The sequence below is a fragment of the Nansenia antarctica genome, assembly GCF_963989245.1.
Source record: "Nansenia antarctica genome assembly, chromosome: 18".
Taxonomy (NCBI): Eukaryota; Metazoa; Chordata; class Actinopteri; order Argentiniformes; family Microstomatidae; genus Nansenia; species Nansenia antarctica.
In genome coordinates, this window is record NC_137691.1 from 6,282,134 (window position 1) to 6,340,181 (window position 58,048).

Below are 58,048 nucleotides of genomic sequence, written 5' to 3' on the forward strand. Positions count from 1 at the left end.
TACATGAAAGTACATATTACATACAAGGTCAACTAACAGGATAAAAACCCAAGAAAGCCACTGGCTTATTTCAATTGGGGTCCTTGATTCTCAATTCATCGTTACATGTAAGACAGACAAAAAAGCTAGTACTATCTACAAGATAATACAGACAAATAACTATTACTATCTACAAGATAAACACACATCCATCATGGGAAGAACAATACAACAAAACATAAGGTATGTACAGCGGGTAGGACAGGTGGGGACATACACCACAGGTGGGGGCGGGGGACAAAACACAAAGTATGTACAGTGGGTAGTTCGGGTCTTTTAATCTGATTTTTGATTTAGAGGGTCCAGTTACGGATTGCAGCCTCCTGTAAATGTTTTTTGAGAGTGGTTTTGAAGGTGGGCAGTGTTTTGCACTCCTTTAAGATTATAGGAAGGGCGTTCCACATTTTTACTGCATAGTTTGCAAACGAGTTTAACCCCTTGTTTGTGGTGCAACGCGGTTGAACGTGGTTCGTGGAGCTTCCTCTGGTGTTGTATGTGTGGACGTTGTTCACTTTTTGGAAGTATGTTGACAGGTACTTGGGTGTCTTTGTGGTGTAGCGTATCTTGAAGACCAGGCCCAGTGCAAGCTGCTGCACTCTGTCAACTACTCGTAGCCAATCAAGGCTCAAAAAATGAGCAGCGGTTAGATGTGTCCTAGGGTTGAGGCCTAGCAGAAGCCTAACCAGTTTATTTTGGGCTGTCTGGAGTCTTGTTTTATGGGCCTTTGTGGTTCTATAGTACCATGATGTTACGGCATAGTCGAAGTGACATTGAATGAGAGCTCCTGATAGGGTCCTCAGTGTGTTTTTACTGACAAGTGAGGATATCCTGTACAAGAATCTAGTTCTATGGTTCACTTTTTTGATTACTTTTGCTGCCATTTTATCTCCGGAAAGATTTGCCTCTAAGATGGAGCCCAGGTATGTAATATCCTCTTTTCTTGTGATATTAATGTTACCCACTTTTATTTTAAAATTTTCAGCCTTTCTGAGTTTAGATGGGGATCCGTATAGGATGGTTTCAGTTTTACCTAGGTGTATTGATAGTTTATTGTCAGCTAGCCAGATGCAGATTCTACTCAGTTCAGTGCTTAGCGCTTTTTCCACCTGCAATATGTCCCTGTCAGAGACCAGCAGAGCCGAGTCATCCGCGAACAGGAACAAATTGCAATCACATGCTGATGACATGTCATTCACATATATTAGGAACAGTAAAGGTCCCAAAATGCTTCCTTGTGGAACGCCGCAGGTCACTGGGAGGGGGGGGGACAGTGTTCCGTTCACACTAACCACCTGTTCCCTCCCCTCTAAGTAGGATTGCATCCAGCTCACCGATGTTCTATCGAACCCAATTGCTTTCAGTTTATCTAACAATATGTGGTGATCTACTGTGTCGAAGGCCTTCTGGAGGTCCAGCATGACCATGCCGCAGTACTTGCCCGAGTCCACCTCATGGTTGATGTGGTCGTTCAAATAGAGAAGGCATGTGTCAGTGGAATGGGATGTTCTGAATCCTGATTGAAATTCATACATCAGCTTTTTTTCGGTAAGGTACCTATCGACCTGTTCATAAACTATTTTTTCCATAAGTTTCGAGATGGAATTAAGAATAGAAACAGGTCGGTAGTTGCCTGGGTCTAATTTGCTTCCTTTTTTATACAGTGGGGTTACCCTTGCTATTTTAAAGTCAAGGGGGACGTGTCCCTGTTTGATGGAGAGGTTTATTATGTGGGTGATGATTGGGGTAATGGAGGCAGCTGATTGGCACCCCCCAAAACAGAGAGTTTAGTAAGTAATCCCAGTATGCATGTAGAAAAACACAAATCGTGAGCTTAGAATGATAAGGTTCTATCTCGATTGGGACAGTGACTGAGCATGCAATCACTTGATGTTATTTATGTCTTTAAAATCTATACTGTATGAAATGTATCTTAATTGTGTCTTAATTTAAATGTATCCCTCCTCAGATCTGTGAGTACGTCGCTTTTCTAGTTCAATATTGAACTTATTAACAGGATCAAGACAAATAGCCTCAAAAATAGACACATTGTGCTCAGCTGATACAGAACAGAGGTGGGTTATAGGCACTCCCAAAGCCCACTGTGAATAGAAGGCCCAGAACGGAACCCTTACTGACAGTATAGAAGCTCTCCTCATTGGCTGGTAGACCCAGGTATCTCTCTGAGAAAGCAGCATCTATGACAAATGACAAATCATTTACGACTGAACCACAAGATGTCCAAAAAGTAGGAAATTAACTGTGATCACAGTGAACAAAAATGGAACATCAAAAGTTAGAGGATGACATCTGTCAACTACTACATAGTAGTTTGTCTCTTCATGAAAACAAAGATAAATATAAATGTAACTTTAATATAGTTGTTTTAAGCAAAAATGACACGTGTTGTTATGCACTGTTGTATAAAAAAACGATTGAATAAAAATACATGATAAAAAAAAAAGAGCAACAATGATTTAGGCAACCCACTGTAGATTTTAAAGTCTGTAATGGGAGCCATCACTGCAGCACACTTGAATACGTTGTCGGTTGCTGCCAACATCTTTAGTGCGAGAAGTCCACCAAACGCCTGTTGAAAAAAAGATGAATCATGCACATGAATATAATTCACGGGATGATATAGCATTTTAACCCCCTACAGTAAGAGTGTGAGCTTAGTTAAGTCAGCAGGATAGCATGTGTACTGCACTGACAACCACAATCCTCACTTTTTGTCAAACAAAATGTGTACCTCTGATCCTCTTTCTCAATGCTCTCTCTGATTGGTGGTGGGGGTGTTGGGAGGGGAGGGGAAGGGGGGGGGTGGGGGGCATAGGCTACAGAGGGACACACAAAAGGTTAGATGTTTTGATGCACTCCCTCCTTGTCCCCTGCCTTTGAGTGACGAGTGACGACCGGTATACCAACACACTGTAGCAACTGACGTTAAAAACGCCACACAGTACCTTTTCCATATAGCCGCACAGTACCTTTCCATATAGCGCAATCCTCCTGCGGTCAATATAGGGCAGCTCCATCAACCACCTACAACAAAGAATGCATTATTCCTATCAGTGACTTCTCTCTACATGACTCCTCTCCCCATGACTCCTGTCTACATGACGCCTGTCTCCATGACTCCTGTCCCCATGACTCCTGTATCCATGACTCCTCTCCCCATGACTCCTGTATCCATGACTCCTCTCCCCATGACTCCTGTCTCCATGACTCCTGTCTCCATCACTCCTGTATCCATGACTCCTGTCCCCATGACTCCTGTCTCCATGACTCCTGTCTCAGTGACTCCTGTCTCAGTGACTCCTGTCTCAGTGACTTCAGCCTTCAGATAGATGCAGTAATATGGTGCAGTGAAATATGTCGCCTTGATCCTGTGATACATTTGGATGTCCGCTACGAATACCTAATCAACTTCAACATTATTGTGCCTCTTTTGGCCCAGACGACAGTAATGATGGTTTTGAGAATCAGTAAAAACAAATACATCATAAACAATATAATTTTTCATGAAGATGGAACGGACTCCAGAAGGCGATTCAGGCAACAGAAAATAGAAACAGTCAAAAACCAGAACATATCCAAACTCTTACAATAGAAAACCACCTCACCATCCAAAACATGTAATAACAAGACACAGACACTGTAAGAAACCAAATGACTAACATTCAAACGCTGTTAGCAGATGTCTCAAAAAAGACTTGAATAATTAAGCAAAGCAATCTTTGAAATGACACGTCATTTTGTTTTATGTGATTGTTTGAATCGATTTGTCTGTATTTCTATATGTATGTGCAGCATCTGCTGCCCCGACTGTACTGCGTGTGTGTGTGTGTGTGTGTGTGTCTATGTGTGTGCGTGCGTGTGTGTGTGTGTGTGTCTATGTGTGTGCGTGTGTGTGTGTGTGTATGTCTATGTGTGTGTGTGCGTGTGTGTGTGTGTGTGTGTGTGTCTATGTGTGTGCGTGCGTGTGTGTGTGTGTGTGTGTATGTCTATGTGTGTGCGTGCGTGTGTGTGTGTGCGTGTGCTCGTGCACAAAGACATTTTATGACCTCGTCCAGTGTAGTGCAGTCAGAGTAATTGTGACCCCCCAAGCCACAGAGGTCAGAGGTCAAACACTGCTGAAGTGTAAACAGTGTACCTATCCTCCCTGCTGTGCTACTGTACCCAGATAAGCAAACACTGTGCTTCAGGAAGTAAACTATCCTGATACAAACTCACTAATGGATATGACAAAAGCTTAACACATCGAGCTCCATCGTGTATTTGTCTCAGGCGGTGTGTTATACCAATGGAGGCTGGTGGAGGCGGAGAACACCTGGATCATTGGAATTAGATTAGATTAGATTTAACTTTATTGTCATTGCAGAGTACAAGTACCAGACAATGAAATGCAGTATGCAAATGCAAAAAAAGCATGGAATGAGGAAGGAAGAATACCTGATTCCTCATTCCATTCAAAGCATTACAATGAGCACATTTAACTTTAACCCAACCAGACCAGACCAAGTGCACTCTCTGCCCCCCCCCAGGCTCCAGCTTCATGAACCAGGCATGGCGCTCCATGGAGCTGGGTGCTGTGTTTGGTTCTGAAGGCTCAGTCTCATTGGTCTCTGGCCCCTGGCGCCAGCAGTGTCCACCCCCCTTCTTCTCACCCATAATAGTGGCTAGATGACTGTAATAAGTGTCCAGTGTGTCTGACTGTGTCTTTTCTGATGAGTACAAGAGTCGCCTTGTGTTCCACAATTCATTTAATGGGCCAGGTAACAGCAGCAGCAGGAGGAGGAGGGAGGTAGGGAGAGAGAGAGAGAGAGAGAGAGAGAGGGGGGGGGGGAGGGAGGGAGGGAGGGAGGGAGAGAGAGAGGGAGAGAGAGAGAGGGATGGTTAGAGAGAGATATTTTCTGTGAGAAGTGTACGTATCTGTACTGCAGTAACCTCAAACCTCGTGAAGGAGCCATATGGGGAATGATGTCTGATGATTGCCTCTTAATTGAACCATTGAATGCTTATTCCATAGCTTAATGTTTCTAAATGTTTTATATGTATATGTAATGTAATTTTTTGATTATGGAAAAATAAACCATCTTTAAAAGTATGTTTCCCTGTGTCGTATTATTTGCACTGTGTGTAATGGTTATTGGTTGAAGCAGGATTTGATGATGGATGGTGTCATTTCTCTCAGCAGCACAATGCACCTGCTACAAAAGGCAATGATGGAATCAGGCCACTAGGAGGCGATATCTCACAGAAAGTAAAATAGACTTGTGTTACAGTTTTTCCTCTAGTCTATCGCTTTAACACTATCATCGCAACCTCAAACACAATGACCAAAACCTGAAACTGGTGTATTTTATCTCACACCAATTCTTCACTTCAATGACAAACATATGTCTTGCTTATCACTCATTTTGCAGCTCTAAACCACACAGTCAACAAAACACTAAGGGGAAATAAGAAGCCTTATTCCAAAGCGCTTCCCCAGTGGCCTCTCATTCACACACCAATGGCGGCAAGCTCATTGGGAGCAATTTTGGGCTCAGTGTCTTGCCCAAGGACACCTCGACATGTAGCCAGCCGGGGTTCGAACCGCCAATTTGCCGACCTTGCGATCATTAGACGCCTGCTCTACCTTCTGCATTGGGTTGCCGTGGCTTGGGTTGCCAACCCCTGATCTACAGGTGCAACTCAAAAAATTAGAATATCGTGCAAAAGTTCATTTATTTCAGTAATTCAACTTAAAGGGTTAAACTTCGATATTATATAGACTCATTACATGCAAAGCGAGATATTTAAAGCCTTTATTTGTTATAAATTTGATGATTATGGCTTACAGCTTATGAAAACTCCAAATTAAATATCTCAGAAATTGTTCATATTACATGAAATCAATAAGAAAAGGATTTTAAATACAGAAATGTCAGCCCTCTGAAAAGTATAATCATGCATATGTACAATGCAATGAGTCTATATCATATTTAAGTTTAACCCTTTAAGTTGAATTACTGAAATGAATGAACGTTTGCACGATATTCTAATTTTTTGAGTTGCACCTGTACATCACAATCAAAGCGCGCGCATTGAAACAGGTATATATATCGCCTACGGGGTTGCCAGATGGGGCGTGTTACCGCCGAATGTGCTACTTTTGATCACACTGGGCCGGAAAAAAACAATTTGGGCGGTTGGGCTGGCTGGATAAATAGCATTTAGGCAGCATCAAAATATCAGTGCCTGAAAGAAAGTTACAAAATCATAATGCGTGAAGTTAAAACACACAACCCTAGTAGAAGCTACATACAATGTGCAGGTTTTTATTTTATTTTATTTTATTTTACAAACATCATTGGCAACAACAACAGACATACAGTTTAGGGAGCACCTTGCCCAATAGTAATTAGCGGTTTTCTGACAATCTAGGTTTTTTGGGCTGGTTTTGGGTGGATTTAGCTGTTTTTTTAGACTGTGGTTAGTTAGGCTGGAAATTGTCAATCCCATATGGCAACACTGATCGCCTAACGGTAAAAACATTTGAACGAAAACGACAGTTCCACATTTACTACAGACGCCACTGGAACAACGTTTTGCTTTCGTAGTGATTGAAAACGAAATGGAACCAGAGGGTGAAAAGTTGGATGATCATGGTGGGTTTGAAGTCCATACTTTATATATGTTTTAATATCATCGCAAACATAGGCTTAAAACACCTGCTAGCATGCTAATTCCATGCTAATTCCATGCTAATTTCACGCTAATTTCACGCTACGCTAATGTTACCGAGTTGGCTAGTCACATGACCCACATCACATCACATCAGCCACAGTAGTGAGAACTACGTAGTACAACTCCCACAACTGGATACTAGCTGCTTCGTTTCCAATAACAGCTAAGCTAGTTTACTTTACTTATCATAATGTACATTTGTGATGTAGGGATAGTGTGTTTAACACTGTTTTATTCAGAATAATATGATGCATAAATCCCGTTTTGTCCTGCTAAAATGTCATGTATGTGTTACGGTAACCATGTGGGAATACGGTACATGTGGGAAAACTAGGGTTAGGGTTAGGTGCTATGTCGATTTGGTACATGCTGGCATGCCTAACCCTAACCCTAACCTTAACCCTAGCACCCTAGCACCTAACCCTAACCCTAACCTTAACCCTAGCACCCTAGCACCTAACCCTAACCCTAACCTTAACCCTAGCACCTAAACCTAACCCTAACCCTAACCCTAGCACCTAACCCTAACCTTAACCCTAGCACCCTAGCACCTAACCCTAGCACCCTTGCACCTAACCCTAACCCTAACCTTAACCCTAGCACCTAAACCTAACCCTAGCACCTAACCCTAGCACCCTAGCACCTAACCCTAACCCTAACCTTAACCCTAGCACCTAAACCTGACCCTAACCCTAACCCTACCTCTAACCCTAACCCTAACCCTAACCTTAACCCTAGCACCTAAACCTAACCCTAACCCTAACCCTAACCTTAACCCTAGCACCTAACCCTAACCCTAACCGTAGCACCCTAGCACCTAACCCTAACCCTAGTTTTCCCACATGTACCGTTATGTTATGATTGTTATGATCCAAAACTGGTCAAATATTTATGCAATACTTTGAGCTAGTTGAGTGATATTACTGCCGTAATGATAATGACCCAAATATTCATTCTGCTAAATTGCCAACACAGAGGTTAAGATCCTAAGAGATTAACACATGGTATGGTAAATCGTGCTTAGCGTGCTAACTCCAATCCTTAGCCGAGATAAACTAGCAAGATCAAGATGACACAATTTCTCTAAATAACACGAGATATCTCATAATTATGTTTTAACCACAGAGATGAAGATGAAGGTCTTGTCAGTTGAGGACTACATCAAGCGGACAGCTGGTCCAAAGGAGACCAGTCTGCTACATGAAGAGTTGGAGGTGAGTGATGTTATTATTATTTAAACATTAAATATGTTATTTAGCTAAGGTTACTCCTTTGTAGGACAATGTATGTATCATTCAAAACTATCGCTAACGTTTCTAGATTCGTTTATGTTTTGGCTTTAGATATTCATGTAGTCGGCCTTGCCATGTAGGCTACTACACCGTAACTGTATTTTCATTACAGAATTTCGTGAGGGCTGGACCTGGGCGACACGTTCAAAGGTTTTGTGACCGGGTTATCCGAGCCTGTCACCATCAACTGGGAGTGGGACCCCCGGACAGTGACCACGTCACACGTCTGATCCAGCTGGTGGAGTTTGCCCTCTCCGGGTATGACCTTTCCGGGGAGTTTGAGGCTCAGAGCAGTCCTCTGTACATGGAGAAAATCATCTTCCACATACTGAGTAAACTGAGCTCTCTGGGAGTGCACCGTCCGTTTAGCCACCTGGGAACCCTGCTCTACCAAAGGATTGCTCCAGCTCCACAGGTAAAAGGAGCAGAAGTACTTGCTTTTTAAATGTATGATAGTATAATGCATCGAGTTTTTACTGTGTACACCTGCTCAATCTGTTGTGTTGTTGACTGTGTCTTCATAGACCGGGGACTTCCGTGTTGTGGTGCAGAACTGCTTTACCGTGCTGTGGAATGGACTGTCAGGAGTCCAAGACAACACCCCCCTAAACCCTAGGGACAAGCTCCGTTGCCAGATGCAGTCCCTGGGCTTCCTGCTGCTGCTTGACAGGGGGAGTCCACTTCCTCTCTCGAGCTCCGAAGTACCCATGTACACAAATCGCGCCCTGGCCCAGTACGAGAAGAGCTGTGGGACTCTGACGGAGGAGGACGCTTCCTTCCTCCTACAGGAGACACACAGTCACCTCCTGGCCCATTGGACTGGGGGACAAGGCGGGGAAGGGGACAGGGACCTCTCGGAGCAACCCTGCCTCTCTACGCTCTGTGAGGTGGTGCTGATGAACTCCAAGCTCCTCTGTAAGGCAGGCTGCTGGGGTCTGGCCTCAGGACTGATGGACGGTGTTATGGGTAGGGTCAAGGAGTGTACTAAGTATTACTGGCTCAGGCACGCTCTGGTGTTGGGCAGGCAGGCAGTAGACGTACATCGCTCCCTGAGCTCAGGAGAGGATTGTCGGCTGGCATTCACAGACTGTGCATGGGACCTCAGGTCTCTCCCTGCTGCCTTAGAGGACCCGGTGGCCCATGCTGTCCTGGAGGGATGCGAGATGGTGGTGTGGGCAGTGGAGGCAGGCGAGAGCAAGGGTCTGAGTGGAGCAGGCCTGCTCGCCTTGTTCTCCTTTCTGCGGGAGTACCATCCATTACTAGTACAGAAGAGATCACAGAAGGTTGGTGACATTTATCATTGTCAGGCGTGCAGACTTGTCACCTTTCTGCTAAATTAGCCGTTTTTACGTCTAAGTCTCATCCAAGTCACATGATGCGTGAGCTGACTAATCTTCCTGTCTGCTAAACTCTGCTGCTGTTGAAATAACTTTTAGCTTCAGGCAGCTAGGTACAATTCCAGACAGCGTGGATAACAGTCAGAGTAAACTGTTTTCCAAGTAATTATGAGGGTGTTATGGTCAGGGCTGCCGCTACTTACACGGTTAGACCATTGATACATTTTCTTCGTTTTCAGGCAAAAATAAAAAAGTGTCACCTTTTTGGGCCATCCCCAATTTGCACCCCTGATTGTATCATGATAAAATGCTGTAGTGGAAGAATTTCCAATGTTCTCACAGAAACATGTCGGGTGGGTGTGTATGTCGCTCTTTAACAGGATTTAAAAGGATTTTGGCCCGAGAGCCAAATTCAGAAGATGCTGTGTTTCAGCATGTCCCGGGTCTTGGTGTTTGCCTATGAGAGCCTGTTTGCTTCGAAGGTAAGAAGGCTCCCAGCTCTCACCCAAATGAGTTTTTATCCTCTTTGGAATTCTACTTCAGTTCAGGCCATTGGATCATGGCCCTAGTTTATAAAGTTGTTGGTAATTGTTAAGTCAGCAGTCACATTTATTTGAGCTCAAATTGCTAATTTGAATGAAAATGCTGTTGTTTTGTTTCAGCTGGAGAAGAGGGAGACACTAGACAGAGTACTGCTGTATTGCAATGCCACAGCAGGCCGGATGATGACTGAAGTCCGCAAACTGCCCAGTGACGACATGCTCGTCCAAGCAGGTAACTGACCGATTGTGGCATCTCATTTAATCTGGTTCAGCCCCAGCATGTTAATACCAGATGGCTGATGTGTCTGTGTGTGTGTGTCTGCCGTCCTCTCTATAGTCACAACAGTGAATAGGCTGGCATGTACTCTTTACAACCGCCGGCTGTACGACCAGGCCTTCACTCTGTTGGAGATCCTGTGCCAGGACCTACGGAAGAACTGCCCTGCCTCTCTGTCTAATGAGGTAATACCTACCCCTTTAAACATGTTCATTTGTTAGTAGATTATCTTCATTTTTAAATATATATATATTTGTTTTTAGGGCATTTCTGCTTTATTGGGATAGAGATTGACAGGAAAGATGGGTTGGAGAGAGGAGGGATGACATGCAGGATAGGTCGATGGCCAGAATCGAACCAGGGACCCTGCGATTACGCTGCATGCACCTTAGTGAGCTACTACACTGCTTAGGCGTCTCTAAACATGTTAATTTGTTAGTAGATTTGAGTGGATTTCCGTGGGTGGATAGGTTTCGATGTGAAAGTCATTGATACTTTGGGAAAGAGCTACTGTACATGAATTCAATCGGATGTTGTTGTTTTTTTGTTGTATTGTTTGTTTTTTTTAATATGTTTTTTGGGCATTTCTGCTTTAATGGGATAGACAGTAGAGATTGACAGGGAGAGAGAGAGCATATCAGAGAGAGGCGCCCCTCCATTCAGATATTGTTCATCAACACATTTGGTGTGTCTTTCTCCAGTTGAGCTGGGCCTTCAGGTGGGCGGTGCAGAGCTCTCGCCGGAGCGGTCAGCTGGAGCGTGCCTTGGACTGGGTCATCCTGTGGCTGCAGGCCCTGGGTGACCGGGTCACGGGTCACATGACGGAGCCCGTCTCTCTGTGGGTCAAAATCAAGGTGGATGCCGTTCAGGCCGGTCAGGAGGACACATGCCTCAGGTATTGGTTACTAGTAGGGATCCACTGTTCACAAGGCTTCTGTTGTTGTTAAGTGTCTGTGTGATGTCAAGGAGGTACATTTTTCATCTTGTCTCCTTTATTCTTCTCTTGAGTTTCTATTAATGACTTGAACTGTTTGTGGTTGTAACTTGCCCTGTGGTTAAATACTTCATCATCCCTCCAGTACTTCTAAATTCCTCCTCCAGTAAAGGTTATATTTTTACTGGAGCGGCTGTGGCGCAGGAGGTAGGTTGGCAGATCGGCGGTTCGAGCCCCGACTGGCCACATGTCGAAGTGTCCTTGGGCAAGTCACTGAACCCCAAATTGCTCCCAGTGAGCGGGCCGGCACCTTGCATGGTAGCTTACCGCCATTGGTGTGTGAATGCGTGTGTGAATGGGTGAATGAGAGGCCGTTGTAAAGCGCTTTGGATAAAGGCGCTATATAAGTGCAGTCCATTTACCATTTAATGTTACGCATACAGAGCGACTGATTGGAGTAACCCTCCCCTGTCATGTTGTTGAACATTCTTTCGTTTTTGTTACTTAACGTTGACATTTGTATCTGAATGCCAATGTTGAGGAACCAAAGCCAGAAGAATTTTACTCTTGTGTACTTGTAGATTGAGATGTAATAAAAGCCATTCTGAATCAGGACTCTGCGCGACGGTTTTGGGTGTAACGTCCCAGACGAGGGCGTGATGCTCTGTCTCCTCGAGGAGGAGCTACGCGTCTACAAGGAGGTGTCAGGAGACACCACCGAGGAGCGCTACAACACACTCTGTGACCTGCTGGACATCTGCCACGAGAGCAGCTCCCACACACACCTGCGTGCTGTCTACCTGTGTGAGATGGCCCAGGTGGTGTGTTTCCAGGACTTCAGCGAACAGACAGACTGGTAGGATTTACCTTGAACTGTAGAGTGAACGATTTACAGAACACACAAACATGGCCCACGTAAGTGCCTTCTTTTTATATAAAAAAATAAAAAAATAATAATAATTCTTTGCAACTGTGCAGCTCGGCAGTTGATTTTACCCAAGAGGCCCTGCGCTTGCTGGAGGAGGAGCAAGAGACCAGTAAGAATGCTGATAGGCTCAAGGATGACAAGGCCCACGCCTCTTTGTGGCTCTACATCTGCACCCTGGAGAAGACCCTACAGGAGGTCGGTGCTCCCTAGTTTGAGTATCAGGAGTTGAACATTTTCCCCTTTTCCTTCTTTATGTGTCTTTATGGAAATTTAAGCCTTAAAACTGACCGTTGGGATTTCTTCCTGGCCCTTTTCTAGGCCATCGAGACAGAGAAGAAGTTGCAGGATGTGAGTGAGCGGGCCGGGGGCGACGCCGTTCCTGTGAGCAGCAACGACCTGGACTACGAGGACAAGCAGAAGCAGCAGGACAGTCACCTGGTGTACGAGGGGCTCGGCTTCGACTTGGCGGCAGAGAGCAGTAAAGAATTACATTTACATCTTTGGCATTTAGCAGACGTCTTATTCCAAAGCGACTTACAACAAATACATTCGACTGTCTATGTGAGTCATCTATCCACCAGTCATAGCAGGAACAAGTAATCTATGTTCAGGCCTGGAGCCATTGGCAGTCGGCTAGAAGAAGTGATTTTTTGGGGGGACATAGGAGAAACAGTATGGGGGCGGGTAGTAGATGTCTCAGGAGAAACAGTATGGTGGGGGGTAGTAGATGTCTCAGGAGAAACAGTATGGGGGCGGGTAGTAGATGTCTCAGGAGATCAGTATGGGGGCGGGTAGTAGATGTCTCAGGAGAAACAGTATGGTGGGGGGTAGTAGATGTCTCAGGAGAAACAGTATGGTGGGGGGTAGTAGATGTCTCAGGAGAAACAGTATGGTGGGGGGTAGTAGATGTCTCAGGAGGGACAGTATGGTGGGGGGTAGTAGATGTCTCAGGAGAAACAGTATGGTGGGGGGTAGTAGATGTCTCAGGAGAAACAGTATGGTGGGGGGTAGTAGATGTCTCAGGAGAAACAGTATGGTGGGGGGTAGTAGATGTCTCAGGAGGGACAGTAAGGGCGGGTAGTAGATCTCTCCGGGGGGACAGTTAAGGTGTAGCCTGAAGAGATGGGTCTAGTCTCTGGCGGAAGATGGGGAGGAATCCTGTAACAGCATCAGCCTTGTGTGTGTCAGACCTCAGTTAGGATGTCTGTCAGCCTGTTGTTTACAGGGGTGGCCAGCCCTGGTCCTGGTAGACCATCGTATTTCAAAACGTTTAATCTAGATCTGGACAAAGCAAGTTTTTGCTATCCAGGATCAGATCTATCTGGCCGATTTTGAGTAGTACAGGGGGGGGGGGAAATCAGCCAGCTTGATCTGATCTTGGTTAGCAAAAAAGAATCCGGATCATTCTGATTCTCCAGATTAGAAAAATTTGAAATACTCGACCCTGAAGATTCAAATAATCACCTCATCGCCGCCTCCCCGGTTAGAATCCACCAGACCTGGGTTGACCTGGGTTGACCTGGGTTGACCTGGGTTGACCTGGGTTGACCTGGGTGTTTGTCTGTCTGTCTCCTCAGAGCGGAGCCAGCCTCTGGACAGGGCGCTGAGAGAGTGGTCCTCTCTGCTGCAGAAGCGTAAAGATCTGCCTTCAGTCAGGAACCCCAAACAGACCTGTTCCTCCATCGCCCTCACCGCTGCTCTCTACAAACTCATGGGCAAGGTAAGAGACTTATCAGTTAGTGTTAGTCTTCAACTGCCCTTTGGCACATTCAGATCTGAAAGGGATCTGATAGTTTTGAGCAGACGGGTTTATGGCTCCATCTTGCCTTTTGACGGGTAGGGGTTATGAAGACAAAGGCTCATTTATTTGTATACCACATAATCATACAAATTAATCTAGACTCGTAATGCTTTACAAAAAACATGAGCTAACATAATTAAAACGTGAAAAAAAGTTCAGCTTTAAAACGATTCATAAAAAACAAATCAATCGGTTAAAAAAGCCTTGCTTAACTCTTTAAAAAATACACTCAATTAAAAGCCGAACAGAACATAAAAGTCTTCAGCATATTTTTAAAGGATATAGATCCAATGTGCGTTCGTTACTAGACTGCATCATGTCAACTCTTCACTTCACCTCTCCTCATCCTAGCCTCTGCAGGCTCTTGAGAGTTACCAGCTGGCCATCGGCCTCTCCCGTTGCCTTGGCGATGCCCAAGGCTGTGCCACCTCCCTGTGCCACTCTGCCAGACTGCTTCTCGACCTGGGTGCCCCTGGACCAGCACAGGTAACTCACCTGCTGATAGGGTTGAGGCTTCACATAAGCTTCACAGACGCATGACATCTAAGGCCGCATCTACACTTGACACTTCAATCCAATCCTTTTGTCATCCGAACAGGATGATCACATACTACTTTATGATAACTGTACACAGGGCTCCCACGGGTCCTTGAAATCCTTGAAAGTTTGTGAATTTCATAGAAAAAAAAATCAAGGCCTTAAAGGTTTTTGAAAATAGACATGGGTCATTGAAAGTGCTTGAATTCTTCTCTCTCTCTCTCTCAAAAAACAACAACTTTACACATATTTCACAATATATTGTTTTGCTGTGCTGGGGTAGAGAAGGCAAGAGACCATCTAGTGTTCAAGCCTCTACATTCAAGCCTCTCTTTTTAATTGTTGTCTGAGCGGATAGTTCCTATTATATCAATTCTCATCTAGGTCTGTCTCAAACTATGCCGTGTTGGGTCCTTGAATTTGAGGAAATTGAGTCTTGAAAGTCCTTGAAAGGTGCTTGAATTTGATGTTTCAGAAGGTGTGGGAACCCTGTGTACAGGTCTAGAGGATGCACAAAAGTCGCATTGTGTTGACATTGTGGCCCGATTGTGTTTTGGCATCCGGCTGACCACCATTTTTTGTGTTTGTAATACCAGGTGAGGACACATGTTGTGATCTGATCGTCATGTTTGTATATCAGAAGTCTGGTTTTAAATGTCAAGTGTAGACGAGGCCTAAACAAACGGGTGAAACCCTATTCAGCTACATCACGTAAGCTAAATGTTGTGTTTTATCTTGACCTTTTGATTGGCTGTTTCAGAGCCAACTGGAGGAAGCAGAGCAGTGTCTGGCCTCTGACTCCGTCAGCTCCACCACTGAGGGACCCTCTACTCTCTCTATGACGGCCAAACTGCTGAGGGCTCAGCTCTGTTACAGCACAGGACAGGTAACACACACACACACACACAAGCTTGTGACAGTGACACACACTCGCACAGACACAACAGAGGAAGCTCACTAGGCCGTAGCAGATTGCGTAATTTAGACGCTTTTATTCAAATTAGTTAATATTTTATCTCCAATTACAGGGACATTCTCCCTGGAGTAATTTAGGGCTAAGTGCCTTACTCAAGGCCACACTAGAGAGTGGTGTTCCCAGGTGGGATTGGAACTCATGAACTTCTGATCACCAGTCCAACTCACTATCCACTAGGTCAGGCCAACGCTAGCCGATGCTGGTACCACCCAATATAAATAACAAAGGGATCAAACAAGTAGCCATTGCTCTCTCACCCTCACCATCTCTCGTTTCCTTTTCTTCTCCTCCTCCTCCTCCTCCTCCTCTCAAACTCTCCTGTACCTCTTCATGTCTCCAGGTGGAGCTTGGGGTGCCTTACCTGTGTGAGGTGCTGAATGAGTTGGGCCGAGAGCAGAGGTACTCTAAGAGCTGGTACCTGCATCGTGCCCGAACCCTCCAGACCAGCAGTGCCTACTTGAGTCTGGACACGGGCACGCTGTCCCAAGACCTGCGGCAACAGATCACCCAGCATGGTCAGCAGCACCCTAGATTGTATTTGTATTTATAAAAAAATAAATAAAAAAAATGCTTTATTGGGATAGAGACGGTAGAGATTGACAGGAAAGATGGGTGAGAGAGAAGAGGGGTGACATGCAGGATATGTCGACGGTCGGAATCGAACCGGGGACCCTGCGATTACACGGCTGACGCCTTAGTGTGCTACGCCACCAAGCGGCCCTTTACGTTTACATCTGAACCGTTTAGCAGACGCTTTTATACCAAAAAAACGTATAATTAAAGATTACAGGGACAGTCTACCTGGAGTAATTTAGGGCTAAGTGCCATACTCAAGGGCACACTAGTGGTGGTATTCCCAGGTGGGATTTTAATAATACTATCATATAATATCATATCATATCTGTATTTAGCTTGCAGGGTGGCCTCTGTTGGAAAATGGTCATTAGTGGTCATATGCCGTCTGTTGCTTTAAATCTAGGATGTTTTGCGTTGTGAGTTCCAAGGGGGATATGACAGGTATGAGAATGAGGTGTTTTGGTTGCATTGCTGTTTTGTTGATGTGTTTGCGTGTGCGTGTGTGTGTGCGTGTGTGTGTGCTCCAGGACTGAAGACTGCAGACACTGCCCTCACTGAGAGTCTGGAGTGGCTCGCCAGTCTGCTGGCGGCGCTGGTGGGGAAAGGCTTGTACGGAGCCAACTGTAACATTGAAACACGCTTCATTAACCAAGGTAGGGCTGGGCTGGCATACTGTCCACCACACATACTGTACTTCATAGACTGCGGCATCGACTGGCTAAGTCGTCTCATGAAGCTTCATTGACCACGGTTTGGGTGTTCCCCCCCACTCCACGTAGAATACGTGTCTATAAACCTCTTGAATGTGGCTCAAGGGAAATCCTCACTCTTGTACCCCATTTTTTAAAGTGGTAAGATTTGCCTACCTTTTATACGATACTCCTTTAGGCCCGTCCGTCTGCAAGTCGTGCTGAGGTTAATTTGGTTGTCAGTCTGTTCTATTGACCTGCTCCCTCTGCCCCCCCCCCCCCCCGGTGATAACCTGGTCTTGTGTGTCAGTCTGTCCTGTTGACCTCTGACCCCCCCCCCCTGCAGGTGAGAACCTGCTGTTGAAGTGGCTGGTGATGTCAGAGCTGCTGAGCTGCTCTCTGAAGATTGTGGCAGTGAGGAGCAGCACCGGGGCCGTACATGAGGCCAGGCACCTGTGTCTGGAGGCCCTCAAACTGGCCACCAAGCTGCAGACTCTTAGCCAGTACGTGTGTGGGTGTGGGTGTGGGTGTGGGTGTGTGTGTGCGTGTGGGGGGGTGTGTGTGTGTGTGTGTGTATGTGTGTGTGGGGTGTGGGGTGTGGGTTGTGTGTCTGTGTCTCTCAGCAATACTAGTTGTATAAACATCTTTCTTTTTCTTTTAGTATGCTGAACATTTATTTACATTTTTGAGCAACAATTTTCTGCATTTTCAATCTTGGAACAAGAATTGGAAAAAACATGCTTTTGGCTTCTGAAACTCTGAGTGTCTTTGTCCTTGTGTAGATATGCGGAGCTGCTGGTGCTGAAGGCCGAGTTGGAGCTGATGAAGGGCGAGAGGGTGGAGAGTGCACTGGACCTGGACAGAGTCTTTAACCTTCTGGAACTCTGCATGGGTTAGTCAACGTCACCCTAGTCGTGCCTCTTACTGTTGGAAACTCTTCGAGTCCCGTGGCCAACGATGCTAACAATGTTTTGTGCTCTCTTTAACCTCTTAGATTTTTCTAATCAGGAGAAGAAGGTTGAAGTGAAGATCAAACCGAGGAAAGGCCGTCCGTCGCGGAAGCCCGAGCCCCCCCTCCCCAGCCCTGCGGAGGACTCCAAGAGCTTCCTGACCACCAGGTGGCTCCCTAAGGAGCCCGTGGAGAGGAAGGACCCGGCCAGCTCCCCGCCGCTCAAAGCTCGGCCCCAGCGCTGGCCCTCCTCCCTGGACCACAGGCCCGACTGCCAGTGCCCCTGCTGCTCCGAGCCCAGCCTGGGCCGGGTCACCGTACGCTGGGCGGCCGCGCAGGCCGACCTGGCCCTCCAGCTGGGCCCGGCGGAAGCCCGCGCCAGCCGCAAGCTCCACCTGGCCACCCTGGCCCGCTGCAAGAGCATCACCGCCAAACTGGCCGTCAGACTGGCCAGGCTCTTCCCTGGTGTTGTTTCCGGCCCTGCGAACAGCTTCCCCAAACCAGCCTTGCTGCAGGACGTGGTGGGCAGTGTTTACCTGCGCATGGCGCTGGCCGGGCTGGAGCTACAGCTGGACAAGGGCCACGGGCCGTGGAAGATCCTGGAGGCCGGCCTGGCGTTCGTGACCGCCAAGCCCTCTCCGGACCTGGGGCCCCTGAGGGCGGGCCTGCTGGCGGCCAAAGCCCTGGCCGCATGTCTGGCCCTGGCGGCCCAGAGGGACTGCTCCCCGGAGGAGCTCTTCTCTGCCGCCTGGACTTGGAACGCACCCAAAGGGGACGTGGAGACGCACCACATCAAGGCCAAACCGCTGCCTCTCCCAGCCTCGGCCAGGAAGACGAGGAAGGAAGACCCGGCGGCCGTCGCCGCCGCCAAGCCGAAAGACGCCAAGACGCCCAGAGTCCCCAAGAACAAAGTGACGTTCTCCTTGTCCTCCATCAAAGCAAGTGGCAAGTGTCTGGCCCCCCCCATGACACCGGTGATGGTGAAACCCTCCCAGGCCAGATCTGGAGGGAGGGAGCTCAGCTCGTTTGACTTCAGCACGGAGGTGCCCACGGTGGCCTGCACCCCTGTCCAGCGGGCCAGAGCACCGAGAGGAGGAGGAGGAGGAGCGAAGGCGGCCCCCAAGCTGGCGTTCCAGGTTTATGAAGAGGCGTCACCATCTCAGGAGAAACCCCAGCCTGTCCCTGCAGCCCCCAAGAAGACAAACAAGTCTCGCTTCAAGGTACGCCAGGGCCCAGTCGTTCAAAACGTTCAATCTGGATCAGAATGATCCCGCTTATTTTTTTTTGCTATCCAGGATAAATGGTAAATGGACTGACTTATAGCGCCTTATTCCAAAGCACTTTACAATGGCCTCTCATTCACCCATTCACACTCCAATGGCGGCATGCTACCATGCAAGGCGCCGTCCCGCTCATTTGGAGCAATTTGGGGTTCAGTGTCTTGCCCAAGGACACTTCGACATGTGGCCAGCTGGGGCTCGAACTGCCGATCTGCCAACCTTGCGATCATTAGACGCCGGCTCTACCTATTAGACGCCGGCTCTACCTCCTGAGCCACAGCCGCCCCAGCCATTTTGAGTCATTTCAGCCAGCTTGATCTGATCCTGGATCACAAAAAAGAATCTGCATCATTCTGATCCAGATTAAACGTTTTTTAACAACTGGGCCCAGGAGGTCAAATTATTTTAGGGCTTTCATAATCCAGCGTCTTATATGATCTTTAGAGAGGCCTGATCATAAAGACTTGTACTACTATCATATTTGTATATGTCGGTCTGTTTTGTGCATCTTGAAATGAATTGGTATGGTGGAGTCAGAGTGTTCGAATCACTAGCAAACTGCCACGGGTATTGCAGCACGGTTCTGACCTTTTGTCTCCTGGCCTAGGTGCAATTCAGTGACGAGAGTGACGCAGAGGCCGACCCCCAAGAGAAGGGGCTCAAAGAGAAGAAACCGGCGGCCTCAAAAAAGCCGACCGCCTACACCAGAACGACCCGCGTCCGCAAGCAGCCAGCGGCACCGGAGCCGCCTGCGGAGAAGAAGTCCCTTCCCAAGAGGCAGGGCAGGCGCAAGGTTAGCACAGCGGTCCCCCACTCCACCTCTTCTGAGGAGGAGGTGGTGGAGGTGGTGCCGGCCCCAGCCAGGAGAGGAGGCAGACCCAGGAGACAGCAGGCTGCCGGGAGGGAGGCTGCTGCTGCGGCAGCCGGAGCAGGGGGACCAGACACTGGGGAGGAACCGGAGAGGTTGAGGACAATCGATGAGGACATGGAAGGGATTATGATGGACAGCAGTATTGAAGAGCTGAGAGCGTCCGACACTGAGACTGAGGAGTCTGCCGCATCCAGTAAGTGTGTGTGTGTGTGTGTGTGTGTGTGTGTGTGTGTGTGTGGATTGAAAGATGCCATAGTGTCGTTGTCTTGTAACATCCCTGAGCGCTGAGGCTAATGTCACTGTTGAACCGACTCCACTTTGCCTCGTCTCTCTGCAGGCATGGCTGTGGACGGCCCAGGCACTGGTTTTGAGGTCCTGCGGAGGGACCTGTGTGGTGACGGAGAGAGAGACTGTTTGTCTGAGCTCAGGAGCGGAGGCCCCCTTCACTCCAACGCCGTGCCAGGTGAGCGTCACGAGTCTGAGGCCCTGCTCTGTCACTAGTCGAGGCTTTTAAAAAACTAGCTAAAACAGATCTTTTCTCCCTGGCCTTTGACCTGAGGTGAGCCTGCCTCCCGACACTGCACTTTTTGCACTTTTATTTCTGCACTTGTATTTGTATCGCACCATGTTTTTAGATTGTATCTATTTTATCTGTTTTATATCTGTATTTTATCTTGTTTTTTTCTTTTACCAGCACTTTGGGCGGCTGTTTGTCATTGTAAAATTGTGCTATATAAATAAACGTTACTTACTTACTTAGTCTTCCATGGTGTGCATCTGAGAGCTCTGTTGAGAGATTTGAGACATAAGAGATTTTGTTTGAATCTGAGTGATCTGTATAGACAAGACAGGCGAGTAACAGCCCCCCCCCCTCCCTCTTTCTCTTTCCTTTCCTTCCACATAGATGGTCTTTCTCTGGAGGTGGTGCAGTCTTTAATGCGTTCTGCGTGGTTGGCCCTTCAGCATTTCCCCCCGCCCAGCCTCTACCCCAGCCTCTGTACCCTGCTGGCCCTCTTGCTGGGGCAACAGGACCCGGTCACCACGGCGATGCTCCATGCCCAGTCCGTGGGTGTCACTACCCAGCATGACATGATCCGACATCTCTCAAATCGCCTCAGGTCAGTCACCCATATTCTCTTTCCTAAGTCCAAATCAGCCCCTTCCCCCCCCCTGGCAATGATCAATAGTGCCATGGAAGTTGCCTTCCAAAACAATGGATTCAACCTAGCCTATCAGATCTACACAAGGGGCTAGGGGGTAGATCAGGAGATGAGCATCTCTCTTTGATCCTATTTCTTCCTCCTTTTGTTTTTGTGTTTATTGTAGTATTGTTTTTAAGTCGTTCCGTCAGAGAAGATCCAGTGACCTTGTTGCTGTGTTCCTTCTGTAGGAAGCTGAAGGAGAACGCCAGCGAGCTGACAGACAAACTGGGTTCTCTGAGTCTAGACGACCCCCCTGCCCGGACCGGGACGGTCCCTCTGGAGCAGAGACTAGCTCAGCTGGAGAACATCTTCGCCTTTCCTACCGCAGACCCCTCCGCCTTCCCACAGCACCACTGCCAACAGTTCATCCAACAAATAAACAACCTCCCTAAAGGTACAGTACATAGGGTTCCCACGGGTCCTTGAAATCCTTGAATGTTTGTGAATTTGAGAAAAAAAATCAAGGCCGTAAAAGTTTTTGAAAATCGACATGGGTCATTGAAAGTGCTTGAATTCCCCTCTCTCTCTCTCTCTCTCTCTCTCTCTCTCTGTCTCTCTCTAAAATAAAAATATAGGTAACATGTAGAAGGGAATAAAACAACCATACTAGTTACTACGGTTAATTAGTTAGCTAGATTTTAAACATAACGCCGTTAGATTTGAAAACCGTTCATGGTCATTCCTATTATATACATTCTCATCTAGATCAAACTATGCCGTGGTGGGCCCTTGAATTTGAAGGAATTGAGTCTTGAAAGTCCTTGAAAGGTGCTTGAATTTGATGTTTCAGAGGGTGTAGGAACCCTGAGTACAGCTCAAGGGTTTTACATCAAGACCCATCTCTTCAGGCTATGCACCTTATGTTTACATTTACAGTTTTGGGCATTTAGCAGACGCCTTTATCCAAAGCGACAAATACATTTGTCTAAGTAATGAATCATCTATCCGTCAGTGATCGCAATAAAAAGTTATCTATGCTCAGCGCCAGGGGCCATTGGCAGTCACAATGCTGGAAGAAAGAGAAAGCTGCTATATAAATAAACAGGGTTCCCGCGCTGGTCTTAAAAAGCCTTTAAGTCTAAAATCCACCAATCCATAAGGCCTAGAAAGGCCAAAAATGTCAGTTATTGTGCCTAAAAATTATGTGCTAGGTCTTAAGAATGAGATCCTGCAAGGAAATCAGTCCGACCACATCTATTTACGCAGAACATAATGAAGCTAGAACCAAAATGCCAATTTGCCAATTCAGTGAAATCCCTAATTTCATCACCTCGACGATGACAAAAAGCTATATGGTGTCGCGAATAGGTCTAAAATTCTATTCAAAGAGGTCTATAAAAAGGTCTAAAAAGACTACATTTGACTTGTTGAAACTTGTAGGAACCCTGAATAAAGCTTATTAACACCCAGGAGCAAACTGTCAGTGAATGCGAGTTGTGTTTTGGTGGTTTACAGCATGGTGACCTGACTTCTCTCTCTGTAGGGGTGACGGTGTGTCTGCTCTCGGTGGCCAGGGTGCAGCCAGGGGAGATTGGGGACACCCTCCTGCTGACCCGTCTGGAGAGGGGCTCCTCTCCTGTCACCGTCTGCATCCACACCGCCCAGCGGCAGGTGAGGAACTCACACACCCACACACACACACACACACACACTCACTCACTCACTCACTCACTCACTCACTGACTCACACACACAGACACATGTCTATTACATGTGTATTACACCGTTGATTGTTGCTTGATACCTATGCGTGCGCGCACACACATATACATATACTGACTGTCTGTCTGTCTGTCTGTGTCTCTGTGTAGCACCCTTTAAGCTGGCTGCTTCAGGAGTTTGACAGTATCCAGAAGCAGCAGAAGGTGGTGTGGTCTGAGTCGGAGAAGACCCAGTGGTGGGCAGGACGCTGGGCACTGGACAGTCGCGTTAAGGTAAGGGCAGGGGCGGGCGGTCACTCTGCTGGGTGCGGGCAGGCATGGATGAGCAAGTTGGTCGGGAGAGAGTCGGGCTTAACCCGTACATCTAGAGGGCGATGCTTAACAAGCAAGTGGATGCATGTCTAACGGTTGTTCCTCATGTGGGTGTTTTTGATTTGCCCCTAAATCTTGTCTCCCTCTCTTGTCCGTCCGTCCCCCCCCCTTGTTTTCCTGTCTTAGAAATTGTGTGAGAAGATGGAGGCATTGCTGGGCTGCTGGCGGGGGCTTCTTTTGCCCCTGACCTCTGACCCCAAGCTCATCACCCAGGCCAAGCACCTCCACAAGACCTTCACTGCCTGGGGAGTGCAGACCTCTGAAGAGATGCTCAAGGTGTGTGCCCCTCCCTCTCAGAAAAGGATGTGAAAGGAAAGGGAGTCTTAATGGACCTATCGCTAAGCCACGCCCCAAAATAGAAATTGTCCAATCATATCACAGCAAAAGTCACTACAGGCAGAAAACTCGGACAAACAACTTGCTAATATCTGATGGTGAAAAGCTTCTAGACTAAATATTCTTGTCATCTTTAAAAAAACATGTCTACAGTATTACTTGCTGTGGCAGAAATCAGAAATTTGCCAACTCCCGCCATTGTAAGTCATTGAATGTCATTCAGTCACGGTCAGTCAGTCACTGTCAGTGAAGCGTTGTTTGTTTTTCCGAGTTTTCAAAGGGGGTGTGGCTTAGCGATAGGTCCATTGATACGAGTACACGGTCTCTCTGTTGACTAACAGGCGGTTCTCGTTAACCCTGTGTGTTCCAGGCTTTGCTGTCGGCCTCTCCTCTCCTCTCCCTGGGAGACGTGCGATGGTTCGCCCAGGGACTGTGTCCGGAGCGGGCGGAGGAGTGTGTGGCGCTGCTGCGGGCGGCCGTGTCGGCGCTGCGAGAGAGGGCGGAGCCACAGGGACATGTGGTGCTCATCCTGGACAAGGTTAGTGGTGGGAGGGGGGGGGGGGTCACATAATCTCAGTTATCCATCATAAACATGCATGTGTTTATGAGGGATCGCACACACACACACTTTTCCCATCTCTCCGCAACTCTGTCACTCAAATGTGCACCACGATGTCAACATACCCTGCGAACAACAAAGCACAGTGTGGTAGTTTGTGTGACGTACTACTATGCTTTTTTTAGTTGTTCACGTATTGCAAGCGCTGTGATGTAATATCTATCATGTTTCCTCCTCCGCAGTACCTCCAGAAGCTTCCGTGGGAGACCATCTCCTGCCTCAGTTCCCGTGCCGTGACCCGCATGCCCTCTCTGTCCTCCCTACTGGGCCACTGTGCCCTGAGAACTGTGAGATGAAGCACTATTTGAATCGGCACATTGGGGCCTGGTCAGTTAGCCTGGTCAGTTAGCTTGGTCAGTTAGCCTGGTCAGTTAGCCTGGTCAGTTAGCTGGGTGCGGGCAGGCATGGATGAGCAAGTTGGTCGGGAGAGAGTCGGGCTTAACCCGTCCATCTAGAGGGCGATGCTTACAAGCAAACTAACAAATCAGTAACAGTTAACTAACAGTCAGATGCATGCAGCAAATTATGACTTTTTTTTTTTATGCTAGTGACTCATTTGTTTCAAGCTGAATAGTGACGCGGGCGTACTGCTTGTCTCTTTTCCTCCCCTCAGTCTGACCCTGAGTGCGTCCTGAATCGAGGAGTGGACCCTAAGCAGGTGTTCTACGTGCTCAACCCTGATGCCAACCTTCCAGGCACAGAGGAGCGACTTAAAGACCTCTTCTGCTCCAAGTGAGCCGAGTGCCAGTACATACTGTACTGCATGTCTGCTGCTGTTTAGGATTTGTCTCTTATTAATATCTCTCTCTCTCTCTCTATCTCTTGCTCCTTCCTTCACTCCCTTTTCCTTCTCAAGTGGGTATGCTTGGCAAGGTGTGAGTGGGGCTGCTCCCGACACTGACCATCTGCAGGAAGCGGTCACTACTAAAGATCTCTACATGTGAGTAGGGAAATGTCACAATTGAGTTGACTGGAACTTACTTCTGTTTGGAAATGTCTGCTGCAGCTCCTCTGTGTGGTATTTCAAAATGTTCATCAGAATGATCCAGATTCTTTCTTTTGCAATCCCGGATCAGATCTAGTATCAGGTGGCAGGTTTTGAGTTGTATTGGGGAAATCAGCCAGCTCGATCTGATCCTGTATCGCAAAAGAAACATCTGAACTATCATTCTGAGCTCGTTTGACATTTTTTAAATACTGGGGCCCAGGTGTTCAAAACTTTTAATCTGGATCAGAATGACCCCGACTCTTTCGAGCTGGCTGATTTCCCCTATACGACTCAAAATCAGCCAGATAGATCTGATCCTGCATCAGAGAAAAGAATCGGGGTCATTCTGACCCAGATTAAAAGTTTTGAACAACCGGGCCCAGAGGTTGCCCAGTCTTTCCTGTGTTGCTCACGTGCCGCTCTCTGTTGCCGTAGTTACGTGGGCCACGGAGCAGGGGCACGCTTCCTCGACAGACAGAAGATCCTGCAGGAGGAGATGAGGGCCGCCTGTATGCTGTTTGGCTGCAGCAGTGCTGCTCTGGTTGTGCATGGGGAGCTGGAGGGGTCTGGCATCATCCTCAACTACCTAATGGCAGGCTGGTAAGACTCGACAGACAGGCTAAACCCAGGGACGCATGCACGAATACACAGCGTTTCCTTGTCTCTGTACTCTGCCAATTAAATTGAATCTAAAGGGGAATCCTTTTACAGTATTCTATACACACATCATGCAGGGTTCCCACTGGTCCTTGAAATCCTTGAAAGTGTGTGAATTTGAGAAAAAGAAATCAAGGTCTTCAAAGTTTTTGAAAATAGACATGGGGTCATTGAAAGTGCTTGAATTCCCCTCTCTAGTTCTGTCTCAAACTATGCCGTGTTGGGTCCTTGAATTTAAGGGAATTGAGTCTTGAAAGTCCTTGAAAGGTGCTGTTTCATAATGTGTGGGAACCCTGATAATTCTACTTTAGTGCCCAATCTGCCCATACAAGGTACTGAAATTAAAAAACTGAGTGCGTGATCAGTTGCTGTGTGCGTGTCTGTGAACTGGATGTTCTAGTATGCCCGTCTGCTCTGCCCTGTAGCCCGTTGGTTCTGGGGAACCTGTGGGACGTTACCGACCGGGACATCGACCGCTTCACCACGGCCCTGCTGCAGTCCTGGATGTCTGCAGGCCCTGGGGCCGCTCTCCTGGACCACATGGACTCATCCCGCCAGGCCACCCAACTCAAATACATCATAGGAGCTGCGCCTGTGGTCTACGGCCTCCCCGTACACTTGCGATAGGACGAGGAGACGCACCGTTTTAGAAACGAAGCAATTTCACACCCAATGCCCCCGATACTAGTGTGTATGATGTTAAACTTCTGTTTGTGAGTGTGTGAGTGTGTATTTTTGTGTGTGTGTATAATGTAAGTATAATTGATACTTAGTATCAAAGGTGAGAGCAGCTATCTCAGGATTAAGTTATACTCTCTTATACTCTCTAGACTCTTATACTCTCTTATACTCTCTTATACCCTTGTATGATTTTAAACTTTTAAAGGTGTTTGGTGTTTACATCCGTAATAATTCCTCTTTTTTTTTTTTTTTCTCATTCATTATCTTTAACAAATTACCTTTTTGTAATGCCAAAACGAATGCCTTTTGGTGTGAATGCCTTTGTTAATTTAATATAGCAAATATTTTTATCCTGAGTGATGCATTTTAGATGAATATTCTATGTGTACACTGCATATTTTTAAAGATCTTTAATAATAAAGTATTACCAAACTGTCCTTGAAATCACTGTTTGTGCAGGTGTGCTTAGAGGGTACAATGATTTTTGCCTTCATATGTCTTAAAGGTCTTGATGGTCTTGATGGTCTTGATGGTATCAACATCACTAGGAAAAGGAAAATCCAGGTTTATTTTCGATAGATCTTGCGATACTTATCAACATATGCCTATATTTTCCTTTAGAGACGTTGATGGAATGCCCCCCTGGTGATTCTTCATAGTAGCAGAAATTATTGGAAGATTAGTTTATTGGAGAATGCATAGGGGCACTTTGACTAAAGTTGTCCTCTCCAACATTAACGAAATTCATTTAACAGAAATTGCAATTGCATGCAAGCTTAAAGACATTCTCAAGTTTAAATAAACAATGAGTGGTTATTATTTAAGACGGCTCTGAATTAGTCATCGAATCTATTTCTGTTCTAGTGCAGAAGCCGAATACAGGAAATGCCATCTACCCTTTTAAAACATTTCTGGGGGAAGACCCACAGACCCCCATTAAAACTGCTTCTGACTCCCATGCTTTTAGCACATTATATTATCATCAGCACTACAATTAAACAGATCTCTCAAATCCTCTTTTGAAACATGCTTTTCAATATATATATTATTTCTTTTGGTAATATGGAGGATACACTCGGTCTAATATTGCAATTATTTACTCAACAAACAACAACAAAACGCAATAGAAGTCATCTACTAATTCATTGTGTAGGAAAAAACGCAGCAATGGAAAGAAAGGTTCTGGAGTAGTAATCATTCCCTCAAGGTGTCCTCGTGGAAACATTCAGTCGTCCTCTCGTCTCGTCCCTCCCGGTGGGGCAGAGGGCCCATGCAGTCCTGGAGGTACTGAGTCAGGACACGGTGGAGATGCTGAACGCTGTGGCTGCGTCTCAGAGTGTGGCCCTCGTCAGGGTAGATCTGCAGGGTGTAGTTGGCCTTCGCCGCCACTAGGCGGTCAATGAGCTCTGCCGTGTGCTGCAAGTGGACCTTTGCTGCAAGACATTGGCACCCCCCAAAACAGAGAGTTTAGTAAGTAATCCCAGTATGCATGTAGAAAAACACATATGGTGAGCTTAGAATGATAAGGTTCTATCTCCGTTTAGAATGATAAGGTTCTATCTCCGTTTAGGGCAGTTCAGAGATATTGAGCGTCAAAGTTTTTACATTCCATTATGTTTTGTGAGATGGAACCTTTGTATTTTATGAATTACTAACTCAAAAATGTCAACATTTTAAAAATAACATCACACAGGCATTAATAAACACCTAATGGATCAGTGTAAAAAACTAAATTTGGACAAAAATGGAGATAGAACCGTATAATTCTAACGTCACAATATTTTGTTTATCAGCCTCTCACCATCTGCAGTTCCATGTAGAATTAGAAAAGTATTTCCCCTTAGTCTTAGGACGTCATCCAGCACAGAGGCAGCCTGAGGAGACACATTTGAGGTCTTTTGATAATGAAGAACTGAATAATCGGACCAACTGGAAATCCCATGGGTTTATATTAAGGGCTTGAGTGTGAGTGGGTTATTTGCAACCTATAGTGGTAACGATTGGGACAGTGACTGAGCATGCAATCACTTGATGTTATTTATGTCTTTAAAATCTATACTGTATGAAATGTATCTTAATTGTGTCTTAATTTAAATGTATCCCTCCTCAGATCTGTGAGTACGTCGCTTTTCTAGTTCAATATTGAACTTATTAACAGGATCAAGACAAATAGCCTCAAAAATAGACACATTGTGCTCAGCTGATACAGAACAGAGGTGGGTTATAGGCTCTCCCAAAGCCCACTGTGAATAGAAGGCCCAGAACGGAACCCTTACTGACAGTATAGAAGCTCTCCTCATTGGCTGGTAGACCCAGGTATCTCTCTGAGAAAGCAGCATCAATGACAAATGACAAATCATTTACGACTGAACCACAAGATGTCCAAAAAGTAGGAAATTAACTGTGATCACAGTGAACAAAAATGGAACATCAAAAGTTAGAGGATGACATCTGTCAACTACTACATAGTAGTTTGTCTCTTCATGAAAACAAAGATAAATATAAATGTAACTTTAATATAGTTGTTTTAAGCAAAAATGACACGTGTTGTTATGCACTGTTGTATAAAAAAACGATTGAATAAAAATATATGATAAAAAAAAAAGAGCAACAATGATTTAGGCAACCCACTGTAGATTTTTAAAGTCTGTAATGGGAGCCATCACTGCAGCACACTTGAATACGTTGTCGGTTGCTGCCAACATCTTTAGTGCGAGAAGTCCACCAAACGCCTGTTGAAAAAAAGATGAATCATGCACATGAATATAATTCACGGGATGATATAGCATTTTAACCCCCTACAGTAAGAGTGTGAGCTTAGTTAAGTCAGCAGGATAGCATGTGTACTGCACTGACAACCACAATCCTCAATTTTTGTCAAACAAAATGTGTACCTCTGATCCTCTTTCTCAATGCTCTCTCTGATTGGTGGTGGGCGTGTTGGGAGGGGAGGGGAAGGGGGGGGGTGGGGGGCATAGGCTACAGAGGGACACACAAAAGGTTAGATGTTTTGATGCACTCCCTCCTTGTCCCCTGCCTTTGAGTGACGAGTGACGACCGGTATACCAACACACTGTAGCAACTGACGTTAAAAACGCCACACAGTACCTTTTCCATATAGCCGCACAGTACCTTTCCATATAGCGCAATCCTCCTGCGGTCAATATAGGGCAGCTCCATCAACCACCTACAACAAAGAACGCATTATTCCTATCAGTGACTTCTCTCTACATGACTCCTCTCCCCATGACTCCTGTCTACATGACGCCTGTCTCCATGACTCCTGTCCCCATGACTCCTGTATCCATGACTCCTCTCCCCATGACTCCTGTCCCCATGACTCCTGTCTCCATGACTCCTCTCCCCATGACTCCTGTCTCCATGACTCCTGTCCCCATCACTCCTGTCTCAGTGACTCCTGTCTCAGTGACTTCAGCCTTCAGATAGATGCAGTAATATGGTGCAGTGAAATATGTCGCCTTGATCCTGTGATACATTTGGATGTCCGCTACGAATACCTAATCAACTTCAACATTATTGTGCCTCTTTTGGCCCAGACGACAGTAATGATGGTTTTGAGAATCAGTAAAAACAAATACATAATAAACAGTATAATTTTTCATGAAGATGGAACGGACTCCAGAAGGCGATTCAGGCAACAGAAAATAGAAACAGTCAAAAACCAGAACATATCCAAACTCTTACAATAGAAAACCACCTCACCATCCAAAACATGTAATAACAAGACACAGACACTGTAAGAAACCAAATGACTAACATTCAAACGCTGTTAGCAGATGTCTCAAAAAAGACTTGAATAATTAAGCAAAGCAATCTTTGAAATGACACGTCATTTTGTTTTATGTGATTGTTTGAATCGATTTGTCTGTATTTCTATATGTATGTGCAGCATCTGCTGCCCCGACTGTACTGCGTGTGTGTGTGTGTGTGTGTATGTCTATGTGTGTGCGTGCGTGTGTGTGTGCGTGTGCTCATGCACAAAGACATTTTATGACCTCGTCCAGTGTCGTACAGTCAGAGTAATTGTGACCCCCCAAGCCACAGAGGTCAGAGGTCAAACACTGCTGAAGTGTAAACAGTGTACCTATCCTCCCTGCTGTGCTACTGTATCCAGATAAGCAAACACTGTGCTTCAGGAAGTAAACTATCCTGATACAAACTCACTAATGGATATGACAAAAGCTTAACACATCGAGCTCCATCGTGTATTTGTCTCAGGCGGTGTGTTATACCAATGGAGGCTGGTGGAGGCGGAGAACACCTGGATCATTGGAATTAGATTAGATTAGATTTAACTTTATTGTCATTGCAGAGTACAAGTACCAGACAATGAAATGCAGTATGCAAATGCAAAAAAAGCATGGAATGAGGAAGGAAGAATACCTGATTCCTCATTCCATTCAAAGCATTACAATGAGCACATTTAACTTTAACCCAACCAGACCAGACCAAGTGCACTCTATGTCCCCCCCCCCAGGCTCCAGCTTCATGAACCAGGCACGGCGCTCCATGGAGCTGGGTGCTGTGTTTGGTTCTGAAGGCTCAGTCTCATTGGTCTCTGGCCCCTGGCGCCAGCAGTGTCCACCCCCCTTCTTCTCACCCATAATAGTGGCTAGATGACTGTAATAAGTGTCCAGTGTGTCTGACTGTGTCTTTTCTGATGAGTACAAGAGTCGCCTTGTGTTCCACAATTCATTTAATGGGCCAGGTAACAGCAGCAGCAGGAGGAGGAGGGAGGTAGGGAGAGAGAGAGAGAGAGAGAGAGAGGGGGGGGGGGAGGGAGGGAGGGAGGGAGAGAGAGAGAGAGAGGGGGGGGGGAGGGAGAGGGAGGGGGGGAGGGAGAGAGAGAGATATTTTCTGTGAGAAGTGTACGTATCTGTACTGCAGTAACCTCAAACCTCGTGAAGGAGCCATATGGGGAATGATGTCTGATGATTGCCTCTTAATTGAACCATTGAATGCTTATTCCATAGCTTAATGTTTCTAAATGTTTTATATGTATATGTAATGTAATTTTTTGATTATGAAAAAATAAACCATCTTTAAAAGTATGTTTCCCTGTGTCGTACTATTTGCACTGTGTGTAATGGTTATTGGTTGAAGCAGGATTTGATGATGGATGGTGTCATTTCTCTCAGCAGCACAATGCACCTGCTACAAAAGGCAATGATGGAATCAGGCCACTAGGAGGCGATATCTCACAGAAAGTAAAATAGACTTGTGTTACAGTTTTTCCTCTAGTCTATCGCTTTAACACTATCATCGCAGCCTCAAACACAATGACCAAAACCTGAAACTGGTGTATTTTATCTCACACCAATTCTTCACTTCAATGACAAACATATGTCTTGCTTATCACTCATTTTGCAGCTCTAAACCACACAGTCAACAAAACACTAAGGGGAAATAAGAAACCTTATTCCAAAGCGCTTCCCCAGTGGCCTCTCATTCACACACCAATGGCGGCAAGCTCATTGGGAGCAATTTTGGGCTCAGTGTCTTGCCCAAGGACACCTCGACATGTAGCCAGCCGGGGTTCGAACCGCCAATTTGCCGACCTTGCGATCATTAGTCGCCTGCTCTACCTTCTGCATTGGGTTGCCGTGGCTTGGGTTGCCAACCCCTGATCTACAGTACATCACAATCAAAGCGCGCGCATTGAAACAGGTATATATATCGCCTACGGGGTTGCCAGATGGGGCGTGTTACCGCCGAATGTGCTACTTTTGATCACACTGGGCCGGAAAAAAACAATTTGGGCGGTTGGGCTGGCTGGATAAATAGCATTTAGGCAGCATCAAAATATCAGTGCCTGAAAGAAAGTTACAAAATGCGTGAAGTTAAAACACACAACCCTAGTAGAAGCTACATACAATGTGCAGGTTTTTATTTTTATTTTATTTTATTTTACAAACATCATTGGCAACAACAACAGACATACAGTTTAGGGAGCAGGAGATGAGCACCTTGCCCAATAGTAATTAGCGGTTTTCTGACAATCTAGGTTTTTTGGGCTGGTTTTGGGTGGATTTAGCTGTTTTTTTAGACCGTGGTTAGTTAGGCTGGAAATTGTCAATCCCATATGGCAACACTGATCGCCTAACGGTAAAAACATTTGAACGAAAACGACAGTTCCACATTTACTACAGACGCCACTGGAACAACGTTTTGCTTTCGTAGTGATTGAAAACGAAATGGAACCAGAGGGTGAAAAGTTGGATGATCATGGTGGGTTTGAAGTCCATACTTTATATATGTTTTAATATCATCGCAAACATAGGCTTAAAACACCTGCTAGCATGCTAATTCCATGCTAATTTCATGCTAATTTCATGCTAATTTCACGCTACGCTAATGTTACCGAGTTGGCTAGTCACATGACCCACATCACATCACATCAGCCACAGTAGTGAGAACTACGTAGTACAACTCCCACAACTGGATACTAGCTGCTTCGTTTCCAATAACAGCTAAGCTAGTTTACTTTACTTATCATAATGTACATTTGTGATGTAGGGATAGTGTGTTTAACACTGTTTTATTCAGAATAATATGATGCATAAATCCCGTTTTGTCCTGCTAAAATGTCATGTATGTGTTACGGTAACCATGTGGGAATACGGTACATGTGGGAAAACTAGGGTTAGGGTTAGGTGCTATGTCGATTTGGTACATGCTGGCATGCCTAACCCTAACCCTAACCCTAACCCTAACCTTAACCCTAGCACCCTAGCACCTAACCTTAACCCTAACCTTAACCCTAGCACCCTAGCACCTAACCCTAACCCTAACCTTAACCCTAGCACCTAAACCTAACCCTAACCCTAGCACCTAACCCTAACCTTAACCCTAGCACCCTAGCACCTAACCCTAGCACCCTAGCACCTAACCCTAACCCTAACCTTAACCCTAGCACCTAAACCTAACCCTAACCCTAACCCTAGCACCTAACCCTAGCACCCTAGCACCTAACCCTAACCCTAACCTTAACCCTAGCACCTAAACCTAACCCTAACCCTAACCCTACCTCTAACCCTAACCCTAACCCTAACCTTAACCCTAGCACCTAAACCTAACCCGAACCCTAACCCTAACCTTAACCCTAGCACCTAACCCTAACCCTAACCGTAGCACCCTAGCACCTAACCCTAACCCTAGTTTTCCCACATGTACCGTTATGTTATGATTGTTATGATCCAAAACTGGTAAAATATTTATGCAATACTTTGAGCTAGTTGAGTGATATTACTGCCGTAATGATAATGACCCAAATATTCATTCTGCTAAATTGCCAACACAGAGGTTAAGATCCTAAGAGATTAACACATGGTATGGTAAATCGTGCTTAGCGTGCTAACTCCAATCCTTAGCCGAGATAAACTAGCAAGATCAAGATGACACAATTTCTCTAAATAACACGAGATATCTCATAATTATGTTTTAACCGCAGAGATGAAGATGAAGGTCTTGTCAGTTGAGGAGTACATCAAGCGGACAGCTGGTCCAAAGGAGACCAGTCTGCTACATGAAGAGTTGGAGGTGAGTGATGTTATTATTATTTAAACATTAAATATGTTATTTAGCTAAGGTTACTCCTTTGTAGGACAATGTATGTATCATTCAAAACTATAGCTAACGTTTCTAGATTCGTTTATGTTTTGGCTTTAGATATTCATGTAGTCGGCCTTGCCATGTAGGCTACTACACCGTAACTGTATTTTCATTACAGAATTTCGTGAGGGCTGGACCTGGGCGACACGTTCAAAGGTTTTGTGACCGGGTTATCCGAGCCTGTCACCATCAACTGGGAGTGGGACCCCCGGACAGTGACCACGTCACACGTCTGATCCAGCTGGTGGAGTTTGCCCTCTCCGGGTATGACCTTTCCGGGGAGTTTGAGGCTCAGAGCAGTCCTCTGTACATGGAGAAAATCATCTTCCACATACTGAGTAAACTGAGCTCTCTGGGAGTGCACCGTCCGTTTAGCCACCTGGGAACCCTGCTCTACCAAAGGATTGCTCCAGCTCCACAGGTAAAAGGAGCAGAAGTACTTGCTTTTTAAATGTATGATAGTATAATGCATCGAATTTTTACTGTGTACACCTGCTCAATCTGTTGTGTTGTTGACTGTGTCTTCATAGACCGGGGACTTCCGTGTTCTGGTGCAGGACTGCTTTACCGTGCTGTGGAACGGACTGTCAGGAGTCCAAGACAACACCCCCCTAAACCCTAGGGACAAGCTCCGTTGCCAGATGCAGTCCCTGGGCTTCCTGCTGCTGCTTGACAGGGGGAGTCCACTTCCTCTCTCGAGCTCCGAAGTACCCATGTACACAAATCGCGCCCTGGCCCAGTACGAGAAGAGCTGTGGGACTCTGACGGAGGAGGACGCTTCCTTCCTCCTACAGGAGACACACAGTCACCTCCTGGCCCATTGGACTGGGGGACAAGGCGGGGAAGGGGACAGGGACCTCTCGGAGCAACCCTGCCTCTCTACGCTCTGTGAGGTGGTGCTGATGAACTCCAAGCTCCTCTGTAAGGCAGGCTGCTGGGGTCTGGCCTCAGGACTGATGGACGGTGTTATGGGTAGGGTCAAGGGGTGTACTAACGGACTCAGGCAAGCTCTGGTGTTGGGCAGGCGGGCAGTAGACGTACATCGCTCCCTGAGCTCAGGAGAGGATTGTCGGCTGGCGTTCACAGACTGTGCATGGGACCTCAGGTCTCTCCCTGCTGCCTTAGAGGACCCGGTGGCCCATGCTGTCCTGGAGGGATGCGGGATGGTGGTGTGGGCAGTGGAGGCAGGCAAGAGCAAGGGTCTGAGTGGAGCAGGCCTGCTCGCCTTGTTCTTCTTTCTGCAGCAGTACCATCGATTACTACAGAAGAGATCACAGAAGGTTGGTGACATTTGTCACCTTTCTGCTAAATTAGCCGTTTTTACGTCTAAGTCTCATCCAAGTCACATGATGCGTGAGCTAACTAATCTTCCTGTCTGCTAAACTCTGCTGCTGTTGAAATAACTTTTAGCTTCAGGCAGCTAGGTACAATTCCAGACAGCGTGGATAACAGTCAGAGTAAACTGTTTTCCAAGTAATTATGAGGGTGTTATGGTCAGGGCTGCCGCTACTTACACGATTAGACCATTGATACATTTTCTTCGTTTTCAGGCAAAAATAAAAAAGTGTCACCTTTTTGGGCCATCCCCAATTTGCACCCCTGATTGTATCATGATAAAATGCTGTAGTGGAAGAATTTCCAATGTTCTCACAGAAACATGTCGGGTGGGTGTGTATGTCGCACTTTAACAGGATTTAAAAGGATTTTGGCCCGAGAGCCAAATTCAGAAGCAGCTGTGTTTCAGCATGTCCCGGGTCTTTGTGTTTGCCTATGAGAGCCTGATTGCTTCGAAGGTAAGAAGGCTCCCAGCTCTCACCCAAATGAGTTTTTATCCTCTTTGGAATTCTACTTCAGTTCAGGCCATTGGATCATGGCCCTAGTTTATAAAGTTGTTGGTAATTGTTTAGTCAGCATTCACATTTATTTGAGCTCAAATTGTTAATTTGAATGAAAATGCTGTTGTTTTGTTTCAGCTGGAGAAGAGGGAGACACTAGACAGTGTACTGCTGTATTGCAATGCCACAGCAGGCCGGATGATGACTGAAGTCCGCAAACTGCCCAGTGACGACATGCTCGTCCAAGCAGGTAACTGACCGATTGTGGCATCTCATTTAATCTGGTTCAGCCCCAGCATGTTAATACCAGATGGCTGATGTGTCTGTGTGTGTGTCTGCCGTCCTCTCTATAGTCACAACAGTGAATAGGCTGGCATGTGCTCTTTACAACCGCCGGCTGTACGACCAGGCCTTCACTCTGTTGGAGATCCTGTGCCAGGACCTACGGAAGAACTGCCCTGCCTCTCTGTCTAATGAGGTAATACCTACCCCTTTAAACATGTTCATTTGTTAGTAGATTATCTTCATTTTTAAATATATATATATATATATTTGTTTTTAGGGCATTTCTGCTTTATTGGGATAGAGATTGACAGGAAAGATGGGTTGGAGAGAGGAGGGATGACATGCAGGATAGGTCGATGGCCAGAATCGAACCAGGGACCCTGCGATTACGCTGCATGCACCTTAGTGAGCTACTACACTGCTTAGGCGTCTCTAAACATGTTAATTTGTTAGTAGATTTGAGTGGATGCCTCATTTCCGTGGGTGGATAGGTTTCGATGTGAAAGTCATTGATACTTTGGGAAAGAGCTACTGTACATGAATTCAATCGGATGTTGTTGTTTTTTTGTTGTATTGTTTGTTTTTTTTAATATGTTTTTTGGGCATTTCTGCTTTAATGGGATAGACAGTAGAGATTGACAGGGAGAGAGAGAGCATATCAGAGAGAGGCGCCCCTCCATTCAGATATTGTTCATCAACACATTTGTGACTGCTCCTGGTGTTTCTGGACACCTCTCGGAAATGAGAAAGACGTCAAATTCGTCTTTAAAGTTTTTTTTTTTTTTTTTAAATTTTCGTTTTTTTAGCTAACATTCAACTCGAAGATGTGAAGTACCCACTCGTTATTTTTCTGAACAGTTTTACGTTCATTAAATAAGTGTAATCTATAACACAATGACTTCGTTTCTTGTTGTTTGATGGGGATTCATTATCTTTGATGGGGATTTTCTGTGCTTAGGGATTTCCGGTGTAGCAACTTTCAAATACTCATGTCGTCTTCAATTTGTTTCCGATTTCAATGTATGATGCATCATTTGAAAGCTTACAATCTGTAGTTTAAGCACATGTAAAAAACAGAAAAATGATTTCGCCTACAGGTAGCCATTTTCATTGGGCTGTGTCACATTTGGTGTGTCTTTCTCCAGTTGAGCTGGGCCTTCAGGTGGGCGGTGCAGAGCTCTCGCCGGAGCGGTCAGCTGGAGCGTGCCTTGGACTGGGTCATCCTGTGGCTGCAGGCCCTGGGTGACCGGGTCACGGGTCACATGACGGAGCCCGTCTCTCTGTGGGTCAAAATCAAGGTGGATGCCGTTCAGGCCGGTCAGGAGGACACACGCCTCAGGTATTGGTTACTAGTAGGGATCCACTGTTCACAAGGCTTCTGTTGTTGTTAAGTGTCTGTGTGATGTCAAGGAGGTACATTTTTCATCTTGTCTCCTTTATTCTTCTCTTGAGTTTCTATTAATGACTTGAACTGTTTGTGGTTGTAACTTGCCCTGTGGTGTTCGCTTAAATACTTCATCATCCCTCCAGTACTTCTAAATTCCTCCTCCAGTAAAGGTTATATTTTTACTGGAGCGGCTGTGGCGCAGGAGGTAGGTTGGCAGATCGGCGGTTCGAGCCCCGACTGGCCACATGTCGAAGTGTCCTTGGGCAAGTCACTGAACCCCAAATTGCTCCCAGTGAGCGGGCCGGCACCTTGCATGGTAGCTTACCGCCATTGGTGTGTGAATGCGTGTGTGAATGGGTGAATGAGAGGCCGTTGTAAAGCGCTTTGGATAAAGGCGCTATATAAGTGCAGTCCATTTACCATTTAATGTTACGCATACAGAGCGACTGATTGGAGTAACCCTCCCCTGTCATGTTGTTGAACATTCTTTCGTTTTTGTTACTTAACGTTGACATTTGTATCTGAATGCCAATGTTGAGGAACCAAAGCCAGAAGAATTTTACTCTTGTGTACTTGTACATTGAGATGTAATAAAAGCCATTCTGAATCAGGACTCTGCGCGACGGTTTTGGGTGTAACGTCCCAGACGAGGGCGTGATGCTCTGTCTCCTCGAGGAGGAGCTACGCGTCTACAAGGAGGTGTCAGGAGACACCACCGAGGAGCGCTACAACACACTCTGTGACCTGCTGGACATCTGCCACGAGAGCAGCTTCCACACACACCTGCGTGCTGTCTACCTGTGTGAGATGGCCCAGGTGGTGTGTTTCCAGGACTTCAGCGAACAGACAGACTGGTAGGATTTACCTTGAACTGTAGAGTGAACGATTTACAGAACACACAAACATGGCCCACGTAAGTGCCTTCTTTTTATATAAAAAAATAAAATTAAAATAATAATTATTTGCAACTGTGCAGCTCGGCAGTTGATTTTACCCAAGAGGCCCTGCGCTTGCTGGAGGAGGAGCAAGAGACCAGTAAGAATGCTGATAGGCTCAAGGATGACAAGGCCCACGCCTCTTTGTGGCTCTACATCTGCACCCTGGAGAAGACCCAACAGGAGGTCGGTGCTCCCTAGTTTGAGTATCAGGAGTTGAACATTTTCCCCTTTTCCTTCTTTATGTGTCTTTATGGACATTTAAGCCTTAAAACTGACCCTTGGGATTTCTTCCTGGGCATTTTCTAGGCCATCGAGACAGAGAAGAAGTTGCAGGATGTGATTGAGCGGGCCGGGGGCGACGCCGTTCCTGTGAGCAGCAACGACCTGGACTACGAGGACAAGCAGAAGCAGCAGGACAGTCACCTGGTGTACGAGGGGCTCGGCTTCGACTTGGCGGCAGAGAGCAGTAAAGAATTACATTTACATCTTTGGCATTTAGCAGACGTCTTATTCCAAAGCGACTTACAACAAATACATTCGACTGACTATGTGAGTCATCTATCCACCAGTCATAGCAGGAACAAGTAATCTATGTTCAGGCCTGGAGCCATTGGCAGTCGGCTAGAAGAAGTGATTTTTGGGGGGGACATAGGAGAAACAGTATGGGGGCGGGTATTAGATGTCTCAGGAGAAACAGTATGGGGGCGGGTATTAGATGTCTCAGGAGAAACAGTACAGGGGGGTAGTAGATGTCTCAGGAGAAACAGTATGGTGGGGGGTAGTAGATGTCTCAGGAGAAACAGTATGGTGGGGGGTAGTAGATGTCTCAGGAGAAACAGTATGGTGGGGGGTAGTAGATGTCTCAGGAGAAACAGTATGGTGGGGGGTAGTAGATGTCTCAGGAGGGACAGTATGGGCGGGTAGTAGATCTCTCCGGGGGGACAGTTAAGGTGTAGCCTGAAGAGATGGGTCTAGTCTCTGGCGGAAGATGGGGAGGAATCCTGTAACAGCATCAGCCTTGTGTGTGTCAGACCTCAGTTAGGATGTCTGTCAGCCTGTTGTTTACAGGGGTGGCCAGCCCTGGTCCTGGTAGACCATCGTATTTCAAAACGTTTAATCTAGATCTGGACAATGCAAGTTTTTGCTATCCAGGATCAGATCTATCTGGCCGATTTTGAGTAGTACAGGGGGGGGGAAATCAGCCAGCTTGATCTGATCTTGGTTAGCAAAAAAGAATCTGGATCATTCTGTGTCTCCAGATTTGAAAAATATGAAATACTCGACCCTGAAGATTCAAATAATCACCTCATCACCGCCTCCCCGGTTAGAATCCACCAGACCTGGGTTGACCTGGGTTGACCTGGGTTGACCTGGGTTGACCTGGGTTGACCTGGGTTGACCTGGGTTGACCTGGGTGTTTGTCTGTCTGTCTCCTCAGAGCGGAGCCAGCCTCTGGACAGGGCGCTGAGAGAGTGGTCCTCTCTGCTGCAGAAGCGTAAAGATCTGCCTTCAGTCAGGAACCCCAAACAGACCTGTTCCTCCATCGCCCTCACCGCTGCTCTCTACAAACTCATGGGCAAGGTAAGAGACTTATCAGTTAGTGTTAGTCTTCAACTGCCCTTTGGCACATTCAGATCTGAAAGGGATCTGATAGTTTTGAGCAGAAGGGTTTATGGCTCCATCTTGCCTTTTGACGGGTAGGGGTTATGAAGACAAAGGCTCATTTATTTGTATACCACATAATCATACAAATTAATCTAGACTCGTAATGCTTTACAAAAAACATGAGCTAACATAATTAAAACGTGAAAAAAAGTTCAGCTTTAAAACGATTCATAAAAAACAAATCAATCGGTTAAAAAAGCCTTGCTTAACTCTTTAAAAAATACACTCATTTAAAAGCCGAACAGAACATAAAAGTCTTCAGCATATTTTTAAAGGATATAGATCCAATGTGCGTTCGTTACTAGACTGCATCATGTCAACTCTTCACTTCACCTCTCCTCATCCTAGCCTCTGCAGGCTCTTGAGAGTTACCAGCTGGCCATCGGCCTCTCCCGTTGCCTTGGCGATGCCCAAGGCTGTGCCACCTCCCTGTGCCACTCTGCCAGACTGCTTCTCGACCTGGGTGCCCCTGGACCAGCACAGGTAACTCACCTGCTGATAGGGTTGAGGCTTCACATAAGCTTCACAGACGCATGACATCTAAGGCCGCATCTACACTTGACACTTCAATCCAATCCTTTTGTCATCCGAACAGGATGATCACATACTACTTTATGATAACTGTACACAGGGCTCCCACGGGTCCTTGAAATCCTTGAAAGTTTGTGAATTTCATAGAAAAAAAAATCAAGGCCTTAAAGGTTTTTGAAAATAGACATGGGTCAATGAAAGTGCTTGAATTCTTCTCTCTCTCTCTCTCTCAAAAAACAACAACTTTACACATATTTCACAATATATTGTTTTGCTGTGCTGGGGTAGAGAAGGCAAGAGACCATCTAGTGTTCAAGCCTCTACATTCAAGCCTCTCTTTTTAATTGTTGTTTGAGCGGATAGTTCCTATTATATAAATTCTCATCTAGGTCTGTCTCAAACTATGCCGTGTTGGGTCCTTGAATTTGAGGAAATTGAGTCTTGAAAGTCCTTGAAAGGTGCTTGAATTTGATGTTTCAGAAGGTGTGGGAACCCTGTGTACAGGTCTAGAGGATGCACAAAAGTCGCATTGTGTTGACATTGTGGCCCGATTGTGTTTTGGCATCCGGCTGACCACCATTTTTTGTGTTTGTAATACCAGGTGAGGACACATGTTGTGATCTGATCGTCATGTTTGTATATCAGAAGTCTGGTTTTCAATGTCAAGTGTAGACGAGGCCTAAACAAACGGGTGAAACCCTATTCAGCTACATCACGTAAGCTAAATGTTGTGTTTTATCTTGACCTTTTGATTGGCTGTTTCAGAGCCAACTGGAGGAAGCAGAGCAGTGTCTGGCCTCTGACTCCGTCAGCTCCACCACTGAGGGACCCTCTACTCTCTCTATGACGGCCAAACTGCTGAGGGCTCAGCTCTGTTACAGCACAGGACAGGTAACACACACACACACACACACACACACACACACACACACAAGCTTGTGACAGTGACACACACTCGCACAGACACAACAGAGGAAGCTCACTAGGCCGTAGCAGATTGCGTAATTTAGACGCTTTTATTCAAATTAGTTAATATTTTATCTCCAATTACAGGGACATTCTCCCTGGAGTAATTTAGGGCTAAGTGCCTTACTCAAGGCCACACTAGAGAGTGGTGTTCCCAGGTGGGATTGGAACTCATGACCTTCTGATCACCAGTCCAACTCACTATCCACTAGGTCAGGCCAACGCTAGCCGATGCTGGTACCACCCAATATAAATAACAAAGGGATCAAACAAGTAGCCATTGCTCTCTCACCCTCACCATCTCTCGTTTCCTTTTCTTCTCCTCCTCCTCCTCCTCCTCCTCCTCTCAAACTCTCCTGTACCTCTTCATGTCTCCAGGTGGAGCTTGGGGTGCCTTACCTGTGTGAGGTGCTGAATGAGTTGGGCCGAGAGCAGAGGTACTCTAAGAGCTGGTACCTGCATCGTGCCCGAACCCTCCAGACCAGCAGTGCCTACTTGAGTCTGGACACGGGCACGCTGTCCCAAGACCTGCGGCAACAGATCACCCAGCATGGTCAGCAGCACCCTAGATTGTATTTGTATTTATAAAAAAAAAAAAAAAAAAAATGCTTTATTGGGATAGAGACGGTAGAGATTGACAGGAAAGATGGGTGAGAGAGAAGAGGGGTGACATGCAGGATATGTCGACGGTCGGAATCGAACCGGGGACCCTGCGATTACACGGCTGACGCCTTAGTGTGCTACGCCACCAAGCGGCCCTTTACGTTTACATCTGAACCGTTTAGCAGACGCTTTTATACCAAAAAAACGTATAATTAAAGATTACAGGGACAGTCTACCTGGAGTAATTTAGGGCTAAGTGCCATACTCAAGGGCACACTAGTGGTGGTATTCCCAGGTGGGATTTTAATAATACTATCATATAATATCATATCATATCTGTATTTAGCTTGCAGGGTGGCCTCTGTTGGAAAATGGTCATTAGTGGTCATATGCCGTCTGTTGCTTTAAATCTAGGATGTTTTGCGTTGTGAGTTCCAAGGGGGATATGACAGGTATGAGAATGAGGTGTTTTGGTTGCATTGCTGTTTTGTTGATGTGTTTGCGTGTGCGTGTGCGTGTGCGTGTGTGTGTGCTCCAGGACTGAAGACTGCAGACACTGCCCTCACTGAGAGTCTGGAGTGGCTCGCCAGTCTGCTGGCGGCGCTGGTGGGGAAAGGCTTGTACGGAGCCAACTGTAACATTTAAACACGCTTCATTAACCAAGGTAGGGCTGGGCTGGCATACTGTCCACCACACATACTGTACTTCATAGACTGCGGCATCGACTGGCTAAGTAGTCTCATGAAGCTTCATTGACCACGGTTTGGGTGTTCCCCCCCACTCCACGTAGAATACGTGTCTATAAACCTCTTGAATGTGGCTCAAGGGAAATCCTCACTCTTGTACCCCATTTTTTAAAGTGGTAAGATTTGCCTACCTTTTATACGATACTCCTTTAGGCCCGTCCGTCTGCAAGTCGTGCTGAGGTTAATTTGGTTGTCAGTCTGTTCTATTGACCTGCTCCCTCTGCCCCCCCCCCCCCCCCCCCCCGGTGATAACCTGGTCTTGTGTGTCAGTCTGTCCTGTTGACCTCTGACCCCCCCCCCCCCCCCCCCCTGCAGGTGAGAACCTGCTGTTGAAGTGGCTGGTGATGTCAGAGCTGCTGAGCTGCTCTCTGAAGATTGTGGCAGTGAGGAGCAGCACCGGGGCCGTACATGAGGCCAGGCACCTGTGTCTGGAGGCCCTCAAACTGGCCACCAAGCTGCAGACTCTTAGCCAGTACGTGTGTGGGTGTGGGTGTGGGTGTGGGTGTGTGTGTGCGTGTGGGTGTGTGTGTGTGTGTGTGTGTGTGTGTGTGTGTGTGTGTGTGTATGTGTGTGTGGGGTGTGGGGTGTGGGTTGTGTGTCTGTGTCTCTCAGCAATACTAGTTGTATAAACATCTTTCTTTTTCTTTTAGTATGCTGAACATTTATTTACATTTTTGAGCAACAATTTTCTGCATTTTCAATCTTGGAACAAGAATTGGAAAAAACATGCTTTTGGCTTCTGAAACTCTGAGTGTCTTTGTCCTTGTGTAGATATGCGGAGCTGCTGGTGCTGAAGGCCGAGTTGGAGCTGATGAAGGGCGAGAGGGTGGAGAGTGCACTGGACCTGGACAGAGTCTTTAACCTTCTGGAACTCTGCATGGGTTAGTCAACTTCACCCTAGTAGTGCCTCTTACTGTTGGAAACTCTTCGAGTCCCGTGGCCAACGATGCTAACAACGTTTTTGCTCTCTTTAACCTCTTAGATTTTTCTAATCAGGAGAAGAAGGTCGAGGTGAAGATCAAACCGAGGAAAGGCCGTCCGTCGCGGAAGCCCGATACCCCCCTCCCCAGCCCTGTGGAGGACTCCAAGAGCTTCCTGACCACCAGGTGGCTCCCTAAGGAGCCCGTGGAGAGGAAGGACCCGGCCAGCTCCCCGCCGCTCAAAGCTCGGCCCCAGTGCTGGCCCTCCTCCCTGGACCACAGGCCCGACTGCCAGTGCCCCTGCTGCTCCGAGCCCAGCCTGGGCCGGGTCACCGTACGCTGGGCGACCGCACAGGCCGACCTGGCCCTCCAGCTGGGCCCGGCGGAAGCCAGCGCCAGCCGCAAGCTCCACCTGGCCACCTTGGCCCGCTGCAAGAGCGTCACCGCCAAACTGGCCGTCAGACTGGCCGGGCTCTTCCCCGGTGTTGTTTCCGGCCCTGCGAACCGCTTCCCCAAACCAGCCTTGCTGCAGGACGTGGTGGGCAGTGTTTACCTGCGCATGGCGCTGGCCGGGCTGGAGCTACAGCTGGACAAGGGCCACGGGCCGTGGAAGATCCTGGAGGCCGGCCTGGCGTTCGTGACCGCCAAGCCCTCTCCGGACCTGGGGCCCCTTAGGGTGGGCCTGCTGGCGGCCAAAGCCCTGGCCGCATGTCTGGCCCTGGCGGCCCAGAGGGACTGCTCCCCGGAGGAGCTCTTCTCTGCCGCCTGGACTTGGAACGCACCCAAAGGGGACGTGGAGACGCACCACATCAAGGCCAAACCGCTGCCTCTCCCAGCCTTGGCCAGGAAGACGAGGAAGGAAGACCCGGCGGCCGTCGCCGCCGCCAAGCCGAAAGACGCCAAGACGCCCAGAGTCCCCAAGAACAATGTGACGTTCTCCTTGTCCTCCATCAAAGCAAGTGGCAAGTGTCTGGCCCCGCCCATGACACCGGTGATGGTGAAACCCTCCCAGGCCAGATCTGGAGGGAGGGAGCTCAGCTCGTTTGACTTCAGCACGGAGGTGCCCACGGTGGCCTGCACCCCTGTCCAGCGGGCCAGAGCACCGAGAGGAGGAGGAGGAGGAGGAGCGAAGGCGGCCCCCAAGCTGGCGTTCCAGGTTTATGAAGAGGCGTCACCATCTCAGGAGAAACCCCAGCCTGTCCCTGCAGCCCCCAAGAAGACAAACAAGTCTCGCTTCAAGGTACGCCAGGGCCCAGTCGTTCAAAACTTTCAATCTGGATCAGAATGATCCCGCTTATTTTTTTTTGCTATCCAGGATAAATGGTAAATGGACTGACTTATATAGCGCCTTATTCCAAAGCACTTTACAATGGCCTCTCATTCACCCATTCACACACCAATGGCGGCATGCTACCATGCAAGGCGCCGTCCCGCTCATTTGGAGCAATTTGGGGTTCAGTGTCTTTGCCCAAGGACACTTCGACATGTGGCCAGCTGGGGCTCGAACTGCCGATCTGCCAACCTTGCGATCATTAGACGCCGGCTCTACCTATTAGACGCCGGCTCTACCTCCTGAGCCACAGCCGCCCCAGCCATTTTGAGTCATTTCAGCCAGCTTGATCTGATCCTGGATCACAAAAAAGAATCTGCATCATTCTGATCCAGATTAAACGTTTTTTAACAACTGGGCCCAGGAGGTCAAATTATTTTAGGGCTTTCATAATCCAGCGTCTTATATGATCTTTAGAGAGGCCTGATCATAAAGACTTGTACTACTATCATATTTGTATATGTCGGTCTGTTTTGTGCATCTTGAAATTAATTGGTATGGTGGAGTGTTAGAATCACTAGCAAACTGCCACGGGTATTGCAGCACGGTTCTGACCTTTTGTCTCCTGGCCTAGGTGCAATTCAGTGACGAGAGTGACGCAGAGGCCGACCCCCAACAGAAGGGGCTCAAAGAGAAGAAACCGGCGGCCTCAAAAAAGCCGACCGCCTCCACCAGAACGACCCGCGTCCGCAAGCAGCCAGCGGCACCGGAGCCGCCTGCGGAGAAGAAGTCCCTTCCCAAGAGGCAGGGCAGGCGCAAGGTTAGCACAGCGGTCCCCCACTCCACCTCTTCTGAGGAGGAGGTGGTGGAGGTGGTGCCGGCCCCAGCCAGGAGAGGAGGCAGACCCAGGAGACAGCAGGCTGCCGGGAGGGAGGCTGCTGCTGCGGCAGCCGGAGCAGGGGGACCAGACACTGGGGAGGAACCAGAGAGGTTGAGGACGATCGATGAGGACATGGAAGGGATTATGATGGACAGCAGTATTGAAGAGCTGAGAGCGTCCGACACTGAGACTGAGGAGTCTGCCGCATCCAGTAAGTGTGTGTGTGTGTGTGTGTGTGTGTGTGTGTGTGTGGATTGAAAGATGCCATAGTGTCGTTGTCTTGTAACATCCCTGAGCGCTGAGGCTAATGTCACTGTTGAACCGACTCCACTTTGCCTCGTCTCTCTGCAGGCATGGCTGTGGACGGCCCAGGCACTGGTTTTGAGGTCCTGCGGAGGGACCTGTGTGGTGACGGAGAGAGAGACTGTTTGTCTGAGCTCAGGAGCGGAGGCCCCCTTCACTCCAACGCCGTGCCAGGTGAGCGTCACGAGTCTGAGGCCCTGCTCTGTCACTAGTCGAGGCTTTTAAAAAACTAGCTAAAACAGATCTTTTCTCCCTGGCCTTTGACCTGAGGTGAGCCTGCCTCCAGACACTGCACTTTTTGCACTTTTATTTCTGCACTTGTATTTGTATCGCACCATGTTTTTAGATTTTATCTATTTTATCTGTTTTATATCTGTATTTTATCTTGTTTTTTTCTTTTACCAGCACTTTGGGCGGCTGTTTGTCATTGTAAAATTGTGCTATATAAATAAACGTTACTTACTTACTTAGTCTTCCATGGTGTGCATCTGAGAGCTCTGTTGAGAGATTTGAGACATAAGAGATTTTGTTTGAATCTGAGTGATCTGTATAGACAAGACAGGCGAGTAACAGCCCTCTTTCTCTTTCCTTTCCTTCCACATAGATGGTCTTTCTCTGGAGGTGGTGCAGTCTTTGCTGCGTTCTGCCTGGTTGGCCCTTCAGCATTTCCCCCCGCCCAGCCTCTACCCCAGCCTCTGTACCCTGCTGGCCCTTTTGCTGGGGCAACAGGACCCGGTCACCACGGCGATGCTCCATGCCCAGTCCGTGGGTGTCACTACCCAGCATGACATGATCCGACATCTCTCAAATCGCCTCAGGTCAGTCACCCATATTCTCTTTCCTAAGTCCAAATCAGCCTCTTCCCCCCCCTGGGATTGGCAATGATCAATAGTGCCATGGAAGTTGCCTTCCAAAACAATCGATTCAACCTAGCCTATCAGATCTACACAAGGGGCTAGGGGGTAGATCAGGAGATGAGCATCTCTCTTTGATCCTATTTCTTCCTCCTTTTGTTTTTGTGTTTATTGTAGTATTGTTTTTAAGTCGTTCCGTCAGAGAAGATCCAGTGACCTTGTTGCTGTGTTCCTTCTGTAGGAAGCTGAAGGAGAACGCCAGCGAGCTGACAGACAAACTGGGTTCTCTGAGTCTAGACGACCCCCCTGCCCGGACCGGGACGGTCCCTCTGGAGCAGAGACTAGCTCAGCTGGAGAACATCTTCGCCTTTCCTACCGCAGACCCCTCCGCCTTCCCACAGCACCACTGCCAACAGTTCATCCAACAAATAAACAACCTCCCTAAAGGTACAGTACATAGGGTTCCCACGGGTCCTTGAAATCCTTGAATGTTTGTGAATTTGAGAAAAATAATCAAGGCCGTAAAAGTTTTTGAAAATCGACATGGGTCATTGAAAGTGCTTGAATTCCCCTCTCTCTCTCTCTCTCTCTCTCTGTCTCTCTCTAAAATAAAAATATAGGTAACATGTAGACGGGAATAAAACAACCATACTAGTTACTACGGTTAATTAGTTAGCTAGATTTTAAACATAACGCCGTTAGATTTGAAAACCGTTCATGGTCATTCCTATTATATACATTCTCATCTAGATCAAACTATGCCGTGGTGGGCCCTTGAATTTGAGTCTTGAAAGTCCTTGAAAGGTGCTTGAATTTGATGTTTCAGAGGGTGTAGGAACCCTGAGTACAGCTCAAGGGTTTTACATCAAGACCCATCTCTTCAGGCTATGCACCTTATGTTTACATTTACAGTTTTGGGCATTTAGCAGACGCCTTTATCCAAAGCGACAAATACATTTGTCTAAGTAATGAATCATCTATCCGTCAGTGATCGCAATAAAAAGTTATCTATGCTCAGCGCCAGGGGCCATTGGCAGTCACAATGCTGGAAGAAAGAGAAAGCTGCTATATAAATAAACAGGGTTCCCGCGCTGGTCTTAAAAAGCCTTTAAGTCTAAAATCCACCAATCCATAAGGCCTAGAAAGGCCAAAAATGTCAGTTATTCTGCCTAAAAATTATGTGCTAGGTCTTAAGAATGAGATCCTGCAAGGAAATCAGTCCGACCACATCTATTTACGCAGAACATAATGAAGCTAGAACCAAAATGCCAATTTGCCAATTCAGTGAAATCCCTAATTTCATCACCTCGACGATGACAAAAAGCTATATGGTGTCGCGAATAGGTCTAAAATTCTATTCAAAGAGGTCTATAAAAAGGTCTAAAAAGACTACATTTGACTTGTTGAAACTTGTAGGAACCCTGAATAAAGCTTATTAACACCCAGGAGCAAACTGTCAGTGAATGCGAGTTGTGTTTTGGTGGTTTACAGCATGGTGACCTGACTTCTCTCTCTGTAGGGGTGACGGTGTGTCTGCTCTCGGTGGCCAGGGTGCAGCCAGGGGAGATTGGGGACACCCTCCTGCTGACCCGTCTGGAGAGGGGCTCCTCTCCTGTCACCGTCTGCATCCACACCGCCCAGCGGCAGGTGAGGAACTCACACACACACACACACACACACACACACACACACACACACACACACACACTCACCCACTCACTCACTCACTGACTCACACACACAGACACATGTCTATTACATGTGTATTACACCGTTGATTGTTGCTTGATACCTATGCGTGCGCGCACACACATATACATATACTGACTGTCTGTCTGTCTGTGTCTCTGTGTAGCACCCTTTAAGCTGGCTGCTTCAGGAGTTTGACAGTATCCAGAAGCAGCAGAAGGTGGTGTGGTCTGAGTCGGAGAAGACCCAGTGGTGGGCAGGACGCTGGGCACTGGACAGTCGCGTTAAGGTAAGGGCAGGGGCGGGCGGTCACTCTGCTGGGTGCGGGCAGGCATGGATGAGCAAGTTGGTCGGGAGAGAGTCGGGCTTAACCCGTACATCTAGAGGGCGATGCTTAACAAGCAAGTGGATGCATGTCTAACGGTTGTTCCTCATGTGGGTGTTTTTGATTTGCCCCTAAATCTTGTCTCCCTCTCTTGTCCGTCCGTCCGTCCCCCCCCCCTTGTTTTCCTGTCTTAGAAATTGTGTGAGAAGATGGAGGCAATGCTGGGCTGCTGGCGGGGGCTTCTTTTGCCCCAGACCTCTGACCCCAAGCTCATCACCCAGGCCAAGCACCTCCACAAGACCTTCACTGCCTGGGGAGTGCAGACCTCTGAAGAGATGCTCAAGGTGTGTGCCCCTCCCTCTCAGAAAAGGATGTGAAAGGAAGGGAGTCTTAATGGACCTATCGCTAAGCCACGCCCCAAAATAGAAATTGTCCAATCATATCACAGCAAAAGTCACTACAGGCAGAAAACTCGGACAAACAACTTGCTAATATCTGATGGTGAAAAGCTTCTAGACTAAATATTCTTGTCATCTTTAAAAAAACATGTCTACAGTATTACTTGCTGTGGCAGAAATCAGAAATTTGCCAACTCCCGCCATTGTAAGTCATTGAATGTCATTCAGTCACGGTCAGTCAGTCACTGTCAGTGAAGCGTTGTTTGTTTTTCCGAGTTTTCAAAGGGGGTGTGGCTTAGCGATAGGTCCATTGATACGAGTACACGGTCTCTCTGTTGACTAACAGGCGGTTCTCGTTAACCCTGTGTGTTCCAGGCTTTGCTGTCGGCCTCTCCTCTCCTCTCCCTGGGAGACGTGCGATGGTTCGCCCAGGGACTGTGTCCGGAGCGGGCGGAGGAGTGTGTGGCGCTGCTGCGGGCGGCCGTGTCGGCGCTGCGAGAGAGGGCGGAGCCACAGGGACATGTGGTGCTCATCCTGGACAAGGTTAGTGGTGGGAGGGGGGGGGGGGGTCACATAATCTCAGTTATCCATCATAAACATGCATGTGTTTATGAGGGATCGCACACACACACACTTTTCCCATCTCTCCGCAACTCTGTCACTCAAATGTGCACCACGATGTCAACATACCCTGCGAACAACAAAGCACAGTGTGGTAGTTTGTGTGACGTACTACTATGCTTTTTTTAGTTGTTCACGTATTGCAAGCGCTGTGATGTAATATCTATCATGTTTCCTCCTCCGCAGTACCTCCAGAAGCTTCCGTGGGAGACCATCTCCTGCCTCAGTTCCCGTGCCGTGACCCGCATGCCCTCTCTGTCCTCCCTACTGGGCCACTGTGCCCTGAGAACTGTGAGATGAAGCACTGTTTGAATCGGCACATTGGGGCCTGGTCAGTTAGCCTGGTCAGTTAGCTTGGTCAGTTAGCCTGGTCAGTTAGCCTGGTCAGTTAGCTGGGTGCGGGCAGGCATGGATGAGCAAGTTGGTCGGGAGAGAGTCGGGCTTAACCCGTCCATCTAGAGGGCGATGCTTACAAGCAAACTAACAAATCAGTAACAGTTAACTAACAGTCAGATGCATGCAGCAAATTATGACTTATTTTTTTAATGCTAGTGACTCATTTGTTTCAAGCTGAATAGTGACGCGGGCGTACTGCTTGTCTCTTTTCCTCCCCTCAGTCTGACCCTGAGTGCGTCCTGAATCGAGGAGTGGACCCTAAGCGGGTCTTCTACGTGCTCAACCCTGATGCCAACCTTCCAGGCACAGAGGAGCGACTTAAAGACCTCTTCTGCTCCAAGTGAGCCTAGTGCCAGTTCATACTGTACTGCATGTCTGCTGCTGTTTAGGATTTGTCTCTTATTAATATCTCTCTCTCTCTCTCTCTCTCTCGCTCCTTCCTTCACTCCCTTTTCCTTCTCAAGTGGGTATGCTTGGCAAGGTGTGAGTGGGGCTGCTCCCGACACTGACCATCTGCAGGAAGCTGTCACTACTGAAGATCTCTACATGTGAGTAGGGAAATGTCACAATTGAGTTGACTGGAACTTACTTCTGTTTGGAAATGTCTGCTGCAGCTCCTCTGTGTGGTATTTCAAAATGTTTAATCTAGATCAGAATGATCCAGATTCTTTCTTTTGCAATCCCGGATCAGATCTAGTATCAGGTGGCAGGTTTTGAGTTGTATTGGGGAAATCAGCCAGCTCGATCTGATCCTGTATCGCAAAAGAAACATCTGAACTATCATTCTGAGCTCGTTTGACATTTTTTAAATACTGGGGCCCAGGTGTTCAAAACTTTTAATCTGGATCAGAATGACCCCGACTCTTTCGAGCTGGCTGATTTCCCCTATACGACTCAAAATCAGCCAGATAGATCTGATCCTGCATCAGAGAAAAGAATCGGGGTCATTCTGACCCAGATTAAAAGTTTTGAACAACCGGGCCCAGAGGTTGCCCAGTCTTTCCTGTGTTGCTCACGTGCCGCTCTCTGTTGCCGTAGTTACGTGGGCCACGGAGCAGGGGCACGCTTCCTCGACAGACAGAAGATCCTGCAGGAGGAGATGAGGGCCGCCTGTATGCTGTTTGGCTGCAGCAGTGCTGCTCTGGTTGTGCGTGGGGAGCTGGAGGGGTCTGGCATCATCCTCGACTACCTAATGGCAGGCTGGTAAGACTCGACAGACAGGCTAAACCCAGGGACGCATGCACGAATACACAGCGTTTCCTTGTCTCTGTACTCTGCCAATTAAATTGAATCTAAAGGGGAATCCTTTTACAGTATTCTATACACACATCATGCAGGGTTCCCACTGGTCCTTGAAATCCTTGAAAGTGTGTGAATTTGAGAAAAAGAAATCAAGGTCTTCAAAGTTTTTGAAAATAGACATGGGGTCATTGAAAGTGCTTGAATTCCCCTCTCGAGTTCTGTCTCAAACTATGCCGTGTTGGGTCCTTGAATTTAAGGGAATTGAGTCTTGAAAGTCCTTGAAAGGTGCTGTTTCATAATGTGTGGGAACCCTGATAATTCTACTTTAGTGCCCAATCTGCCCATACAAGGTACTGAAATTAAAAAACTGAGTGCGTGATCAGTTGCTGTGTGCGTGTCTGTGAACTGGATGTTCTAGTATGCCCGTCTGCTCTGCCCTGTAGCCCGTTGGTTCTGGGGAACCTGTGGGACGTTACCGACCGGGACATCGACCGCTTCACCACGGCCCTGCTGCAGTCCTGGATGTCTGCAGGCCCTGGGGCCGCTCTCCTGGACCACATGGACTCATCCCGCCAGGCCACCCAACTCAAATACATCATAGGAGCTGCGCCTGTGGTCTACGGCCTCCCCGTACACTTGCGATAGGACGAGGAGACGCACCGTTTTAGAAACGAAGCAATTTCACACCCAATGCCCCCGATACTAGTGTGTATGATGTTAAACTTCTGTTTGTGAGTGTGTGAGTGTGTATTTTTGTGTGTGTATATAATGTAAGTATAATTGATACTTAGTATCAAAGGTGAGAGCAGCTATCTCAGGATTAAGTTATACTCTCTTATACTCTCTTATACTCTCTAGACTCTTATACTCTCTTATACTCTCTTATACCCTTGTATGATTTTAAACTTTTAAAGGTGTTTGGTGTTTACATCCGTAATAATTCCTCTTTTTTTTTTTTTTTTCCTCATTCATTATCTTTAACCAATTACCTTTTTGTAATGCCAAAACGAATGCCTTTTGGTGTGAATGCCTTTGTTAATTTAATATAGCAAATATTTTTATCCTGAGTGATGCATTTTAGATGAATATTCTATGTGTACACTGCATATTTTTAAAGATCTTCAATAAATTCAGTATGACCAAACTGTCCTTGAAATCACTGTTTGTGCAGGTGTGCTTAGAGGGTACAATGATTTTTGCCTTCATATGTCTTAAAGGTCTTGATGGTATTCCATCAACATCACTAGGAAAAGGAAAATCCAGGTTTATTTTCGATAGATCTTGCGATACTTATCAAAATATGCCTATATTTTTCTTTAGAGACGTTGATGGAATGCCCCCCTGGTGATTCTTCATAGTAGCAGAAATTATTGGAAGATTAGTTTATTGGAGAATGCATAGGGGCACTTTGACTAAAGTTGTCCTCTCCAACATTAACGAAATTCATTTAACAGAAATTGCAATTGCATGCAAGCTTAAAGACATTCTCAAGTTTAAATAAACAATGAGTGGTTATTATTTAAGACGGCTCTGAATTAGTCATCGAATCTATTTCTGTTCTAGTGCAGAAGCCGAATACAGGAAATGACATCTACCCTTTTAAAACATTTCTGGGGGAAGACCCACAGACCCCCATTAAAACTGCTTCTGACTCCCATGCTTTTAGCACATTATATTATCATCAGCACTACAATTAAACAGATCTCTCAAATCCTCTTTTGAAACATGCTTTTCAATATATATATTATTTCTTTTGGTAATATGGAGGATACACTCGGTCTAATAATGCAATTATTTACTCAACAAACAACAAACAACAACAAAACGCAATAGAAGTCATCTACTAATTCATTGTGTAGGAAAAAACGCAGCAATGGAAAGAAAGGTTCTGGAGTAGTAATCATTCCCTCAAGGTGTCCTCGTGGAAACATTCAGTCGTCCTCTCGTCTCGTCCCTCCCGGTGGGGCAGAGGGCCCATGCAGTCCTGGAGGTACTGAGTCAGGACACGGTGGAGATGCTGAACGCTGTGGCTGCGTCTCAGAGTGTGGCCCTCGTCAGGGTAGATCTGCAGGGTGTAGTCGGCCTTCGCCGCCACTAGGCGGTCAATGAGCTCTGCCGTGTGCTGCAAGTGGACCTTTGCTGCAAGACATTGGCACCCCCCAAAACAGAGAGTTTAGTAAGTAATCCCAGTATGCATGTAGAAAAACACAAATCGTGAGCTTAGAATGATAAGGTTCTATCTCGATTGGGACAGTGACTGAGCATGCAATCACTTGATGTTATTTATGTCTTTAAAATCTATACTGTATGAAATGTATCTTAATTGTGTCTTAATTTAAATGTATCCCTCCTCAGATCTGTGAGTACGTCGCTTTTCTAGTTCAATATTGAACTTATTAACAGGATCAAGACAAATAGCCTCAAAAATAGACACATTGTGCTCAGCTGATACAGAACAGAGGTGGGTTATAGGCTCTCCCAAAGCCCACTGTGAATAGAAGGCCCAGAACGGAACCCTTACTGACAGTATAGAAGCTCTCCTCATTGGCTGGTAGACCCAGGTATCTCTCTGAGAAAGCAGCATCTATGACAAATGACAAATCATTTACGACTGAACCACAAGATGTCCAAAAAGTAGGAAATTAACTGTGATCACAGTGAACAAAAATGGAACATCAAAAGTTAGAGGATGACATCTGTCAACTACTACATAGTAGTTTGTCTCTTCATGAAAACAAAGATAAATATAAATGTAACTTTAATATAGTTGTTTTAAGCAAAAATGACACGTGTTGTTATGCACTGTTGTATAAAAAAACGATTGAATAAAAATACATGATAAAAAAAAAAGAGCAACAATGATTTAGGCAACCCACTGTAGATTTTAAAGTCTGTAATGGGAGCCATCACTGCAGCACACTTGAATACGTTGTCGGTTGCTGCCAACATCTTTAGTGCGAGAAGTCCACCAAACGCCTGTTGAAAAAAAGATGAATCATGCACATGAATATAATTCACGGGATGATATAGCATTTTAACCCCCTACAGTAAGAGTGTGAGCTTAGTTAAGTCAGCAGGATAGCATGTGTACTGCACTGACAACCACAATCCTCACTTTTTGTCAAACAAAATGTGTACCTCTGATCCTCTTTCTCAATGCTCTCTCTGATTGGTGGTGGGGGTGTTGGGAGGGGAGGGGAAGGGGGGGGGGTGGGGGGCATAGGCTACAGAGGGACACACAAAAGGTTAGATGTTTTGATGCACTCCCTCCTTGTCCCCTGCCTTTGAGTGACGAGTGACGACCGGTATACCAACACACTGTAGCAACTGACGTTAAAAACGCCACACAGTACCTTTTCCATATAGCCGCACAGTACCTTTCCATATAGCGCAATCCTCCTGCGGTCAATATAGGGCAGCTCCATCAACCACCTACAACAAAGAATGCATTATTCCTATCAGTGACTTCTCTCTACATGACTCCTCTCCCCATGACTCCTGTCTACATGACGCCTGTCTCCATGACTCCTGTCCCCATGACTCCTGTATCCATGACTCCTCTCCCCATGACTCCTGTATCCATGACTCCTCTCCCCATGACTCCTGTCTCCATGACTCCTGTCTCCATCACTCCTGTATCCATGACTCCTGTCCCCATGACTCCTGTCTCCATGACTCCTGTCTCAGTGACTCCTGTCTCAGTGACTCCTGTCTCAGTGACTTCAGCCTTCAGATAGATGCAGTAATATGGTGCAGTGAAATATGTCGCCTTGATCCTGTGATACATTTGGATGTCCGCTACGAATACCTAATCAACTTCAACATTATTGTGCCTCTTTTGGCCCAGACGACAGTAATGATGGTTTTGAGAATCAGTAAAAACAAATACATCATAAACAATATAATTTTTCATGAAGATGGAACGGACTCCAGAAGGCGATTCAGGCAACAGAAAATAGAAACAGTCAAAAACCAGAACATATCCAAACTCTTACAATAGAAAACCACCTCACCATCCAAAACATGTAATAACAAGACACAGACACTGTAAGAAACCAAATGACTAACATTCAAACGCTGTTAGCAGATGTCTCAAAAAAGACTTGAATAATTAAGCAAAGCAATCTTTGAAATGACACGTCATTTTGTTTTATGTGATTGTTTGAATCGATTTGTCTGTATTTCTATATGTATGTGCAGCATCTGCTGCCCCGACTGTACTGCGTGTGTGTGTGTGTGTGTCTATGTGTGTGCGTGCGTGTGTGTGTGTGTGTGCTCATGCACAAAGATATTTTATGACCTCGTCCAGTGTAGTGCAGTCAGAGTAATTGTGACCCCCCAAGCCACAGAGGTCAGAGGTCAAACACTGCTGAAGTGTAAACAGTGTACCTATCCTCCCTGCTGTGCTACTGTATCCAGATAAGCAAACACTGTGCTTCAGGAAGTAAACTATCCTGATACAAACTCACTAATGGATATGACAAAAGCTTAACACATCGAGCTCCATCGTGTATTTGTCTCAGGCGGTGTGTTATACCAATGGAGGCTGGTGGAGGCGGAGAACACCTGGATCATTGGGAATTAGATTAGATTAGATTTAACTTTATTGTCATTGCAGAGTACAAGTACCAGACAATGAAATGCAGTATGCAAATGCAAAAAAAGCATGGAATGAGGAAGGAAGAATACCTGATTCCTCATTCCATTCAAAGCATTACAATGAGCACATTTAACTTTAACCCAACCAGACCAGACCAAGTGCACTCTCTGTCCCCCCCCCAGGCTCCAGCTTCATGAACCAGGCATCGCGCTCCATGGAGCTGGGTGCTGTGTTTGGTTCTGAAGGCTCAGTCTCATTGGTCTCTGGCCCCTGGCGCCAGCAGTGTCCACCCCCCTTCTTCTCACCCATAATAGTGGCTAGATGACTGTAATAAGTGTCCAGTGTGTCTGACTGTGTCTTTTCTGATGAGTACAAGAGTCGCCTTGTGTTCCACAATTCATTTAATGGGCCAGGTAACAGCAGCAGCAGGAGGAGGAGGGAGGTAGGGAGGGAGAGAGAGAGAGAGAGAGAGAGGGGGGGGGGAGGGAGGGAGGGAGGGAGAGAGAGAGAGAGAGGGGGGGGAGGGAGAGGGAGGGGGGGAGGGAGAGAGAGAGAGAGGGATGGTTAGAGAGAGATATTTTCTGTGAGAAGTGTACGTATCTGTACTGCAGTAACCTCAAACCTCGTGAAGGAGCCATATGGGGAATGATGTCTGATGATTGCCTCTTAATTGAACCATTGAATGCTTATTCCATAGCTTAATGTTTCTAAATGTTTTATATGTATATGTAATGTAATTTTTTGATTATGAAAAAATAAACCATCTTTAAAAGTATGTTTCCCTGTGTCGTATTATTTGCACTGTGTGTAATGGTTATTGGTTGAAGCAGGATTTGATGATGGATGGTGTCATTTCTCTCAGCAGCACAATGCACCTGCTACAAAAGGCAATGATGGAATCAGGCCACTAGGAGGCGATATCTCACAGAAAGTAAAATAGACTTGTGTTACAGTTTTTCCTCTAGTCTATCGCTTTAACACTATCATCGCAACCTCAAACACAATGACCAAAACCTGAAACTGGTGTATTTTATCTCACACCAATTCTTCACTTCAATGACAAACATATGTCTTGCTTATCACTCATTTTGCAGCTCTAAACCACACAGTCAACAAAACACTAAGGGGAAATAAGAAGCCTTATTCCAAAGCGCTTCCCCAGTGGCCTCTCATTCACACACCAATGGCGGCAAGCTCATTGGGAGCAATTTTGGGCTCAGTGTCTTGCCCAAGGACACCTCGACATGTAGCCAGCCGGGGTTCGAACCGCCAATTTGCCGACCTTGCGATCATTAGTCGCCTGCTCTACCTTCTGCATTGGGTTGCCGTGGCTTGGGTTGCCAACCCCTGATCTACAGGTGCAACTCAAAAAATTAGAATATCGTGCAAAAGTTCATTTATTTCAGTAATTCAACTTAAAGGGTTAAACTTCGATATTATATAGACTCATTACATGCAAAGCGAGATATTTAAAGCCTTTATTTGTTATAAATTTGATGATTATGGCTTACAGCTTATGAAAACCCCAAATTAAATATCTCAGAAATTGTTCATATTACATGAAATCAATAAGAAAAGGATTTTAAATACAGAAATGTCAGCCCTCTGAAAAGTATAATCATGCATATGTACAATGCAATGAGTCTATATCATATTTAAGTTTAACCCTTTAAGTTGAATTACTGA

At 46.6% G+C, this 58,048-nt stretch overlaps 2 protein-coding genes across 2 annotated transcripts; both read left to right on the forward strand.

Annotated features, from left to right (window-relative positions):
* Positions 1-7,898: 7,898 nt before the first annotated feature.
* Positions 7,899-26,222, forward strand: LOC308173518 (separin-like; the record flags this gene model as incomplete). The annotated part of the gene is made up of 31 exons (XM_080548546.1): positions 7,899-7,985; positions 8,176-8,478; positions 8,588-9,346; positions 9,781-9,882; positions 10,063-10,174; positions 10,280-10,404; positions 10,921-11,114; positions 11,767-12,009; positions 12,132-12,276; positions 12,400-12,559; positions 13,659-13,801; positions 14,234-14,368; positions 15,180-15,305; positions 15,736-15,910; positions 16,499-16,624; positions 17,007-17,163; positions 17,443-17,552; positions 17,655-18,829; positions 19,497-19,953; positions 20,098-20,223; positions 20,665-20,878; positions 21,151-21,356; positions 22,446-22,573; positions 22,774-22,896; positions 23,122-23,271; positions 23,702-23,869; positions 24,133-24,237; positions 24,564-24,682; positions 24,807-24,890; positions 25,374-25,538; positions 26,021-26,222. The coding sequence occupies 31 exons, from the start codon at positions 7,899-7,901 to the stop codon at positions 26,220-26,222; spliced, it is 6,624 nt and encodes a 2,207-aa protein (XP_080404672.1).
* A 7,527-nt stretch (positions 26,223-33,749) lies between these two features.
* LOC308173519 (separin-like) lies at positions 33,750-52,407 on the forward strand (the record flags this gene model as incomplete). Its single annotated transcript, XM_080548547.1, has 31 exons — positions 33,750-33,836; positions 34,027-34,329; positions 34,439-35,188; positions 35,600-35,701; positions 35,882-35,993; positions 36,097-36,221; positions 37,174-37,367; positions 38,027-38,269; positions 38,392-38,536; positions 38,660-38,819; positions 39,792-39,934; positions 40,367-40,501; positions 41,315-41,440; positions 41,894-42,068; positions 42,657-42,752; positions 43,180-43,336; positions 43,636-43,745; positions 43,847-45,024; positions 45,689-46,145; positions 46,286-46,411; positions 46,842-47,055; positions 47,333-47,538; positions 48,611-48,738; positions 48,947-49,069; positions 49,300-49,449; positions 49,879-50,046; positions 50,311-50,415; positions 50,742-50,860; positions 50,985-51,068; positions 51,559-51,723; positions 52,206-52,407. The coding sequence occupies 31 exons, from the start codon at positions 33,750-33,752 to the stop codon at positions 52,405-52,407; spliced, it is 6,588 nt and encodes a 2,195-aa protein (XP_080404673.1).
* Between the last annotated feature and the right edge of the window lie 5,641 nt (positions 52,408-58,048).